General features: G+C 44.8%; 1 protein-coding gene across 1 annotated transcript; it reads right to left on the bottom strand.

Annotated features, from left to right (window-relative positions):
* Positions 1 to 13,232: 13,232 nt before the first annotated feature.
* Positions 13,233 to 52,793, bottom strand: runx3 (RUNX family transcription factor 3). Its single transcript, XM_038967544.1, has 6 exons — positions 51,636 to 52,793; positions 50,453 to 50,609; positions 49,122 to 49,226; positions 32,301 to 32,465; positions 22,172 to 22,243; positions 13,233 to 14,803 (listed from the first exon to the last, which is right to left on the bottom strand). The coding sequence occupies exons 1-6, from the start codon at positions 51,891 to 51,893 to the stop codon at positions 14,295 to 14,297; spliced, it is 1,266 nt and encodes a 421-aa protein (XP_038823472.1). The 5' UTR covers positions 51,894 to 52,793; the 3' UTR covers positions 13,233 to 14,294.
* Between the last annotated feature and the right edge of the window lie 19,296 nt (positions 52,794 to 72,089).

Raw genomic sequence — 72,089 nt, 5'->3', positions numbered from 1 at the left:
TGAGGGGGATCTTTAAAGCCAGATAGCTTGTCTGGGATCAGCAGTAATTGCCCACCTTGGTCGGGGACATTAGCACTTTTCTAGCGCTCTCTCTCTCTGATCTTCCTCCTCACTGTCATCTCTCAGGAAAATCCCCTCATGACTGAGCCCAGAATGTAAATGCGCAATTTTACCTCCCCCCACAAGCAGGCTTTGTTGCCTCTCCCGTTTTGCTTTTTTCATTTTTTTTTATCTCAGCACTTAAAAGCAATTATACCCTAAATATGAATACTTTCGAACAGACGTTGCTATTCAAAAGTATTTTTTCCTCCCTTCATCTGTCTCCATTTTGCCTTATGGGCAAAATGAAAGGGAGGAAAGTCAAGGTGTCTGGTGTCTGAAGATCTCACACCCCGGCTGCAAAAAGAGAGTTGTTGTAATGTGATCTCACGTTAAGGATGAGATCACAACAAAGAGGAGGCGCCACGTCACTGCAGAGGAACCATGGGAACTGTTTCTGAGCCCAGCGATGAAGACTCCAGTCACCCTAGTCATAGACTGTTCACTCTACTAACCACACGGCAAGCGGTACCGGAGCGCCAAGTCACTGCAGAGGAACCATGGGAACTGTTTCTGAGCCCAGCGATGAAGACTCCAGTCACCCTAGTCATAGACTGTTCACTTTGCTAACCACACGGCAAGCGGTACCGGAGCGCCAAGTCACTGCAGAGGAACCATGGGAACTGTTTCTGAGCCCAGCGATGAAGACTCCAGTCACCCTAGTCATAGACTGTTCTCTCTGCTAACCACACGGCAAGCGGTACCGGAGCGCCAAGTCACTGCAGAGGAACCATGGGAACTGTTTCTGAGCCCAGCGATGAAGACTCCAGTCACCCTAGTCATAGACTGTTCTCTCTGCTAACCACACGGCAAGCGGTACCGGAGCGCCACGTCACTGCAGAGGAACCATGGGAACTGTTTCTGAGCCCAGCGATGAAGACTCCAGTCACCCTAGTCATAGACTGTTCACTCTGCTAACCACACGGCAAGCGGTACCGGAGCGCCAAGTCACTGCAGAGGAACCATGGGAACTGTTTCTGAGCCCAGCGATGAAGACTCCAGTCACCCTAGTCATAGACTGTTCACTCTGCTAACCACACGGCAAGCGGTACCGGAGCGCCAAGTCTAGGACCAAAAGGCTCCTTAACAGCTTCCAAGCCATAAGACTGCTGAACAACTAGTCTTAATCAAACGGCCACCCGGACTATTTACATTGACCCCCCCCCCATTTGTTTTTACACTGCTGCTACTCACTGTTTATTATCTAAGCATAGTCACTTTACAAATTACCTCGACTAACCTGTACCCCCACACATTGACTCGGTACCGGTATCCCCTGTATATAGCCTCGTTATTGTTATGTAATTTAAAACTGCATTGTTGGTTAAGGGCTTGTAAGTAAGCATTTTATGGTAAGCCCCCCGATGCTCTACAGATACTATCAACAAAATGTCTGTTGATTAGCAACTGCTTGCTAAGGTTATGGTTAGGGTTGGGTTTAGAATAAGGTTAGGTCTAGGGTAAGGTTAGGGTTAGTAGATAGTTAGTTGAAATGTTACTAATAGTCTGTAGAGCATCTACAGATGGACTATCCAAATAAAGTGTGACCGCAGATTATCTACAGAGAAAACATGAGGTTACGCACACTAAACAGGAAACATGAGTACAGTATGACATTTTATATTGAAAACGGCACTGTCGTTATTGCCTCTCCATAGCAGCTTCCACTGGGAAGCATAAAGTGAAAGGAGGACACGCATATCCAGTTTTAACAAGCCTTTGTTTCCCATGTGACTGAAAACAGACTAAAACAATCATCATTTTACTCACTGCCTGTGCACACAGATGTAAAAAGCGATAGAGATAAAGAAAGAGAGCGAGAGATTGTGTATGTGAACTAGAGAGTGAGCATGTTCACTTCTCATGCAGGAAGTGAACAGAGACCTGGTCCACAGGGATCCCCGTTTCCCCTTTTCGCCTCGTTCCCCCCCACTCAACTCTAGATTCCACGGTAATGGAGGGAGGCCCAAGAAGAGCCTGGCAAAGGCTAGAAGTGTGTGTGTGTGTGTGTGTGTGTGTGTGCGTGCGTGCGTGCGTGTGTGTGTGTGTAATTTAATGTAGTATGAAGGAAGCACTAGCTCTTCACATGAACATGTGATTGTTATTCAGAGTTTACTGTGTGAGAAAGAGGACAATGTGTATCGATTATGTGGATGTGGATGTTTTTTTAAGACATTTCTGGGAACTAGATTTCTAGTTGTCCTACTGTAGGTCACTGATGATGCACAGATATATAAAGTTGAATCCAAAATAAGGAATCTAACTCATGCAAGAACCTAATACAGTGCATCAGTGTTGTTCTGAAATGGTCTGAAAGAGATTTGCTTTGCACTCTATTTCAAATGTTCTGTTTTCTGTCATTTTTACTCTATGAATGTGGCCTAATCAAATTAAGGGTAATTTGGTACGAAAATATGAAGCTATGTGGACATTATGTAATGAAGGAACCCACAAAGAACAACTCAAACCCATTAAGTGGTCATAATTAAGAATGTATATGTTGTGGTCTTGGTCAGTAAACCCCATGACCACCCACTGGACACAGACGTCAATTCAACATCTATTCCACGTTGGTTCAACATCATTTCATTGAAATGATGTGGAAACAATGTTGATTCAACAATGTGTGCCCAGTAGGCATGGTCTTAGTTAAGGAACTTGCGGTCTGATTGTCTGTCCTGCTGTAGTGGTCTTGCAGGGGAGTAAGGGAGAAGCTTTTTTTTGTCCATAAAATAGCACTGCTTCTCATTAAGTTATTATAAATAAATTCCTGGTCTACTCAGTTTGGCAATTCTTCATTTCTTTTATCCTCAACTCAAATTCATGTCGGCCTCTATGATCCTGACTCAGTTGTGCAGTTGATGATGTATGTAGTGTGAACTACAGTACTTTAATATAAAAGTAGCAAATTGAGAAGTGCATGCAATTGTAACATAATTATTCAACAGCACTTCACCTGCACCATATACAATGAGAACTGGACTGTCTGTTCAAAGATGAGAGCAGGGTTTCTAAGCTTTTCCAACCATTTTGTTTCAAACTAAGCTCTGATTCTGTGTTTCTCCACACAGGAGCATTACGTTTATCTAGATCTGATAGTGTGAGTTTGTCTGATTATTTTCTGAGCTGGTCCTTCGTCAATGATCCTCATGGGTCTCCGTGGTAACAGAGGTTTGGCTCCATGGAGAGTTCCTCCGCTGTGGGAACTGCATGGTGTTTGGAGAAACAGAGAACTGTCTCTGTAGAGTTACATTGTATGAGAAACTACTTTAAGTGGGAGATTCTCACCCACTCTTCTTTTGCCTCTCCATCTTCTTTCCTTTCCTTTCTCTCTCTCTCTCTCTCTCTCTCTCTCTCTCTCTCTCTCTCTCTCTCTCTCTCTCTCTCCCCTCTCTCTCTCTCTTTCCCCTCTCTCTCTCTTTCCCCTCTCTCTCTCCCCCCCCTCTCTCAGATCTCTCTCTCTCTCTCTCTCTCTCTCTCTCTCTCTCTCTCTCTCTCTCTCTCTCTCTCTCTCTCTCTCTCTCTCTCTCTCTCTCTCTCTCTCTCTCTCTCTCTCTCTCTCTCTCTCTCTCTCTCAGATCTCTGTCATTGAGTTCATCATGTTCCTCAGTGTGAGAAGGGTTGTATCACTACTCTGATAGACCAAGAGCCCTTGGCTCTTCCCGTTCTCGGTCAATCTGTGGGAACCGTGATTTTGGACGGCAGCCGCTTTTCCCACCACCAGTCCAGTTAGAAAATAGACCCAGTCATACTAAGCACCCAAATCAAACCGGTTTTAGCCCGCTTGCCTCTTCTCATGAGTTCTGGGAGGAGAGAACAGCAGCTCCAGAATAAGCTCTAATGGGTTTCGTATGCAGGTACCGCTGGGCCGCTGTGTTCATGAGAAATGATGGCTTTACGATCATGCACTCTTTCCAAAACATTTTTTTTCTTCTTCTCCTTACTTCTTCCCAGTTTGTATTTATAAATAACGTTTCTCATCTTTTCTTCTTCTCTTTTTGAAAAATAGTATTTTCTCTTTCAACTCGGTTTGACATCTCAATATCGGACACACCTTCTTTTGCGGGCCATTGGTTGAAGCCTTATTCAATCACGCCTAACAGTCCAATCAGAGCTTTGTGGATGTACGCCCCATATGTTTATATAACACCCTGCACTGCTCTGGTTTCCTAATTTTTTGGTTCTTCACGTGTCTTTGGTTACTAGCCCGTTAAGCAGCTTTCTTCAGAAAACTAGCTCTCAATTTAACTGTTCCTTTCGGTGTGGGTTTCTACGCCACCACGGAGTGTTGAGTGGCAAATTTGTATATTTTCAGGAATTCAGCTTCACTCTACAGAGTGAAGTTACCTGGGTTAGCTTGTTAGCAGCGCTTTTTGTCGTTAGCCAGCTACAGTTCACCTTTTGCCTGGCCTACTCACAATTGGCATTGTTAGCTAGCTAGCTCCACTGCTTTATCATCCTGCTAATAGCAGGTTCCCACACATTTTAGCTACTTCTACCCTGGGTCTTTAGCTCTCCGTCGGTTCCCATCGTTCAGAGTTAGCTACCTGAACTTTTGAGTGTCTTGAGCACCACTGATGTTTTAGCTAGCAATCTCTGGGCGAAACCCCCATTCTGTGTGTTTGGCTAGCATGAGTGGTGTTGTTTTTTCAGTGTGTTACCACACCATTGAAGCACCATGCCTTTTACATTCCCCTGTGAAAGATAACCCAGCGGTTCGTTCTACCTCGAGATGCTTGGTTTACACACAGAGTCGGCACTTGGTATCTCAAGCGGTGGCTCGGCTAGCTGGCTATCATCACTCAGGTGAAGATAGCCAGCTAATTAGCTAGCGTCGCTGTTGGCTCTACTTTCACTACACTGAAAGTATAAATACGGCATTTTGTTTACCACCACCCTGTTAAATAAAGTTTTCTGTTTCTACTTACCTAGCTCAAGCGCACGTTAACCTGTGTTTCTTCCGATTTGCTTTAGTCTGTCCGGGTGAAACGAGATGTCGACAGGCTTACCGGCCAAGTTGTCAGGGAAGAGGGAGAAAAAGCAGCACAAGCCTAGCAAAGCTTGCTCTGGCAATTGTGGGCATCACATGTCCGGTACGGATTCCCATCTGCTCTGTACTACTTGCCTCGGCGTTGAACACGCTATGGAAGCTCTCGTCGACCACACAAGTTGTGTGCATTGTGCTCGTATGGGCTCCGGTGTCCTTAGAGCAAAGTACACGGAAAGTATTGCCCAGGCCTCATCTTTGCTCGAGGATGACTCTGTTGACAATGAAGTCCCAGAGGTGGGAGAAGCTACTCAGGGATCCCCTCTGTCTGTGCTTCAGGCTGTTTTGGAGAACCCTCACCTTTCCCAGGGGGCAGACCTTAATTCCAACGAATCCGGAAGTGAGAACAACGGCATATCTCTTGCCGCATCAGGCAGTGCCCTCTCTGACCAGGAGATGGAGTACGCCCTTGAAAAATGTATCCTCTCTGCTCAGTTTGTGCTACCCAGCCAGACTGAAGAGGTAGGGCAGGAGTCAAAACTGACCTCCCCTTATTCGAGGCAATCAGACGCTGCCACCCGACTTGATGTTGAGAATCCCACGCCTCCCCAACTTCTAAGAAGACTAGGATGGATACAATCTCCTCTCAGAGTAATTCTACATCCGTCCGACAGCGTGTACCAGTCTTCCTGGGCGGAGCCACTCAAGTCACTTTTTCCTGTGACTGGCTACGCCCACTTGGATATGCACGGCATTGAGTCGTCGGGATGGCTCAGCCCGCCTTCTGTGGAGCATTCCCTGGCTGAGCACTTCGACCCGAAGGCTTTAAGCTCTACTTCCTCTGCCCCCAAGCTCACTCATCCCAATGACTGCTTCACCGCATCTATGTATGAGAGGATCTGCAGCTCAGGCGGGGTGTTCCGTGAACGCAGCTGCCCTCCTGTCCATCTACATGGCGGTGCAGGCTAAGGAGCTGTGCATCTCCCTGGCGAATGGTCGCACCATCACCCAGGAGAAGCTAATGGAGCAAAGTCACCTTGCCGACCATACCACCTGGACCCTCAAGTGTACCGCTGAGGCTTCTGGGGGGGTCATGGCGCACACGACCGTCGACCAGAGAGCCCTCTGGTTGAACAACGCAAGGGTGTCTGAGAAGGGGAAGATCCTGGACAGATCGATTCCACCAGGTTCGAGTCTAAGACAAAGGAGACTGAGGCTCGGGGCTTCCTGATACCACAGAAACAAAGCCCCAGAAGCCCATGTTCTCCCAGGTTGTCACCATGAGGCCTCCCTCACAGAACTAGAGGATCCCTAAGAAGCCTCAGCAGCCTTCTCTGGCAGCTCCGACCCAGGGACAGACTCAGTCCGCTCACCAGCAACCCGGTGCCTCAGGGCACAGGCGTCACTCCACGCAACGAGCAGCGGAGATCCCCTCCATCTGGAGGGAAGGGGAAGAAGCGGCACACCTAGCACAAGGCGCAGCGGCTCGAGGAGCCGGCATATATAGCCCTTCTTACATCAGCTGATATCTCAAAGTGCTGTACAGAAACCCAGCCTAAAACCCCAAACAGCAAGCAATGCAGGTGTAGAAGCACTGTGGCTAGGAAAAACTCCATAGAAAGGCCAGTCTCCTCGGGAGTCCTGCGACAGGTCACACACGGCAGAGGTGTAGCACGGAAGCACCCACCTCAAGACCCATAAACCCTCGTTGGGGCGGGTCAGCACCACTGTTCCCCAAGTTCAGTTCTCAAATAAAGAGTTTCCATCACATCCAGGCCCACGGCCGAGGGTGATTGTTTTGCATAGGAACATTCTGAACAATCAACCTCTCGAAGGCGTCCTTGTTCGGCCACCAGGCCTGGCAGGCCCCCTGTGGGACGATTGCCACAGGGCTCCCCTGTCCCCCCCAGTGGACAGGCGGGTTCCCTTGCTCCTCACAGAGAGCAGTGGCATGAGTGTGCAGTCCTACGCACCGTAGACCAGGAGTACAGACTACAATTCGCAGTGGCCCCCCACGTTTCATGGGAATAGTGCAGTCCACAAGGGTAAGCGGGTTGAGTCCTCAGAGAGCCATTTGAATGGTTCTGAGAGAGGAAGCTCCCAGGGCTTCGATGCTAACACATCGCATGCTGTTAGATTCAATTCTGCCAAATGAGTGGTTCACCACAGACCTCAAGGATGCTTATTTCCACATCAGAGTTTATCCTGCACACAGGAGATATCTAAGGTATGCCTTCGACGTGGAGAGAGTTACGGTTTTTCGTCACTGCCTCTGAGTTTGCCTGGCAACATCAGTCATGTACTGGATGTGTCTGAGTCTTCTTGGGCTCATGGCCTCCATGATTGTGGTAGTTCTGCTTGGTCTTCTCCTCATGAGTAGCATTGGGTGACCTCACTTTGCTTGGACCTGTCTCTCCACCGGCACAGGCGCGTGCTTCTCTCTGCAAAGTGAGCAGAGAGCACTTCGATGCTGGAGAGACCCATAAGGCGGGTCTGCCCTACTGGGAGAGCCTTCATGCGCAAAGTAGTGACAAGGGATGGGGGGCAGTCCACGAACGGCGTACGGTGGGCTTGCCTCCGAACATGGTTGCCAAAATTCAGAGCGCCAGAGCCCCTTCTACAAGAGGTCTTTACGACCTGAAGTGGAGGGTATTCGAGAGGCAGTGTGAGAGACGCGAGTTGGTCTCCTTTCAGTGTTCCATCCCTGCCATTCTCTCCTTCCTACAGGAATTGCTTGACAAGGGCAAGGCCTTTGTCGTTAAGGTCTACTTGGTGGCGATCTCAACCTGCCATGTAGGACTAGGTGAGACGACGATTGGGGCACACCCCCTGGTTTGGCATTTATGAAGGGAGCGTGCCGTCTCCGTCAAGTCTCCAAGCCACTTGCCCCATCATGGGACTTGGGACTGGTTCAGGATGCACTTACAGGCGATCACTTTGAACCCCTGGAGACAGTGGATCTTAAGACTCTGTCTTATAAGACAGTCCTGTTGCTCGCCTTGGCTACGGCTAAGTGCGTTAGCGACCTTCATGCGCTCTCGGTTCATCCTTCATGCACTCAGTTTGCCCCTGACTACTCCAAGGTTATGATTTGTCCTAACGCTGCGTTCATTCCTAAGGTCATTCCCATGACTTATAGTAGTCAAGCCACTGCTTTGCCAACCCTGCTCGGGGTAGGGCTTGGTTCAAACAATGCCTCTCCCATTGGAGGCTATCGCCAAGGCGTACAGTTGTCGGGGATTGCAGTCTCCCCTGGTTGTCCAGGCACATTCCACTAGAGGAATTGCCACGTCAAGGGCACTGTTCAGAGGCATCTCTGTCTTGGAGATATGTGCTGCAGCTAGTTGGGCTTCCTCTCACACTTTTGTGAGGTTCTATCGCCTGGACGTTACTGCGCCCTCCCTGGTACATACAGTCCTTAGCGCTGGAGCTGAGTAGGATGGATTATGTACATTATCATGTACCACAACAGGCTTTTCAGGAAACGGGCTATTGAAAATCGGGACGTTTTGCAAGTGTCCCATAGTGAGATGTCGAACTTAGTCGACTGAAAAAGAACTTTGGGTTACGGTATTTAACCCCGGTTCTGTGAAGGAGATGTGGGAGACATCTCACAAGATTGCCCCTCTTGCACAACTCGTGTAAGAGGTAGTTCTTAGAATGAGGAAACTAGAGCAGTGCAGGGTGTTATATAGACATGCAGGGCCTGATTGGCCTGTTAGGCGTGATTGAATAAGGCTGACCCGCAAAAGAGGGCGTGTCCAATGGTGAGATGTCTCCTTCAGAGAACTGGAGTTACATACCGTAATCCAAAGTTTTATGTTGTATTACTGTCATCTAGCTGATGAGTTGTGTGTTTGCTCACATGCATTTTGGTGTTTATGTACCAGTATGTTTGATTGCCATGTATCTGTGGGATTGCTCACTGAAGAATAAATCTCCCAATCTCCTCATACTGTAAGACCATTCATCAAGCCGTCTGACTTCTATCACATCCATTCAACTTTGAGTGTGTTTCCCGTCTTCATGGAGAGCTACAGTTTTAGGAAGAGGGCAACAACGAGGGAACAGAGGGAACATTAAAAACACTGAACTCTTCTCGTCGTATGTCTATGACAAAGCCAAAGCCAGATGGGAGTTCTTCTGGCCCTCACATGTGAAGCACATGCTCACAGAGTGTGTGAAAACAGCTGTAAAATTCCCCAGAGCTCTAGCTAATTGAAAGCTTACCATCTTCTCTTTGTATTTCCTGAGCTGTGGGGGAGCGGCATGGAGGGGCACTGGCTCTGTGATGAGACTAAAGGAAGTGGATGGGAGTGTTTAAGACAGCACAGATCTGTCATACACTGTGAAGTGGAGTGCCACTCTTTCTGTGTGAGAATCTAACCGGTGTGAGATCTGTCAGTGGGGATTCTCTCTGTGTGTGTGTGTGTGTGTGTGTGTGTGTGTGTGTGTGTGTGTGTGTGTGTGTGTGTGTGTGTGTGTGTGTGTGTGTGTGTGTGTGTGTGTGTGTGTGTGTGTGTGTGTGTGTGTGTGTGTGTGTGTGTGTGTGTGTGTGTGTGGGGGGGGGGGTGTTCTAAGTTAATTGAATGCAGTGGTGTCTGGAGCCTGTGTGTGCGCAACCTGAGACTTTGTTGCCCACAGAAGGCCTGAGAGAAAAGAGTAGCTTGGGAGGAGAAGACAGAGTTTAAAGGTAAAAAGGAAGAGAGAGAAAGCAGCATACCAGGGAGGGAGAAAGAAACAAGGGAGTGAAGGAAGCAGCGGACCTTTTCATGGCATCTCAAAAGGTAGAACTAGTTTAAGAGTTAGGGATTGTGGGCATTGTATTTCAGGTTAACCACAGAACTGATATCAGACCACCCTAAGAGAGAGTGTGTTTAATCCTGTGGGCAGACATCAAATGGGCCAAATAGATGCCATCAGCACTGCATAAATTAACACCCAACCTTACAGTGGAAAAGAACGCCGACATTCCTAACTTTGACTCTTTTGTTTTTTAACAAGTGACAACTTGCCAAGGTGCACTGTGCTGAGATTGCCAGGGTGGTGTCGGATTCCTGGGACGTGCTTTATTTACGCCCTGGGTACTGCCGTGTTGACAGCTGTGGCGTTTGTGAAGCACTGAGGAGTGTGGGTAATTTGCCAGTGAGAGGCGTACTGATGGTAGGCTGGGGGATAATTAAGAGCGAAGGCTTGGGTAATGCACCACCATTGAGATGATGAGATGACAACACAGAGAGAAGGGTTTTGAGGAACACGGTATCATTTGTATTTCTGGGTCAAAGCCTAAGAGGGCATTGGATGAGAACAGAATTTGCCAGAAAGTAATGAATTAGAATGCATTGAGTTTGATTCAACTTTGAGATGTTTTCCCGCTTTGTACCCATTATACTGTACCCGTTGATCCTGTTTGTATTTCTAGGGGTTGAATTATAACCTTTGCCTACGTGTTACCGTGTTCACTTTCAACACCTTCCCTTTGCTAACCATAGAGGTATTTACAATCCAGACTTTTCAATATTGAATGTCAGAACTGAAGAAGTATTATCCAGTGGAATGTCTTTGCAATGAAGCTAATCATGTTGAAGAATTTGGTCGTAAATGTTTGAGACCCCTCCAGTTTTACTCAATGGTTCTATTGTGCTATTGTGTTATAACTTGTGTTGACATAGCTATTCTCCTCATTAGGGGTAACTGAAATACATGTATCATTTTGTCATATTATAATTAGAATAAAAACAACGATCATGAGAAAAAGCTGAAATTGATGTTTTTTTTAATGAAAATTGTTAAAAACTACATTATCCGCACACTTTACAAGCACTTAATACAGTCTTTAAGGATATTACATGGATGAAAATTAAATTAACATATCAGCTTCAGACATACATGCTTTGAGCATTAAGAAAAAGGAAAGAGAGCAAAATGAATTAACATTATGGTATAACAAAATGAAGAGGAGCTTCTTTAAAATAAACATCAAAAGATCCAACAGAAAATAAAATACAATTAAATTGTATCATTTGGCCTCCCTGTTTTGCAAATGTCATATGATATACACACAACCTCTTTCATAAGAGTTGTGGACATTTTGTCTACAGATCTTGGAAACCAACCAAGGCTTTACAAAAGTTACCACAAACAATTTGTGTAAAACAACACATCCAAACTTGCAATGGAACAATATTACAGGCATTTCTTTGGTTTTGATATAACCACATGATATCAGGTACATCTTTGGTTTCTCATAGCTGCATGAATTTTGCCCAATCTAAAGTTAGGCCTTCAAACCCAAAGGGAATGAGTAGGAACACAGTCTAGGACATGCAATGTTTTCCCTCCACTCACCAGGAGATAGGAATGAATATTGATATTATCGATGGTCTTGAACAAGAATAAGGCATAGGGAAGTAGATACTGTATGCAATTAACCATCCCTAAATGGTAGAACATGGGCTCCCAAGAAGCCCCAACAAGTCTCATCCTCCTCCTTTTCACCAAAAAACCTCTGCCAGTTTGTAACATGAGACACCTGACACCATGACTTAATTAAGTTGCTTTAATACAGCTCATACAAAGATGCTCTGTCCTGACAACATCTTAATCCTGGGCAGAGCCCTGAGCTGCTGGCACTAATGATCAGTAAATTACAATAGGATGGAGAGAAATCCCATTCATAAAGGCTTCAAAGGACTCACAGCTCATGAAGAAGAAAGGGGCTTGTTTTTTTGTTAGGATTGCCCATGTTGTTGGTAAGAGGATCCCACTTTGACCTCCCTTCCCTCTCCTATCTTCATCCTTATTCTAGGTGTCCCGCTGGGGTACAGGGATCATGGCTGTGACAGCATGGGAAAGGCCCTTGAGACTGTGAGAATGTGCAGACCTGTACCTTTACCTCTGTCACTGCTCAATCTACTGTGGTTCTAGTAAGGATATCAGAGGCTTGTTCTCATATGAGCGGCATGTGTATGTGCATTTGAAAATGAGCTCACTTCGTCTCCAATGTTTTGTGAGTCAGTTTATTCAGACATGCCAATATGGTTTGAGATGAAGCCAGTTAAAGTCTGGGGTTTCAGGCGTTCTTCTTACAGGTTAGTATCTTTGTCTGATATACAAAGAAACAAGATCTGCATAGCCACATATTGTGGGTTGGATTGACAACTGTGTGCCTTAGGTATTTAACCATTTTTTTCTCTCTGAAAGGAGAATCTGTGTACATAAAAGTTTATTATGATAATTGAATGTTTAGAACAGTGCACATTTTTTTCTTCCCGATGACTTTGGGACCTCAAGGAGGCTGGGGGGGGGGGATCTTTAATCTTTATAAGTAATGTGATTGGTGAAATGAATGCTGAGATCTGTGGTTCTAATGGTGGAATATCATGAAAGTTTTTAGTGCATCTACGCTACATTGGAATACAAAATAATAACAATAGAAGTGTATTTTTTCATAATTTAGGAGCAATATATTACACAGATTCAAATTTTTATATTAAACAACAAATTAACAAAATAGTTATATAAAAAGAGGAGTTGGAGAGAATGCTAAATGATTTTGGGCATAAGTGAACATTTCCTTAAATTTGGCTCAAATAAATATAAAAAAGTAAACTGTGTTATCCAGTTCAAACATACTATACTAAAACAGTTTGCATACAGAATGAAAAAAAACAACATTGAGTGTACAAAACATTAACGACACCTTCCTAATATTGAGTTGCACCCCCCCCCCCCCTTTGGCCCTCAGAACAGTCTCAATTCGTCGGGGCATGGACTCTACAAGGTGTTGAAAGCGTTCCACAGGGATTCTGGCCCATGTTGGCGCCAATGCTTCCCACAGTTTTGTGAAGTTGGCTGGATGTCCTTTGGGTGGTGGACCATTCTTGATAAACATGGGAAACTGTTGAGCATAAAACCCCAGCAATGTTGCAGCTCTTGACACAAACCGATGAGCCTACTACCATACCCCATTCAAAGGCACTTTAATCTTTTGTCTTGCCCATTTACCCTCTGAATGGCACACATACACAATCCATGTCTCAATTGTCGCAAGGCTTAAAAATCCTTCTTTAACGTGTCTTCTCCACTTCATCTACACTGATTGAAGTGGATTTAACAAGTGACATCAATAAGGGATCACAGCTTTCACCTGGATTCAGCGGGTCAGTCTGTCATGGAAGGAGCAGGTGTTCTTAATGTTTTGTACACTCAGTGTATATATCATAAGTAAAAATAAAGAAAACAGTCCAACAAACTAAAACAAAAGGAATCCATAAAAATCCTGCTTTAAAAAAAAAAATCTGCTAATGTCCTGTACAGTCTTCAAAATATCAGCTATTCTACTGCATAGATTATCAATACATTAACAACTTTACAGGGGAGCTTCACTCAGACATCAGTACAAATAGTACATTAAATTGTCAAGCAATGCAGAATTACTTTGAGACCATGTATTGTTTTTAAGGATGTTTCATGGACTGAAGGGTGAATCTCCAAACCTCACACCAAATAAAAGCTTCAGCATCAACTGTTATGTTACATTAGCAATACAGCCACAAGCCATCTAGGGCAGGTTCTGAGACACTCGTGAAGCAAACATCATATTTGATCTCTGTTATCACCTGACAGTGAAAGGCCGCTGAGGCAGTACAGTCACTGGTCTGGATGCTTAGCTTGTAATGTCAAGAAAGGTACTGTCATCTGTGGGGAAATGATCATTTTGGTCGTGTTGGTTAGTTAACCACAATAGCACTAGCATTTTTTCAGTTCATTAGCTGCATAGAGTGAATGGCTATGAAGGTTTTGCCATTCATAGTCTTTAGTATGCATGTACCTGTTTTTCAAAAGATCCTGATATATTACTATGGCTTTTTGTTGTAACACCATAACATCTATTTACAGTTATTTTGCAATTTCTTACTCATCAATTGAAAAGCATGAGATTTGTATGGTTTCAGAGCCTCAGAGAGTAGTCCCTGTCACAGTGCAGGATATACCCATGGCTTGCATAAAGGCAATCTCTGGCCATGGCATCCTGACAGATAGTGAATGTCTTTGGTCAACTAGGAAAAGGGTACGAAGCGAGTGCGCGAGAAATAAAATACAAACATGCAGCATTTATTTTGGGGGGAGGATTCATCTTTTTTTGTTCGTTCATCTTCTTTACTTTTGCTCTTTCTCTCCTGCATTTCCTCTAGCTGTCTGACAGTCAATAAGGCCTCCAGACAGACTCGTCCATGCGTCCAGAGCCGCTCATGGCCGTAGGGGAGTTGCTGTGGCTGCCGTCTGCCTCCACCCCCTCGCCCTGGTTGTTCAGGCCCTGGTTCATCAGGCTGTTGCCCCCTCCAGAGGCTGAGATTCCAGAGCAAGGCAGCAGGCGGGTGGGGGAACGCTCACCCCCGGTCCCGGCCGGGCCCACCATGGAGAACTGGTAGGAGCCGGACCCGGTGCCATAGTACAGGTGGTAGGGGGAGGAGTTGGACTGGAAGTGGCTGCCCTGGTTCTGGTTTCCAGGGTAGGGTGGGGGCAGGTAGGTGTGGTAGCGGGAGGAGGCGGACATGCCCGTCACACTGAGGCCTCCGATGCCCGTGCTGGAGGGGTTGGCTGAGTAGGTGAAGGCCCCTGGGTAGTGCATACGTGGGTCTGAGAAACGGGGGTCGGTCAGCGGGGACAGAGAAGGGAAGGTGGTCCTCTGGGGGAAGAGGTCAGCGGTGGGACCTGAGCGAGGGAGAGAGAAACAACAGATTTGGTTTAGAAACTCCTGGCGCACGTAGATCAAACTCATGGACATTTTTCAGAGTCAAAGTGAGATAGGGAGAGTCAGAGTTCCTTCCTTTGACAGGAAGCTGTAGTAAAGTACCACATCCCCAACTGACAGTGTGGGGCCTCCAGTCTACAACCCTGCAAACACTAGTGACAAGTAATAAACTGAGACATCAAGCTGTGACAGCACATCATCACACAGCTCTGGGAACCAGATGAAGTTATGAGTGTCCTCCCTCTCAGCCTTAACATAGCCCTCCTACAGAACCCTACCAGCTGAACTAGAGTAATGTACAGGAACAGCGTTCTCTGTTGTTTGGAGGAATGAAAAGAGGTATTGTCAGAGCAGAGTGGTGCTTTGAGTAAACACTGACAGCTTGTTGTGCAGCGTGTGCTGTTGTGTAACTCTACATACCGTACATCAAACTGATGAGAGAGAACAGGAAACTAAAGAGGTAACCATCACATTCAGACAAACAGAGGGAGGGAGAGGGAGAGAGTTCTATGTATTTGTGTATTTTGTAAAAGTAATGCAAGCCGTATCAATGTCACATTCTTGTCAGTGCTAAACTATCCTGAAGTGTAGTCACATAGGTAACACAGCACACAAAAGCCAGCTGTTTTGACTTAAATTTCACAGCCAAACATTCCCTGATTTATTCAACTGATCTTGCTCAAGGGTTTGACTCTGCAGTTTTTCTCGCTGGGATTTGGGGCAGCTCCTGTCACCAGCACATTTCCTTAAACACAACACCATACCGCCCCCCCAACAAAACATGCATGACTACAGAGTTAGGCTGATTTGGCAGTTCTTTCAAAATGTGTGTGTTTCAAGTTTTAATGTCATGTACAGTGAAATGCCTTTCTTGCCAGCTCTGACCCCAACAATGCAGTAATCAATAAGAATGTAATACTAAAAATAACAAGAGAACAAAAACACACAAGAAATACAAATAAGAACACGAGAAAGTAAGTAAGCATACTATATACAGGGTCAGCCAGTTCGTTCGTGTGTGTGTGGTGTGTGTGTCTCTCTCTCAGGCTTCTCATTGATCTGGTAACTGGCTGTTTTGGCTACAGCATGCTGCCACCTACTGTACTGTAGTATCTGGGTTTGATAGGTACATACAGGGACAGGTACACACACCATGCACTGAATGTATGCACCTAGGCCTTCAGCTAGCCTACCTGTTGGATCAGTCAGGTAGAGAACCCATAAAGGCTCCACTTACAATTACCAATATTGACAACAGTGATTTTTCTTCTTCATTCCGTGTGATGTAGGCTTCTGTAAACCAATAAACTGACGTTTAATATCTCTGTTAAACGGACTACCCTTGTATTTTAGTTGTTTTTTTGACTGTCTCTATGCACACTCTCAGGACTCGACCCACTCACGCACACTGACACCCCAACACACACATTTATACTGACTCGACACACACACACACACACACACAGTCACATACAACCTTCGTTTACGCTGCTACTAATCTGTTTATCCTGTATATAGCTTCTTACTTTCCCCTGTTCTTCAATTTGTATTTATTGTGTGGTTTCTGTTCTACTTCAGGTTATTTTTAATACTACATTGAGTTAGCAAGAAAGGCATTTCACTGTACTTGTACACGTGACATTAAACCTTAACTCTCTACTCGATCAGTTTCACTTCTTTTTGGCAGGCAATCAGGAATGAAGGTTTGCTCAGGGTGCGGCAGTCAATCACCTCTGAGAAAGTAGGCCAACGGGAGCCATAGAACACCTGACAACTGTCACTCATCTCTTAGGTCATGTCTCACGGTTTTCTTGCTACTGTAGCCATGGTTTTTGTAATAAGAAATATAGGCCTATATCTGAGACTTTTATTATGGCATTGTTATTTAGACTTTGTTATGGATTTTGGTTTTGCCAATACCCTTCCCATGCTCACCTGTGTCATCATTGGTAAGTCTCCACCTCTTGCTATCCTACTGCTATGTAAATCACCCCGTTCCTTCCCTATATGCTGTTGCCCACAGTGTATTGACATACTGTATACAGTGGGTGTATAAAACATTAAGAACACCTGCTATTTCCATGACATTGACTGACCAGGTGAATCCATGATCCCTTATTGATGTCACTTGTTAAATCCACTTCAATCAGTGTAGATGAAGAGGAGGAGACAGGTTAAATAAGGACTTTTAAGTCTTGAGGCAATTGAGACATGGATTGTGTGTGTGTCATTCAGAGGGTGAATGGGCAAGACAAAAGATTGAAGCACCAGTTTAAGTGTGTCGAGAACTGCAACGCTGCTGGGTTTTTTACGCTCAACAGTTTCCCATGTGTATCAAGAATGGTCCACCACCCAAAGGACATCCAGCCAACTTGACACAACTGTGGGAAGCATTGGAGACAACATGGGCCAGCATCCCTGTGGAACACTTTCAACACCTTGTAGAGTCCATGCCCCGACGAATTGAGGCTGTTCTGAGGGCAGCCTCAACACAAAGGTGTTCCTAATGTATTGTAGAATCAGTGTATGTTTTAATCTAGATGTACATAGGGTAATGGGCTGTATGCTGACCTTGTCAGCAGATCTTTTTGTGGCCTGTAGCATGGGTGATTTTCTAGTACATAGGAAAGAATGGCATATGTGTACTGATGAATAGTTAGTTATTGGGTAAGGTGGGCATGCAGGTATGCAGGTATGCATGTACGCTCTGGGATTTGATTGACTTCCTTGTCCTTTGCTGTGGCTTGGGAGAGCTCAACCTACATTGTGAATGCCAACAGGTGTGACGTGGTTTCTTGCACCTGCCACGTACACACAGACACACAGACACAGACACACACACACACACACACACACACACACACACACACACACACAGAGACACACACACACACAGACACACAGACACACACACACACACACACACACACACACACACACACACACACACAGACACACACACACACACACACACACACACACACACACACACACACACACACACACACACACACACACACACAGACACACAGACACACAGACACACAGACACACACACACACACACACACACACACACACACACACACACACACACACACACACACACACACCCCCCTGTCAGAACCTACTCATTTGTTTGTCTGATTCCACTGGATTTGGTTTTGATGGGCTCAGTGTTCCCACATGACTCTAGTATAAAATGTGGATTTGGATGGCAGAGAAAAGACAGGCTGTATTTGTGAAACAGCAAGCGCTTGCACGCCAGAGCCCCGAGGGGGGAAGATGCTGAACTTGCGTGCCATAGTCTTGTTGAAATGTCTTTCCCCTACGTCTGGAGAATTGGGTCCATTTTCAGCAACAAAAAAATATGTTCCTTTGCAATTTCCACGGCTCCTGCTTTCTTTTCTCAAGAACACATTTATTTTCTGCAGTTGAAAATGTCTTCCTTTTCGGATGAAGGGGGGTTAGTGAGGAGGGTTGGGGGTGTTGTTTCTTTTTCCAGAGTCTACCAGGCACCAGAGTCGGGCCCCGTATCTGATTTCACGCAAAGAAAATCCAAACCTTCAGCTGCTGTTGATTCAGTATAAGTGGAGTCGGCCCACTAATTCCTACCGGACTCCCAAAAAGATCCCTTTCTCTCTCTTCCTTTCTCGCTCTCTCTCTCTCTCTCCATCTCTCTCCGTCTCTCTCTCTCCGTCTCTCTCTCTCCATCTCTCTCCGTCTCTCTCTCTCCGTCTCTCTCTCCGTCTCTCTCTCTCTCTCCGTCTCTCTCTCTCTCCGTCTCTCTCCATCTCTCCGTCTCTCTCTCCGTCTCTCTCTCTCCGTCTCTCTCTCTCCGTCTCTCTCTCTCTCTCTCCGTCGCTCTCCGTCCGTCTCTCTCCGTCTCTGTCTCCCTGATAAATATAGGCTTCAGGGTGGAGCCTGTATCTGTGGCACGGGGACTTGATGGCTCTGGCGGCTTTGGCCCACCCCACACATGATCTCTATTTAATTGTCGCCAGTGGAAACGTGTTGACTAAATTGAGGCGGGGAGAGGCTCCTGTATTTTGTCAGGGGAAACTCAACTGGACACTTATCACAACACCTTAATGGGGTTGTGTCCCGTCACAACCTTGGCGGTGGACCAGCCAGTCACCACCACTGTTCACCTCTCAGCAGCTCAGCTGCTCCCTCTAGAGGATATGGGTAGATCAGCAACTCTCTACTCACACACAGAACCACAGTTTTGCAATCTTCTGTTAGCTAACCTGATCCACACACATCCCCCTCCTCATCTCTCTGCCAGCTAATTATAGGCTGAGGCTCTGCGGCTCTGCGGCTCCGGGGCTCCGGGGCTGTGGTAACAGCGGGGCTGTGGGTACAAGGGAGGAGGAGTGTTGGATCTTTGGTCCTGATGCGGCCTAGCTGGTAGCAGCGGCCCACCCAACACATGATCTCCATTAGGCTCAGCTGAAACGTGTTGACTAAATTGCAGGGACAGGAGAGGGGATGGACCCCAGAGGGCTAGTTGGTGCGGCCCGCCGTCTGTGATGTTCCCACTCTAAAAGGGGTGGCGGCTGGGAATCAATTTTTTTTTAATAGAGAACACATTGTTCTAGAGCGCTCCTTTTTTTCCTTCACTCTCCTCTCTTTCCCTCGCTCCCTTGCTTTTGTGCGCGTTCCCATATTGAGTTCTGCAACACCGCAGGAGCGGGGTAAATCTCTTTCTCTCTCGCTTGCTCTCTGAGGTCCACTAGTCCACAGTCAAGCGTGTAACCCAGATATGGAGGGAGGTTTGCCTCATTTGCTTACGGGAGAAACTGATTTTGGTTGTTAACATAAGGGCAAACTGAGGTCGCCAGCGAGGTGTGTGTATGTGGAGGGGGGGGGGGGGGTGGGGGGGTGAGGGATGCAAATCCAGGCCCTCACCTGTGAAATGTTTACTCAGGCTGAATGCAAACTGTGACGAGCAGCGCCCAGGGAATGGTGTCTCAGGCAAATAAGTGGAGGGGTGGGAAAGGGAGAAAATCTCAGACCAGGCTGGCCCAGAGAGAGAGAGATGGAGAGAGAGATCTCTTCGCCTTTCATCTCCTTCCCTCAGACCGCAGCCAGAGAGGAGTGACTGTCCCATGCTTCCCAGACCATCACTGATTTCAGAGTAGATTCGATTTTTTGGTGATGAGTTGTGAGAATGAAAAGTTGTTACGAATGCCGAGTGAGATCTTGACCAAACGCCGCAAGAATAGTCAAAGTTTGGCCAAGAAATACATTGCCAGGGAAATAATGTTGGTCCACAAGCCAAAGAATAGGAGACACAAATGATCCTTAGATGTTTGTTTAAGCGCTTAGGCCTTGGGGTTGGAGCTTCGCATCTGATGCAAATAGCCTTCACCTCTTACCGTGGCTCTTCTGAACTAGAACAACACGGTCAACAACACCAAAGCCCTCTCCATTGCAGCCACTGTAGCATGTGAGCCCAGCAGGTTTTGCATGGCTCTACCTATCACTAGCAACACGATTGAGGCATTAGGGAGTTTGTGATGATAAAACACCAAGATTTTCCTAATGCATCAATGAACCAGATGTGATTTATGAGTTTGTTAACTAAATCAACTGTTGTTTCCTACTATGACTTATTATTAATTTACCAGGTAAATTGACTGAGAACACATTCTCATTTACAGCAACAACCTGGGGAATAGTTACAGCGGAGAGGAGTGAGCCAATTGTAAGCTGGGAATGATTAGGTGACCATGATGGTCAGATTGGAAATTTAGCCAGGGTTACCTCCCCTACTCTTACAATAAGTGCCATGGGATCTTTAGTCACCACAGAGAGTTAGGACACCCATTTAACATCCCATCTGAAAGACAGCACCCTACACAGGGCAATGTCCCCAATCACCACCCTGGGGCATTTTTTTAGACCAGAGGAAAGGGTGCCTCCTATTGGCCCTCCAACACCACTTCCAGCAGCATCTGGTCTCCCATCCAGGACCAAACCTGCTTAGCTTCAGAAGCAAGCCAGCAGTGGAATGCAGGGTGGTATGCTGCTGGCCAATGAGTTCTGGCCAGGTGGCATGTGCACTCTTCGATATTATTGTTGATCGTAATAGTTTAATAATCTCTGTCTCTCTGGAACTGGATATGAATTTCATGATTAGACATTAGGACTTCTCCCCACTACCGTTAGTCCCCATCAAACGCAAATTCCACTTTTCACACCCTAGTGAGTATTTTGTTCTGAAGTGAATATCTGTCAAGGGAATGTCTCGCTCGCGTAGTGTCAAAAGTAAATATGTCAATCTATGCATTCCATCTCTGCATACATTCCATCTTGTAGTCATTGAAAAATGATGAAACTGCTGCATTGTGTTTGGAAATCACTGACAGTCACATCTAAAGTCTGTTTTACAACGGGGGCTTTCCCTTATCAAACCTTTTGAAAACCATGAATTTCCAACAAGCCTAATTGATGAGTCATACAGAAGGGGCTTAGTATGAGGATCATCGAGGAGTAAAATTGAATGGTGTGTAAGCAGATGACTCAGCAGGTCTGGTGCAGTGTGCTTCGGTGGTTTCTGGGAAGAGAACAGGTGGGTGGCTGAGTGGCTGTGGGGCAGGAGAAGAAGAGTGCCAAAACACCAGGGAGGGAGGGAGGAAGGGGGTGTTTTGGAATGTTCTGGGATCCAGAGCTCTGAAGGCAAACCAAAACGCATTCCCCAAAATGTCACAACGAGTGGAACGCCCATTGCATATCCTTAGTCCCAGCTCTTCCACTATCTCTATATTAATTCCACCTTGTCAAAGACATGATTGACTGACTATTGATATGAAGCAGAGTGTCTTAATTGTTGTTCTCAGCTACTCTTGAAGATGTTGGATAGTGTGAATTGGCTAGGGTGATGTTGTGTATGTAGTCCAAGTCTCCTCAATCATCCCCTCTCTGTACATTTCATGCCTGTTTTCTCAGACTAGTAATTATGGCCATCTCTTATTGCTCACCACGCCTCTCGTACTGCTCAGTGATTGGGCCTTGCATGTTATGATTAAGCCTCAGAAACAAACAAACAACACAAGCAAACATCTTTCCCATATAGGCCTGCACACACAAACACAGATATGACTCACGCTGAAATGCACCTAAAACCGGGGTCATATAAGCAGAGCAGGATACTTGTTCACTTCCTACTGCTGTGCGAGTGTGTGTGAATGAGAGGCCGAAAGAAAGAGAAAGAAAAAAATCCCGAGCGACAACAATAGAGAGAAAGCACAAGTGAGAAGTAAGGCGACGTAGAGCAGTTTGGGATAGGGGCCCCAGGTAGAGTAGATATAATATCTCTCTTACTTGACCATCTGAGGTCGTCCTCCACCTTGCATGTCTTCAGAGTTGGTGGGTCAATCTGGTCAGACCACAGGGCTGCAATGGACATAGATAGTATGTGTTAATTAAGGAGAATTTAGACATGACACTAGCCTGACACTACTGTAGTCTGGGCAGGTATGACAACGACCTCATTACATGAGTGTTTCTAATTCTGATGCACAGTAGAAGTGCAAGAGGATTAGAGAGAATTGTTTCCGGTTATGATTCTGTAGGTTCTGTGCATGTACTGTGTTCGAGTGAGGGGAGTGCAGATCTCTTCAATGCCCTAAAAGAAGCCAGCAACATGTCAAAGCTATCTGAGTGTGGTGGTTTGGCTGTCTACCTGTGACAGGCCTGCCTGTGCTGACTGAGCAGAGAGGAGGGCAGAAGGGGAGCTCTCACTGGAGTGAGACTAGAGAGAGGGCTTGGGAAAACAGGGCTGAGGGGCTGATGGAGCTAACAGAGATATTTTGGTTTCTCAGGGGGCTGGGAGGAGGAGGTGTGAGGCCTTTGTTGGCCTGTCCAGTCAGCCTGTCAGGGAAAGAAGAATCCTTACAAGCGCAGCGCATGAGACCCTGGTTCACACTCAATGGCCACACCGCAGGAAGCTGACAATTTGACATGCAAAGAGTGTTAGTTTGCTCTCGGACTGAGATAGGGCAGTTGTTACAAGCCAAACTGCAAGAATGAACCGTGGACCTCAAACACACATGCTTTTACTTGTACACACACACACATGCACACACACACACACACACACACACACATGCACACACATGCCCACACATTCTCAAAAAACCACTAGTCCATTTACAGATTCAGACATACTGATAGCAGAGAAACTGTAGGACGTTGGCAGTCATATAATGTATCTCCGGTTATGAACAAAAATATAAATGCAACATGCAACAATTTCACCGATTTTACTGAGTTACAGTTCAAATAAGGAAATCAGTCAATTGAAATAAATAAATTAGGTCCTAATCTATCGATTTCACATGACTGAGCAGGCCCACCCACTTGGGAGCCAGGCACACACACTGGAGAGCCAGGCTCAGCCAATCAGAATTACAGACAAAAATACTCGTCAGTTTCATCAGCTGTCCGGGTGGCTGGTCTCAGACGATCCCGCAAGTGAAGAAGCCAGATGTGGAGGTCCTAGGCTGACGTGGTGACACGTGGTCTGCAGTTGTGAGGCCGGTTGGACGTACTGCCAAATTCTCTAAAACAACATTGGAGGCGGCTTATGGTAGAGAAATGGACATATAATTCTCTGGCAACATCTCTGGTGGACATTCCTGCAGTCAGCATGCCAATTGCCGCTCCCTCAAAACTTGAGACATCTGTGACGTTGTGTGACAAAACTGCACATTCTAAAGTGGCCTTTTATTGTCCCAGCACAAGGTGCACCTGTGTAAGGATCATGCTGTTTAATCAGCTACTTGATATGCCACACTTGTCAGGGGGATGGATTATCTTGGCAAAAGAGAAATGCTCACTAACAGGGATGTAAACAAATTTGTGCACAAAATGTAAGAGAAACAAGCTTTTTGTGTGTATGGACAATTTCTGGGATATTTTATTTCAGCTCATGAAACATGGGACCAACACTTTATATGTTGTGTTTGTATTTTTGTTCAGTATATACACTGCCACTCTAATATTTGCAGTTTTTTCACACAACACAATGCCACAGATGTCTCAAGTTTTGAGAGAGCGTGCAATTGTCATGCTGACTGCAGGAATGTCCCCCAGAGCTGTTGCCAGAGAACTGAATGTTAAATTCTCTACCATAAGCTGCCTCCAACGTCGTTTTAGAGAACTTGGCATTACATCCAACCAGACCACGTGTATGGCGTCGTGTGGACGACCGGTTTGGGGATGTCAACGTTGTAAACAGAGTGCCCTATGGTGGCAGTGGTGTTTTGGTATGGGCAGGCATAAGCTATAGACAACAAACACAACTGCATTTTATCGATGGCAATTTGAATGCACAGAGATACCGTGATCAGATCCTGAGGCCCATTGTCATGCTATTCATCTGCCGCCATCACTTCATGTTTCAGCATGATAATCCACGGCCTTATGTCCCAAGGATATTTACACAATTCCTGTGAGCTGAAAATGTCCCAGCTCTTCCATGGCCTGCATACTCACCAGACATGTCACCCATTGAGCATGTTTGGGATGCTCTGGATCGACTTGTACAACAGCGTGTTACAGTTCCCGCCAATATCCAGCAACTTCCCACAGCCAATGAAGAGGAGTGGGAAAACATTCCACAGGCCACAATCAACAGCCTGATCAACTCTATGAGAAGGAGATGTGTCGCACTGCATGAAGCAAATGGTGGTCACACCAGATACTGACTGGTTTTCTGATCCATGCCCAAACCTTTTTATAAAGGTATCTGTGACCAACAGATGCATATCTGTATTCCCAGTCATGTGAAATCCATGGATCAGGACCTAGAGAATTTATTTCAATTGACTGATTTCCTCATATGAACTGTAACTGTAACTCAGTAAAATCGTTGAAATTGTTGCCTGTTGCGTTTCTATTTTTGTTCAGTATATTTATATTGCAGTTTTGACATGAACATACAGTAACTAAGGCCTGGAGAGTTCCTGATCATATCCCTGTCTCTAGCCGGGCTACAGTAACACTACACTATAGTATGAGCTGAGGAACAACATCCTAACCGCTATATTAGCAGTTGTGATCCTGACCTTGAGAGGGGCCAGGAACAGGGGGAGGAGGTGGAGGGGGATGTTCACCTATGCCCACACTGGGCCCAGGCTGGCTGGGGTTGGGGTGTGTAAAAGCTCTCTCACCCCCGGAGCTACTCTACTTCCTCTCCAAAGGCCCGGATCAGCACTTAGCCTCTGAGAGGTCCCGCGCTTCGCCCCACAATGGGAAATTCTTACACATAAATGGGGTTATTCAGAAAGGTTTCGAAGCAGCTGGTGCGATCTGCTCAAGAAAATAAACATTTCCTTCAAATATTTTGATTGGCTGGTGGACAACGTCAATACCAGCGGCACAGATTACCCCTGTTAATATGAGTCTCAGCCCCCTGGGCGGGGCTAGAGATTGGGGGAAGGCGGTAGGTGCATTAGGGGTAGAAGACGACGGCCGCGTCACAAATATGAAAGTTTTTGGGGTGGCGTCAGTGATGGCTGGGAGGACACAAATAAACACATGCTCTGCTTTTGAAGTGCAGTTGGAGATGAAAGGGCCAAGATGGCGTCTGTCCTCATGACTCTGGATTCGGCAGCGCCTCAGAGACATGTAATGCGCCTGTCGTAATGAAGCGTGTCATTGAGACACAGTGAATGCTGGGCCTTGTGCTGGCTTCCTGTTTCGCTTAGGCCCTAGGCGTCACCACGGAGAGATAGAATGTGAGAGAGAGCAAGAGAGACAGAGTGAGAGGGAGAGAGAGAGAGAGAGAGAGAGAGAGAGAGAGAGAAAGACGCCAGCGAGGAAGGGAGAGGGAGAGAGCGTGTTAGAGAGCGAGTGAGAGGGGAGGAACATGGCCTTGGCTTAGCTATGTGGGACATTTGATATGTCTTTTGAGCCCTCACTTAAACATGAGTAAAAACAAACACATCGACTGAAAAATCCTATGTTCTATTTGAGAGCCCCCTGCCTTGCCTCCCTTTCCCCTCTCCTCAGACTCAATAGAGACTGTTCATTGCGCACATGTAGTTTCTGTAATTGCTGAAATGTAAAGCTCGACCCGGCTCTGATGTTAAATTATAACTAACACAAACAGTTGAGTCTGGAAAAAAAAGCTCTCTTTTCTCTTTTTCCAGCTTACTGTTTAGAGATGGCTTCAAAAGAGATTTTTTTTTTATTGGAGAACAAAAACATTTTCAGTTTGAATAATTCAGATCTAACTAAGGTCACAAAAACAGAGTAACCACAAGTGCAGCTCTTAGGCACCATAACAAATAAACCCCATGGCGACCATTGATATATTATGTAAATACAGCGCTGGAGAAGTAAAACAGAATCCCTCGTCGCTGGTCTGGATTCCCGCTAGTTTTGGTTGCATTTGGCCTGAGAGCTCCTTTCCTGTATGGGTTTGGCACGGACCAGCATGCATTGCTGCCCAAATGGAGCTTGGAGCCAACAGCATCTCCACCAGGCTCACAGCATGGCCACCTCTCTCTGGTCTTGTCCTGACAGACAGTCAACGACCCACAAACCAACACAATAACCTAGTAAGCACATCTGGTACTAAACAGAGACATGGAGGCACGATGCTTTGACCTTTCCCTCTATAAGCATGTGCTATGTGCCTGGCTGCATGTTCCAGGGACTGGCATACTTGTGTCTTACAGTGACTCTTTGTTGGTTATAATTGGTTGATAATGTCCTGCTGGGTGTTAGAGTGGGTTTGAGGTTTGAGGTAGACACAGATCCAGGATCAGATTACCCAACTCCACATCTTAACACTTACCATTAGGAGGATTAAATAATATCTGACCCTGGACTAGCGGTTAGGGGCTCTGGGTCTGATCAGGGCTGTTAGTGGTAGACTGGAGCAGGCATTCGCTTGGGGGGCCAGCCGGCTTGTTTATGTGGAGTAAACAGTGTGGTCACTGTGGACAGGAGAGGAGGGGTAGGACCTCCCTCTAGCTAGCAGGACTTTCACAACCAGAGAGAATCCGGGATAGATTCACCTGTTTGACCTTTCACCACAGCAGCATGCTGCAGATGTATGCCATTGGAAGAGTTTTGGTTTATTGGTGGAGTATCTACGGTAACCACCAGTAAATTGTTTTATTTTGACTCCTGCTATTTTGTAACCTATACCATACAGGTGCCACGGCTTAGCATGCGACCTTGTGAACAGTATTATATAATTAATACAACTAGTGTGTTTTATCACTCAAAGCCAAAACACACACACACACACACACACACACACACACACACACACACACACACACACACACACACACACACACACACACACACACACACACACACACACACACACACACACACACACACACACACACACACACACCACACACACACACACACCACAGGTTTATTGGGCCCTCATCAAAGCAGTGGAGCACTTGACTAGATGGCCGAAAGGTATGCTAGTATCTGATATTCATCTCCAGTCAGAAAAACACAGGTGTTGGAACAAATAGCATGTTAAATGATACCACCTCAAAAGGCAAAATACTTTCTTTTGGATGATTCAATTGCTGCTGTCTTTTTTTCTTAAAACACATTTAAGTTAAAAGAGCAGCTTTGTTCTGGCGATCGTGTTTAGTTTAGTCTCCTTTTGAAAAGGGAAAGAGAAAAACTGAAATCAGGATTATTTCTGTAGCGTCCCGTTGAGATCAAATCATTTTCCCGTTTAATCTTAACATCTTTGTCTGGCTGGTAAGACTGGTATGAGCTGTAGACTTTATACCCAGGGTGTTTCAAGGAGATGGCATTCTCTGAAAATCATTCAAACACACATACACACACCACACACCTGACATTTAGTAAACCAGAATAACAATTTTGTAGTCGATTGTCTGAGTGTGAGATTTGCTTGACTGCCCTGGCAGAGCCACACACACAGCTCCCCACACGCCCTCCCGTAGGATCATTCCTCACGGCAGCCTCACCTGTGGTCACGGCTGAACAAAAACAAGCGGCTAGCCGAGCAAGCGCAGTGTCTGCCAGGGCTTGAATCCTGTCACTGCATGCGCTGTAATGAGCTCTTCATTATCCTGGCTGTCTAGAGCGTTAGCAGAGCTTGCAACATTGGCACGTAACTGTGTGTGTGGTGTGTGTTTGTTAGCACATACTGTGTGTGTGTGTTAGTTACCACACACATAGACACAGTGTGTGTGTACGTCTGAGAATCCCGGGCAGCGTTTAGCAGACGTCTCAAAAGCGTTGTGTTGACAACAAAACTCTGTCTCTGTTTCATGGCTCAGACAACAATATGAAGCAAAGGGCTTCATTAGGAGATGATATTGTATTTTATCACGTTGTCGTCAGCTGGAAAGTCCAGGTTTATGTGTGGATAATGGAAAACATTTTTTTTGCAATAGCAAGATGGGAATCAATTTAATTATAAAGTGTTGACGGCTCGCTCATCTATTACCCTGTGATCCTCCGCAAAATACAACTCTGCCTGCGACGGCTGCCAAAAGCAGAGGCGTGTGTCGTGTTTATATGTAAATACATCCCTGTTTCCAAATGTATTTATTACAAAAGGTACTATTTTAGTTTGAGCTGGGTTTGTAGTTGCGTGTTGTCTAAGCTGGCATGGAGATGCCCAGTGATATATGTCACTGGGTAGCTGAGAGGAGGGAGAATGTATCTTCATTGTTATTGAATTATTTTAGCACTAGCCCTGAGCTACAAAGTCATAATGGTAATATCAGAGATTAAGGTGTGTGGTTTTACAGTCCTCCACTCACGCACGCACGCACGCACGCACGCACGCACGCACGCACGCACGCACGCACGCACGCACACACACACACACACACACACACACACACACACACACTTCAGAGAGGGCCCCTAGCACCTGCGGGTGTTGTGTGGAATCAGTTTGGAGCTCTATACCTCTCATCCCTGGCGGCTCTGAGCCACATTAATGTGTTGTGTCTATGCTGGAGGTGTGTGTGTTTGTGTGTGGGGGTTGTGCATATATATGCGCCCCACGTGTTTGTGAGCGCACCCAGTGTGTGTGTGTGTGTGTGTGTGTGTGTGTGTGTGTGTGTGTGTGTGTGTGTGTGTGTGTGTGTGTGTGTTCTACTGGTGCAGGTCTTTGAGATCTGACAGGCCTATGAAGAGGTAATTCCTTCCCTAATCCTCCTGCAGCTATGCAGACAAGTACAGAGCCTTTCTTCACATGCCATCCCAGCATTGTCTGTACACCTCTCCTGCTAGACAGTTTGGAGATATTAAGAATGCCCTTATGGATAAGTCCCTCTGGATAAGCTTACCTGCCATGGCCCTTCCATTGGCAGACAACACGCGGTAAAGTACAGAACCCAAACTTTATACCATGAAATGTATATTGTATCTCTGTCTAAATGCCAACTAATCCTGGTCCTACTGGTCCACAGCACTGGCAGATGATTTTCCTTGGCCATGTTCAGTACATTACATGGCACTTATGGAGGAACAACAACATCAGTTAAACTAAGTCAAAGCTGCTGCTGATAACCACAGTTGTGTAAGCTGAGCTGTACGATAGGTAGGTCCACAGTGGTGAGTCAGGAGCACAAGGCTAAACCCCATGAGAGATACACTTCCACCCACAGATAGCAAAACACTCCTAAACACACTGATAGAGACTCATTAACTGGGAAGGAGCCTTACTCTGTCTGTCAGCCCTAACCCCCTGCATGAGAACTAGGGAGTGGGTGGGAGAGGACAGCATGTGTGTGTGCGTGTGCCTCGTGTGTGTTTGTGTCTGTGTGTCTGTTCGTGTTTTGTCTGCACACATCCAGACATGCCATCACGTTATGACACACAGTACCAGTCAAAAGTATGTACACACCTACTCATTCCAGGTTTTTTTTTTTTTTTACTATTTTCTACGTTGTAGAATAATTCTACGTTGTAGAATAATAGTCAAGACATCAAAACTATGAAAAAACACATGGAATCATGTAGTAACCAAAAAAGCGTTAAACAAATCAAATATATATTATATTTGAGATTCTTCAAAGTAGCCACCCTTTGCCTTGATGACAGCTTTGCACACTCTTGGCATTCTCTCAACCAGCTTCATGAGGTAGTCACCTGGAATGCATTTCAATTAACAGGTGTGCCTTGTTTAAAGTTAATTTGAGGAATTTCTTTGTGTTTGGGCCAATCAGTTGTGTTGTGACAATGTAGGGGTGGTATACAGAAGATAGCCCTATTTATGGCAAGAACAGCTCAAATAAGCAAAGAGAAATGACAGTCCATCATTACTTTAAGACATGAAGGTCATTCAATATGGAACATTTCAAGAACGTTGAAAGCTTCCTCAAGTGCAGTCGCAAAAACCATTAAGCGCTATTATGAAACTGGCTCTCATGAGGACCACAGGAAAGGAAGACCCAGAGTTACCTCTGCTGCAGAGGATAATAAATTCATTAGAGTTAACTGCACCTCAGATTGCAGCCCAAAATAAATGCTTCACAGAGTTCAAGTATCAGACACATCTCAACATCAACTGTTCAGCGGAGACTGCGTGAATCGGGCCTTAATGGTCAAATTGCTGCAAAGAAACCACTACTGAATGACACCAATAAGAAGAGACTTTATTGGGCCAAGAAACACAAGCAATGGAGATTAGACTGGTGGAAATCTGTCCTTTGGTCTGATGAGTCAAAATGTGAGATTTTTGGTTCCAACCGCCGTGTCTTGGTGAGACGCAGAGTAGGTGAACGGATGATCTCCGCATGGGTGGTTCCCACCATGAAGCATGGAGGACGAGGTGTGATAGTGTGGGGGTGCTTTGCTGGTGATACTGTCAGGGATTTATTTAGAATTCAAGGCACACTTAACCAGCATGGCTACCACAGCATTCTGCAGCGATACGCCATCCCATCTGGTTTGCGCTTAGTGGGACTATCATTTGTTTTTCAACAGGACATTGACCCAAAACACACCTCCAGGGCTATTTGACCAAGGAGAGTGATGGAGTGCTGCATCAGATGACCTGGCCTCCACAATCACCCGACCTCAACCCGATTAAGATGGTTTGGGATGAGTTGGACCACAGAGTGAAGGAAAAACAGCCAACAAGTGCTCAGCATATGTGGGAACTCCTTCAAGACTGTTGGAAAAGCATTCCAGGTGAAGCTGGTTGAGAGAATGCCAAGAGTGTGCAAAGCTGTCATCAAGGCAAAGGGTGGCTACTTTGAAGAATCTAAAATCTAAAATCTATTTTGATTTGTTTAACATTTTTTGGTTACTACATGATTCCATATGTGTTAATTCAAAGTTTTGATGTCTTCACTATTATTCTACAATGTAGAAAATAGTACAAATAAAGAAACCCTTGAATGAGCAGGTGTGTCCAAACTTTTGACTGGTACTGTATGTCTGAGAGCGAACTTCCACCCACGTACCCCCTCCCCTAAGACACACACACCTCCTTCCCCCTGTCTCCATTGCAGATCTGCCCTGTTGTGCCAGTCAGTCTGAGACTGACGTGATTGCGGAGGAAGCGGGCGGCTGTGAGATTCCTGAGGCTGTAGAGTGGTGTGGTGAACCAGCTCCAGCCCCAGTGCCTTGGCCAGGCTGTTTGGCAGTGATCAGGTTGCCACCTGGCCCCAGACTGGACCCTGTGACCGATGCAGGGCATCCGGGGACAGAGCTGGCATGAGTGAGCGGCCCCTGCCAGTAAATGTACTGGACCCTCCCCCAGGTCTGGGCTCTCATATCAGTAGGGAGGGTTGTACTCAACCTGGGGCTTCAGCCTGCCACATACAGGCTAACTCAGCCCATAGACATAAAGTTAGAGCAACACCGTTAGTTCATTATGTGTCACAGTCAGACCATACAGGCTAACTCGGCTCATAACACCACAGCCATGAGCTGTTCACTCCCTTACCGTCGGGGCAGATGATATTGGAGCATGAGGTCTGATACAGGCTCAGAGACTATTTCTATCTACAGGCCATCAGACTGCTGAACACTTGAACTGGACTGACCACCTGGACCACCTGGACTGACCACTGACTCTCTACACCTTAGCATGCATTCACACATATAAACTCCTGTATTATACTTATTCCAAAATGTGTATTATATTCTACTGAGCCATTTACTTTATGTTCCTTTTCTTATCTTTTCTTATTTCTTAATGTTGTTTCATTTCAGAAGGAAGCTGCAAGTAACCATTTACTTGCAGTGTATACCATGTGTATCCTGTACATACGACTAATAAAACTTGAAACTAATAGCAAAGTCAGCTCTCACTGTAGGCAGGGAGAAGCATTTGTACCGCTAACCCCTATATACAGTGTTGTAGCAGAAGGTGGAGTGTTTTGTGATGAGTGAGCAACACTGATTTGGGACAGACGGTGTGAGTGAGTCAGTGTGATAGTTGTTCCTGTCTGGTCAGCAGCCCTACCTTGTATCTGGGACTGGGTAGACGGCCCCAGGTGGCTCTGGTGCATGGGCCGGGGCTGGGGGTTACCAGGCCCCATCCTCAGGCTGGCCCGCTGGTAGCGCTCAATCTCTGTCAGCCTATCAGAGAACTGCATCTTCTGGGGGTCCTCCATCTTCACCCTGTGTCCTGAAAGAGAGCGAGAGAGGGAGAGAAAAAGAGAGAGAGAGGAGAGCCAAGTTACCACCTACACAGCCGGGAAATCATGGCTCTTTATTATTTTTCCCAGCGGTACCAAATGGTCAAAAATAGTAAAAGCAATAACACGTCCAAATGTTAGGTCTGCTGTCATATTTGAGTTTTATTTCCTCAGGTCTGTCCATGGGCACCAGCAGTTTACAGCTTATTAGGTTTTGTGAGGGTTTGTTTAGAAGTGGGATGGTTATATTGGCAATGGCATCCCATTCTATTCTAAGACATAATTAGTGTGAAAACAAATAGTACAGTGACAGAATTATATACATGAATAAAGGCCACTGTCCTCCACCAACTAATCTGATTCAGTCAGATTATATAAAAGCTTTCTTAGAAATATAACATTATTCATAGAATGTTGACAGGCACTGGACTTGTGGTTGAGCTAAACTTGCACTTGCCTTTGCGTTAAAATCAGATAAATGGCTGCATGCTCCTAATAGCACATTCATATAGGAATAGCACTAATACTCCGGTGTATAACAATAGTACTAGCACAATAATATAATTATAGTATGATAATAATAGTATGAAATTGTTTAACTTTACAGCATGAGAAGATTCTCCTAATCTATCCCCTTATCCCCTTGTCCACTCAGAAGTACAACCCCAGTACAACCCCAGACTGGGTCTGCTTGTCGAAATAGTGACTATACGTCACACAGCGACTCAGGTCTGACCAAGCAGTTACTCAGTGAGGGAAACACCCAGGAATTGCTCCTAGACTATATTACTCATCAGACTGGAACACACTGTGTGGATGGTTGCGCGTATGTGCATGTGTGTGTGTATGTGTGTGTGTGTGTGACGAGAGAGGTGGGAATGTACGAGAAAAAGCATATTTGGCACCTCGAATACATTTGATCTGAACAAGACAAAACACTACACTCAAACCCGAATCACTTTAAATAGTTTTATTTAAAGTTATACTAATTCAGTGCAATCTCTCTCCAGCTTTGCTTTATCTTGGACAGGTCACAGTTGTAAATGAGAACTTGTTCTCAACTGGTCTACCTGGTTAAATAAAAAAATACATGTATTTAACATGTGGTGTCACAATAGAAAATAAAATAGTTTACATAAATATTGCCAGTGTATATTCTACACACACCTAAATGCCATACGTGAGTTTGGATGAGGGACTCCTCTAATGGAGGAAGGGCTTTATATGTAACTATCAATGCAACAGACACATGTCTGAAAGAGCATGTATACATTCTGTGGTTTTCTCCCTGGCATCTCTAATGTGAAGTAATGGCTGGATTTGAATATTTTATCACTATATAAAGGGGGCCAGCAGACAGACTGATATGGATTTTGCCCATCCTCTCTCCAGACTTGACCCATGGGTAATATATCCTCCCTCCCTGCGACTTGACCCATGTGTAATATATCCTCCCTGCCTGCAACTTGACCCATGTGTAATATATCCTCCCTCCCTGCAACTTGACCCAAGGGTAACATATCCTCCCACCCTGCGACTTGACCCAAGGGTAATATATCCTTCCTCCCTGCGACTTGACCCAAGGGTAATATATACTCCCACCCTGCGACTTGACCCAAGGGTAATATATCCTCCCACCCTGTAACTTGACCCATGGGTAATATATCCTCCTTCCCTGCGACTTGACCCATGTGTAATATATCCTCCCTCCCTGCAACTTGACCCATGGGTAATATATCCTCCCTCCCTGCGACTTGACCCAAGGGTAATATATCCTCCCACCCTGCGACTTGACCCAAGGGTAATATATCCTCCCACCCTGCGACTTGACCCAAGGGTAATATATCCTCCCACCCTGCGACTTGACCCAAGGGTAATATATCCTCCCTCCCTGCGACTTGACCCAAGGGTAATATATCCTCCCTCCCTGCGACTTGACCCAAGGGTAATATATCCTCCCACCCTGCGACTTGACCCATGGGTAATGTATCCTCCCGTTTACCACTCTGTCCATTTGGTAGAGATTCCCCCACACACAGACGTACCCACACCAATGATGTGGACTGAGCTTGACTCCCAAGTAGAATAGAACAGTATACAATGCTTCCAATGGCTAGATGCAGACACATTCAAATCAACACTCACATGCATGCACATAACAAAACATAGATAAATACCCATAACCCGCACAATCACCTCCCCATCACACACACCAACACATTTTCTCTTGCCAGTAAAAAAAACACCCACACATGTTAACTCACATACTCACACTGGGATCAACACCCTCCCCCGTGTGTGTGTGCATGTGTGTAATCTGTTACATGTAAAGGATGACAAAAAACAAACTGTAATCCATTCCGTTACCAGCTAAAATATTTTTATCCGATTACAGATACTTTTGAAAAACTAGATGATTACTTCTAGGATTACTTTTAAATTCAGAAAGGATGTTTATTTGACACCTTTCTGTTTTCTCAATGACATTCAAATGAGCATTGAAAAAAGACGCAAGTTTGTTTCCACCTGAGCGAGTCTGACCACAAGTCAGAGACCACTATGATGACACACCAAATGTGTTTGATGGATCGCAGGAAAATAGCAGGAACAGGCTTTTGTAGGCTACAGTCCAAGCTATGTCTTCCAATGATGCGACCAATGATTATCCAACTTGAATAAAGGTAAGAGGTAAGGATGACAGTAGTGGTGTAGCCTATGTGCGATACGGATATCACTTAATATTGATGTCTACATAGAGCATTGATGTGAATCACACTGCTGCTCTCTCATTTAGGTATTTGCTCCTTACGGATTGTGGTTGTTGTGGATGGCTGTTCACAAATGTGTATGTGGTTGAATTGATGACGTTTAAACTGCCTATCAATCATTGTTTTTGCAACTAGTGCGGATCCAAGCCTATGAAATAAAGGTTTGATGGGGTCCCTCCTTCTAAAGTCCTCAGACTTTAGAAGGACTGTCAACAACTAGTTTCATTTAAGAAGACTAGTGGGGCGTTTATTGTTAAATCGAATGTGTGCTGATAAAAAAAACATAGGCCTAACGGACAAATGCTCAAACTTGCACACTTTTGATAGACTTAAATATTTGCATATATTATCAAGATATCAAAGTGTAACCAACAAAAATGTAAACAATAGGTCTATAGCAAATGCAGTATATAGCATTCATTTTTCACATTCAAATAGCACTTTTTGGTAGTGCTCAAAGCAAGCCATTCCATGAGAGCAGCATTTATTTTTCAACTCGAGGCATTGAATCCAATCAGTCCTCCATGACAACAAAATCATAAACAACAGAGTAGGGCTGGCTAATAAGTCCTTAGTTTTGGGGTCATGCTCAGGTAAAACAATTTGGCTAATCTATATTTCCAAGTCCTATTTTGGAAGGGGTATTACATTAATAGGAATGACTGGAAATCTGACAGACTTTGGAATTTAATGTAAATATACAATTGCATTATTATTATTATATGTAGTAAAAAGTGATGGGTTAGAAGAAGCCTGCATAACCAACCCATGAAGTAAAACGTAACATCCATATATGGCCAGCTATGTAAACTTTAACATTGATTTATCCTGCAATAGATGTCTTTCAATTGGTAATATAAATGTTTGTCTTCTAATGCCTCTTTAGGGGAAAGTAATCTAAAAGTAACGGAAAGTAATCAGATTACTGAGTTTGGGTAATTCAAAAGTTACATTACTGATTACAATTTTGGACAGGTAACTGTAACGGATGAAATTTAAAAAGTAACCTACCCAACTGTGTGTCTGTGTGTGTGTGTGCATATTGATGAGAAATGTGTCTGAATGCGGAGACCAGGGCTGTTGGACATCTCCAGCTGTTTGTGCTCCCCGTGTTGGAAGTTGTAGTAGGATGCAGTAAAAGTGAGTGACCCCACCTATACACCCACCATCTCACTATGACACAGGGACACAGTCTACTTCAGACACACCCGCTTAAACACACTTATACTCACACACTTTTACAACTAGTATCTTGTTATTCACACATTTCTGAACCCAGTCCCCCTCCCAGTCCCCACACCATCGAGAGGGAAAGTGGGACACACACAGGCAGCTACAGAGCCTAGCTGGCTCCATCTCCCACACAGACACTGTGGCTACTGTCTGCTCCACCCCAGAGCAGGGGAGGCCAGGAGAAACGGCCCTCCAAATATAGACCCATGTACAGTGCAGTTAGTGCAGTTATTAAGAGATTTACACCACCTCAAACGGCTGAGGTCAGGGAAATGATACATCCAGCTCTGTGGAAGAAGAAAAAACAACCAGGGGGAAAAATGTAGAATTGGTCACTTTTTCTGTGGCCTGTGGTGGTCTGGGATGAATTGGTTGGCGCTTTGGGGATGAAAGTGATTGTACCGCATGATCACACACACACGCACGCACACACGCACGCACACACACACACACACACACACACACACACACACACACACACACACACACACACACACACACACACACACACACACACACACACACACACACACACACACACACACACACACACACACACACACACACACACACACACACACACACACACAGCAGTGGATCTAGTGGCTCAGGTCCAGCTGGCAGGGAGTGTGTGGCGACACACTGTACTGTACTTCCAGTAGAGGGTTTGGCCAGCCATGAGAGAGAACTATAGGAGCAGAGCTGAGGCTTCATTAGGACCATGCCTGGTGCTCATTACCCCAAACCCCACAGTTACTGTTAACACCACTAATCAACTCATATGGTCGACTCTAGCTCTCCTCTCTTCCCCCTCTTCATTCCCGACTTCCTCTCTGTCTGTCCCCTCTTTCTCCTTTTCTCTCTCTCGCCCTCCCTCCCTCTCATTTACTTTTTTTATAGAAGAGAAAACTTCAGCAGTTTCCCATCTGGAAGCTAACACAGTTTATACAGTATACACAACCTTCCTCCTGTTTTCTTCTGTTAGATATCATCACCACTCTAAGCCTCAGAGAGAGGAAATGGATTGGTGCGATGGAGGAAGAATGGATGATTGGCTTTTCTAGTCCCTGTCTTGGCCTTGGTTAAGACACCGACAGAGCCCATGGCCTGCTTGCTGTTCAACGCAGTGTTTAAACCTCTTTTCAGGTCTGACCCCAGCTTTTCCATGAGTGTGTCTGGTAGATTGCCAGAGGTTGACTCCCACTTTGCAGGGTCTTGACCATGGGTCTCTGTGTACCACGGACCCATTTCGGAGGGGATTCTGTGGTGGATGAATATTTTATGTGTCAGGGTGCACTTAGGAGAGAATGCATCGTTGTTTCTCTATGATATCATAACCACAAGATAGAGCTGGGAGATGGAGGCCAACGGGGAGGCAGGGATGATGTGGTTCAAACACCAGTGCTCAATACATGGAAGAAGTAAAATGGATGCCAGAAGCTGTATATTTACTAGCTTCCTCTCTAGATGGCTGTTGCGTCATCTTACAGCATTATGAGGACTGTGAGGACCAAATAAAAAGGTTGATATAAAATGTCTGGTATTAATGATGTACTGAAAATCCATTTAACTGAAAATCTCTTTAGAAATAATGGCTGTGCCCTTCCCACCCAGCGTTTGTTTTTGTTGCCCAATACAATACCATTTTATCAGCAGATTAACTGAAGACATAGGGCCTTGATGTCCCCCATGTTTTTAGTGTTCTTCAGAACATGTAGATAGGTTCAAGTATAACAGAAAAGATACATCAGTGTGGGAAACTGATCCTGTGACTGGTCCCTTTGAATTGAAACACTGAAGAGCAAAATGATCAACCCTGATCGCATTCAAATTGCATTGAGCCACAAGGAGCAGGATGATTAAGGTTAGTATTTGGGAATTCTGGAGCTGTGCCTATGGGCAACTCTTACTCAGAGCTCACAACCCCTTCAGACGAGCCAATCTCAGCAAGTCCCGCCCTAACCCTCTAAAGCCCATATCAGTGGAACACATAGACAGTGTTTGCTCAGAGAGTGCTAATGACAGCTCATAAACACGGCCGGGTCCAGCTGAATGATCACCCGATACAGCTTTTTTTCTAACATTGAAAGAAAGAAACATATGTTCCCTTCCAAAGAGAGACACATTAAACACAAGCTTTTTTTAGTAAAAGGCTGGGCGCGCTTTCAGGGGCAAAGTGAAACTCTATCTGGACTGCAAAGGGCAATACGTGCCTTGGCCCGGACCCAGGGCTGTGCTGAATATATTTGAAGTGTAAATATTTGTATTCGTCGTATAAATGGACTTGAAAGGCACTTGATAACAGACTAGAATTGGTTGAGTGCCTATATCAGACTGAAAACGTCTGGCGCACCTCTATAAGGACTATGGGCATTTCCATGTAAATGGACCCAAGTTCATAGGAGCATATCAAATTGGGTGTCAAATGAAAGCTAAGAGTCTATCTTTTGGGGAAATTAAGGCATAGTTACATTTAGAAAAAACATTTGCATAAGTAAAGGCTTTGATTTCTGGATAATAAAAGTTCACAGAAGTAACAAGTAAAGGTAGGCCTATCAATTGGTTATAGTGTTTTACTGATATACATTTTGTTTATGAATTATTAAGTGATTAAAACTCATAATTCCATTACCAAATTGGTAACGGAATTACCAAAAATTCTGTAATGGAATTACTGCAACTGAATTGGCTACAATGGGAAATCATGATAGTCACAAACCACAGTTAGGTCACCTGCTACTATCCGCCCTTCCACTGGCATACTGTTATGTTCAGCTCATAACTGTTTTATTTCTCTTTCTGTCAAACCAAGAGTGTTAAATGTCTGATTCTGGACAACCTCTCTCTCTCTCTCTCTCTCTCTCTCTCTCTCTCTCTCTCTCTCTCTCTCTCGCTCTCTCGCTCTCTCTCTCGGCCTCTCTCTCTCTCTCTCTCTCGCTCTCTCGCTCTCTCGCTCTCTCTCTCGGCCTCTCTCTCTCACTCTCTCTCGGCCTCTCTCTCTCTGTCACCTCCCCCATCTCTTATTGTCACCTACCCATGAGCCCCCTCTCTTTCCATTTACTATAAACAGCATCCTCACCCACTGTGCACCGACCGACACCGGACGTCCATGGACGTTGAAATTTGGTCAGTCCACCCTGGCCTTGATATTAGCGTCCACAGACGGACCACAGCTCTGCCTTTATACAATATAGGTGTACATAGTAAGTTAGGTACATTATATGTTGGCACTGTACCAATAGCTGTAGAGCAGAGTTCTGTGTTTGTCGCTCTATTGTTATGACATGTTGATGTCAGCCTCCCTGTCTGTAGTGTGTGGATACAGCTGCTGAGATGATTCATAGAGTCACAAAAACAACACATACAACTAACATGCTGCTGTTGACTGTGTTCAGTGATGTGTCTGAATATGCATGTATTAGGGAGGAACCTTTCAAGGCAATAGGCCTTGTACTTTCTATCCTGAACTATAAACTCTCTCAAACGGTTTCTTCGTCAGTCAGAAACGTCAACCTGCCTCAGAATGACAGTTGAGAGGGTGTTGGAGTGGCGTCGGTCGGGTCGCTAGCGAACTTCCGCTTTGTGTTGGCGCTCGAAGACGTTTCAACATCTGTTGAGCGAAGCATTGCGCACCTGTCTTCCTCTTCCTCCTCTCTTGACTATTTTGCCTCCCGCCTTTCCCTACCCCCTCTGACTTCCCCTTTCACTCTATTACTGGTGCCATCGAGACGCCTGAGGCTTTAGCAATCACACTGTCCCTACAACTCAAATCAATGACAGAGTTGGGTTTTAGAGGCTGTCCAATCATAGATCAGTTTGAGGCTGACACAGAAGGATGTGAGGTTTATTTCTCAGTAGTGTTTGTGGCTGTCTAGTCTGGCTAAATGAGTTTTACAGACACACACAGAGACACGTAAACACACACACACACAATGAACTCTTTTAATGTCTCTTGTTATATATATTGACGTCCGGTGTCCACGTCATGAACTGAATGGATGCATTATTTCAGACTGTAAACTATCACCATGAGACGGAGGGCCTTTAGCAAGTAGTAAATTCCACCATGGGATTCCATGATACTTACGTGGCTGTGACTAGTTGACTGTCACTCTGCCCATGTTGCACACTGAGGTCTGTGTACTAGTGGGATTTCCACAGCCTACACCAATCTATCAGGGGAAGCTTAGCTAAGCCTGGCTCTCTTCCCAGCCTGTTACTGCTGTCTGTCTGTCTATCTCCGAGCAGATGCTATGCTTCCCCTGGGGACCGTCCTCAGCCTGAAATCCTCCCGTCTACAGCAGGGCTGAAAACACACTCACTGCATAAGAGAGAATGTGAGACCGTGATCCAGTCTTCCCGTCTTGATGAAGGGATAAGGCTGTGTGTGTGTGTGTGTGTGTGTGTGTGTGTGTGTGTGTGTGTGTGTGTGTGTGTGTGTGTGTGTGTGTGTGTGTGTGTGTGTGTGTGTGTGTGTGTGTGTGTGTGTGTGTGTGTGTGTGTGTGTGTGTGTGTGTGTGTGTGTGTGTGAGATTAGTGAGGAATAGGGGCTATGCCACACAGGGACAGCCCTACAGTGGTGCAGGTCAGGGCAGGCAGTATGAGTGGAGGGGTGTAGGCTAGGCCCCATACAGCCGCATCCACTAACAAGAAAGAGAGGCCTGTAGCACTGAGCAATCAGCCCTCTTTTGTCCCACTACACTACTGTACGTGTGTGTCTCTCCTCTGGGGAGGGGTGATGTGTGTCAGTAGGGCGGAGGCAGTAAAGGTGGGTGAGGAGGAGGTGAGGGGGGGTGATGTGTGTCAGTAGGGCGGAGGCAGTAAAGGTGGGTGAGGAGGAGGTGAGGGGGGGTGATGTGTGTCAGTAGGGCGGAGGCAGTAAAGGTGGGTGAGGAGGAGGTGAGGGGGGGTGATGTGTGTCAGTAGGGCGGAGGCAGTAAAGGTGGGTGAGGAGGAGGTGAGGGGGGGTGATGTGTGTCAGTAGGGCGGAGGCAGTAAAGGTGGGTGAGGAGGAGGTGAGGGGGGGTGATGTGTGTCAGTAGGGCGGAGGCAGTAAAGGTGGGTGAGGAGGAGGTGAGGGGGGGTGATGTGTGTCAGTAGGGCGGAGGCAGTAAAGGTGGGTGAGGAGGAGGTGAGGGGGGGTGATGTGTGTCAGTAGGGCGGAGGCAGTAAAGGTGGGTGAGGAGGAGGTGAGGGGGGTTGTTTTTCACCACTTCTGCTGCAGAACAAAGAGGGCCCTTTTTTGCCCCGGTGACAGATCCTATTAAAGAAATAAGCTGCACTGAGAGTGTTGTTTTAGGAGGTGCGAGGCTGCAGGGGTTGCAGGGATGTGTGTGCAGGGGTAGCCAGGGCTTGCTAAGCAGTGAGGTGTTGGTAGGAGGGAGGGGAGGTGTCCTCGCAGATCTGTGTGAAAGGAAAGCAACCATCGTTGTCACATGCGTCAACGCAATGCTAGCAGATGTGTCAAACGGTTTCTTATTCACACCTCGGTGCGCATGAACTTATCTACGAGCACACACAAGACCCGTCTGCACACACACAAGGCCCGTCTGCACACATGCGTGCATGGGTCGCACACATACTGCTCAGTGACAAATGACAGGAAGGTAGACTCCAGATGTGTCAAATGGGAGGTGTGAATTTTCTTGTGTAGTTGCGTGTGTGTAAGTGCAAGTGAATGTTTACAAGCACGAGTTTGTTTTATTGTTGCAATATCATGTTGTTCTACACTTTAATCTGGACTCCGATCAAGATCAGCAGAGTGCCACAGGAAAAAGCACTGTCCACATTCTCATAGGGGGAAATTCCAACCCAAGTTAAGCATGCGTAAATTGAACTTTTTTATGCCCTTTTCTCTCTACACATATTCTGACCTCGAACTTAAGCATGAGAATAGCATGCTATTCACCAACTATTCGTTTGGGTTGAAGATCGAAGAATTGAAGGTTTGGCAGAGGTGTGTCTACAGATATGCTGTATTCTGACCTTGACTTAATGCCCTCATAATTCCACCACCTTTACATGAGAGGACACCATGAATAAGGTCGAGCAACCTGTAGGTTGTGGAAAAACGTTTAATTTTTATTTTTACCATAGAAATAACACATATCTCCATGCACTGTAATGTATACATTGATAAGAGCTACTGTATTGATAAGACCTGGGTAAATGAGTAATCCGTTTGGATAAGGGGATTGGAAATATAAATTAATTTTTTTTTTTTTATCTATTTTACCCTATGATCACTGAAAAGTGAATTTCGGCCTCTTTTCCACAGTAAAGTATAAATAGCTGTACTTATTCAGAATTTGAATTGTAGGCCTATAGCTTCATCATTTTTGGGGGATGAAATTTGGAGAGTCAAGCCCAGGCTGTAGCCTATGGAAACATGTTCACACTGACAGTGGCGTTGAACCTACAGAGTTGATTTATGCACTGTAGAATGTTTTCATTATATGCCCAGACTTTTCCTTTTTCTTAATGACCATTTCTATCATATTAAATATGAAACAGTAGCCACCGTCAGTAATACCCACACACAGTGCAATGACTGTTAGTTTTCTTTCATTTCTAGCCTACTTTTTGCATCCTTCCATTTCATTGACCTTCCTTTCCTCCGTCACGTCCGTGTGGTTGTTCCTTAGGACGTATTACATGATGTGCAATAATGAAGGTCATGTAGCCTATTTGAATAATTATGGAACGCAGACTATACATAGCAGTTTAAACCTGGAGTTTCACAGTTCTGTGATTAATGAGGATTAGGGTAGACTGTTGTTCAACCCCTGTTATACACTTTTCTATTCTTCCAATATTTCATGGGTTGAACAATTGAATATGGCAAATTTCAGGATGAATCAAACCCCTGTATTTTTTATTCAACAATTTTGTTCTGAAAGTCTCTCCAACCCTGTTTATGTATGGTTAATAAATATTTTCTAACCCTAAATAATGTACAAGATCAGAGTATTTTTTTAATATACTGATTGGCGCCGAAAGGAGATGAATATGCGTGTACTTAGATGGCTTTCTGTCATTGATCCCTATTCTGAACCTGTCTGTCGAGAAAATTATAATTAAAGGTACACCATATTTAAAGGGGATGGCTTTAGATAAATGTACTTACTGAAAACACTATTGAATGAAAACTCCACAAGAAAATATTTTGGCCAGCAAGTTGGATGGTTTTCAGCAGTTGAATTACATTTATTCAGCGTGCGTAAGGGAACCATGCCTGCAAAGCCCATTACGCACCTGTATATGTTAAGTCTGAATACCAACTACTGAGAAGTGTTTAAATCAAAACGCGTAAAAAAGGAATAGATTTCCTAAGTCTGAATTGGGCCCATAGTCCAGAGCAGACATTAATATGCTATAACAGGCTGGCCAGTGGTTAGTATTTGCTGCCTTTGTTAAAGTGATATTTGAACCACAGGCTGAAGAGCCAAGGCTTCTCTCCCCCATGTTTACCCAAGGGATTACTGACTCCTCCAGCTCTGAAACCAACATCTCCAAACACCTATTATTTGCTGACTGTTCCTTACCATTAAGTCCCAGAAAAATAAATATGTCAACCGCAGAGTCATCCACAGCGTTTTCCAGTAAGCCACAGGTACTCCTTCACACTATTCACCCCTCCCCTCTCCATAGAAAAACTGTTTGTCATAATGCAGTAAGGGAGAAAACATTCCAAATCATGGGCTATTTATTTGTCTAAATCGAGATCTGAACTTTTATTAAATGAGGTCTAAAAGGTCGTAATGACTCCCTCCTGTATGGGTGAGTGTAAATAAGGAAGAAGCAGTAAACAGAGTGGGCTTATACTTCCCTCCATTGGTAGGTAAACAGGAAAGACATTTGGGGATGAAAGGGGGCTGAGTTTGGGTATGCAATTTGCCGTGCTTCTCTGTGTTTCTGAGAAAAAGCATCTAGGTTGCCTCACTTGCACCATCAGGCAGAATTAAAAGTACGGGCAGAGGCCTCTGTAAATAATTCTGTAATTCTTTGCGTGTCCACTTGCTGCGTATGACGTCAGTGAATACAAAGTGAAAATGTTGTTGGAGGAAACCCCCCGGGCATGTGTGTGCGTGCACATAGCGAGGTGTGTGTGTCCACCCAGACAGGAGCAGACTTGAGCCTATATAACTAACCTGAGGAGTAGAAAGGGGGCATAACAAAGCAGCAGACAATGCTATGCTCGTCCTTTTTTCCTCCTTGATAGAAACTTCTGCAGTCATGTCACAACGACTTTCAGAAGAGCAAACAGAGAGACACAGATGGGGAGAACTGAGGAAAAAGAGCCTGTGATGGGCTCTTTCTCTCCATCTGGACCAGGCTGAGGTATTTAGGCTCATTTGCAGTGCTTTCACAAGGGAGCTTTAGTGGGATTATCTACAGTGGTGTGTGTGTCTGTTTCTGTCTGCCTGTATTTCTCTCTTAGTGTGTGTTTGTGTGTATGGAGGGTTAGGGGGTAGCTGAGAGGTTTGGGGGTAGCTGAGGCCGAGTGTTTCCCTTTAGGAGGTTGTACTCGATGCTGATGGGTGTATAGGTCGCATCAGCCAGGGTCAAAGAAGCATCACCTCTACCCTCTCAGCTGTACCTCTCCACTAATGAAGGAACTTAATCATGCCATGGCTCTACAGGCCTCACCTCAGGCCTCTAACTGGATGGCTGAGGACACTAGCATATGGAAGTATTAAAGCAGAGTCACTGTATACATGGCATATGCCAGCTCCCTTTTGGCCCACTCCTGTACCTAGTCAGAGTGAATGATGGGAATGTTTGTCCCAGAACATAGGTTTCTTCTGAAACCAATCGAACATATTCAATTTACAGACTGCATTCCAGCGGATTTATCAGTCAGTCAGTCAATATTTGCTCTGTTTCTAATCGCAGAAGCCAAGAGACTGAGCCCAGAGAGAGCGCTCGCCGTCGCCTCACGTCATTCCAAACAACAGACTCTCTCCATACCTCCGGCTTGACTGGCCTTAGAAATGTGTGTCCTTTATGTCTTTAACAGCCCATGTCCAATTCCACATCAGATGACATCACGGGTCTCTTAAAGGAGGTGTTTTTCCTCTTTGACATAAGTGCTGCTGCTATGTCACCATGTCTGCAGGTTGTGCATCTGGGAGTTTTAGTGAGGATGGCTGGGCTGGCTAGGTGGTTAGGCAGGAAAGCACCCAACGTCAGACAGACGTGACACTTTTTTCTCTCCTGGCACTGATACACCTGTAGGCTTTTTCAAAAACACCCATCTCCATTTCAACATCAAAGTGGCCTTTGAGATAGCAATTGGCACCGAGGGTGAACCTTTCATGTGATTTGTGGAGCATAGGCGTGGCCGAGCTGCTGACTTAGGGTATGGACACACCTGGCAGGTGCACACACACACACACACACACACACACACACACACACACACACACACACACACACACACACACACACACACACACACACACACACACACACACACACACAGCTGTGTGCACATAAACACTAAAACACTCGCCTCTCTTTGTTTACTATGAAGAGAGACTGCACTGTCAAGAAAAATAGCAACGCAAATGTCATTGTCTATTTGCATTCTTTGTACAGTCTGCGTGCCAAATGCAAATAGAATCTACCTGCCCACCCTCCCCATACCCCCCTCAACCTTCTGAAGCTGTGTGAACACACCCAACAGAATAAATATTGGCAACAAAATACAGCAATGATCTATTGAATTCTGTAGAAGTACAATAATGCGTGTGGGAAAGAGTGTGGTAGTATCATAGAAACAGGATAGACAGCAGTAAAGGGCTATGACTGAATGCATGCATGTGCATACACATGTCTCTGTTTGCATGTATGCAAGTTGATGAACTGTACACACAGTGTAGTGCACCATGGCTGCCTCTGTTGCCTCTCACCTAGGGTTAAGCTACGAAACAAATGGTCCTCTTCCTCTGTTTTTCTCATAGTCATGTATGTTCTCAGCCCAGCCCTGTGTCCCTCGTCTCTGGTGAGTTCCTCTTTCTCAGGAACTGATTAACTCTGGGTGAGATACATAAAGTACCAACAGCCCCTCCCCTCGGAGGATATGTGACGGGTGATGTCATCACGCAGAGAGAGAAGACGGAGGCTAAATACGGTTAGGGGATTAATTCAGCTGAACTCGGTAGGGAGGAGAGGGGAGAGAGAGAGGAAAGGGGGGGAGGCAACTGCATGCGAGCAGCGACAGGGAGGGTCTTAACACTTCAGTCATATCTCTCTTCCTATCGCACGTCTTCCTTCTCTCTCTCTGATCATCAGCAGAACATTGACGTACACAAAGCTGCTTCTCAGAAAGCACAGGGTGACTCTAATCAAAGAGACTGTGCTGTAGGGTTCACTTTGTAAAATGTTGCTCATAGGCCTACTGTACAGCAAGTGAAGTGTTTTGGGACGAAGTGACCCAAAAGCAACATAGTGTATTTGAGGGGAAGAGGAGAAGGGAGGAAAATTTCGAATACTTTCAACATTAGTTGGAAAAAATAATGTGTCTCTGCAAAGCATTTGTGTGTGTTTGTGTGTATGGGTTTTTGGATCATGCTGTGTGAGGTGAGCGTTGTGTGTTTGGCAGATCATTGCCGCAGGGGAGCTTCCTTCCTGTCCATCAGGTTTCCTAGCTGGATCTGTAAACGTTAATAAAACGCCTCCCTCCCCCTGTACCAGCCTCTTTGCTGGCAGCCATGGAAATGCAGGCTCTACACAAACACACAGTAAAGCCCTGAGCAGCCCGACCCGCTCTACTCTGCCAGCCAGCCAACCGACAGGTGAACGTATGCAGGCCAACCAGGGTACAGGCTCTCATTCATCTCACAATGGGATAGAGGGATGGTCATCTGCTTTGATGGTATACTTAAACTTCTATGCAGACAGCTGGTTAACTGAGGATATCGTAAAGTCTGTGTTGTGTTTTTAATTTTTGATATATTTTTTTACACTGAAATATTTAGGAAGGAATCATGTAAGGATTGTCATTACAGATGGGGTGGTGGCATTCTCTATTTGAGTCCACTCATATCATTCTTTTACACCTTTTTAACACAAAATTCCCCTTCCCTAAATTAAACCATGTCACTGTATAGCAGGATGGGGCCTGGCCACCAGGGTGTATAGTGAATAAAAGGCCACTCTGATGCCTTGAGTGCAGACATGACATGTAGACAGAGAGGAGACTGCTTTACCGTATGTGCATGCTTGTTTCTAACTACAGGAAGCCAACACACTGCCTGTTTCTCTTCAGCAGTGCATGCACGCAGACACAAACAAAATGCAGTACATATAATTTACTACATACAGACATAGCCAGCAACTCTATCACATTTCACACAAACACAAAGGATATTATTATCTATTCCTCCCCCTTCCCTCTCTCCACACTGTTCTCCTCCATTTTCAACGCCTCCTCAAATAGCCTCCAGCCTGGCAGCCGATGCTCCACCCCTCGCCCTTCACCCCCTCGCCCCTTGCTAGGATCCCCATGTCCCCTCCATGTGGCATACAGAACCTCCTGGCTCCCTGCATTGGCCAGTTGGTCGGTTTTGACTGGGCTGAATCCACCCTATCCCAAATAAGCATAGCAATTCACCCATCCAGGGCAGCCACTAAAAACCTGTACAGTAGAACCATAATAAACATGATTTCTCAACAGGAAGGATCATTAAACCCTATACCCATCTGATCTGACTGGTGTCAGCCATGCATGGTCACACACCCACACACCAGCAGCCTTTAGCGGTTGACTCATCCTTGTAACACAATCCTACAGTCTTTCACAGGATCACACATTAAACCACTTTGATATGCATCACTACCCAAATGATGGCTCTAACGGCTTTAGCATATTGGGCTAAATCTGTTAGCATAAACCATCTCTTTAAGAGTATTAAGTCAAGGAGCCACTTATGTGGTCACCCAGGTATGAACATCTGACCAGAGGCAGCAGGGTGAGGCCATAAGCGTTTGGTATTAGCTGCTTGGAGACACACAGCTCCTCTTAGCGGTCTCTGATTATGCATTAATACACTTTACTGTTTCCTCTGACAGTGCCACTCCCCACACCCTAATACCACACAGACACGAACACTGCTGCACCATCCAACACACAGCATTGTCTCCCATTAACTGCAATTGCTGGTCAACTGTTGTTGATCCTCCCACACACTGACCGTACACACACACACTCATGGACACGCACTCACACGGCTACATTTTCTTGTATCATCTGCATATGACTCATGTGTCTCTTTTAGTCTCCAATGATGGCACCCTGTTCTCTTATCCCCTACACCAAGAATAGCCTCTCTCTCTCTCTCTCTCTCTCTCTCTCTCTCTCTCTCTCTCTCTCTCTCTCTCTCTCTCTCTCTCTCTCTCTCTCTCTCTCTCTCTCTCTCTCTCTCTCTCTCTCTCTCTCTCTCTCTCTCTCTCTCTCTCTCTCTCTCTCTCTCTCTCTCTCTCTCTCTCTCTCTCTCTCTCTCTCTCTCTCTCTCTCTCTCTCTCTCTCTCTCTCTCTCTCTCTCTCTCTCTCTGTGAATCCCTCTACACACAGCTCCTGATATAGCAGTACATTAGACTTCTGACAAGACAAATATTCTCATGTACCCTGTAAGTACTCACGTCTGGGTTCCCTGGGCCCATCCACAGTCACTTTAATGGCACGGTGGTAGGTGGCCACCTGAGGAGGACCGGTGAAGACTGTGATGGTCAGAGTGAAGCTCTTTCCTGGGTTAGACAGAATAGAGAGGGCCTTGGTAAGTGAAATGCATCAGTAAGACATAGATTCAGGAGGAACATCATGTGTGAGGGTTTATAGGCTTGGTTAATTAATTGTGGAAATAACAGATTTTTGTGGAACAAGCACTTTGGTAATAACCACCACAGGCAACTTGCTGAATTAAAATTGCCTTCTGATATGCCTCTCTTTTAAGTTTGTGAATTAAAGGGACCACCTCCTTGATGAGCTGAAACGTGGGCATGATTTGAATTATTGAGAGAATGTACTCCAGATTCTCTGAAAGGCTTACAGCAACAGTTTATTGTTCAACAAGGCCGATTGTTGCACGAGCATCCTTGAGCTCTCCGTCTGCATGAAAGGCGTGGGGAGAGCGCTGGATCATGCAACGGTCCGTTTTTCATCTCAGGCTATGAAGCGGCGCTTTAATAAAAACAAGGCATAGCCTATCTTGTTAAAGAGACTGTTGGGGAAAAAGGAATCCTGGGGTGGGATAATTGACTACAAAAATGAAAGGAACTACTAGAGCGTTTTCCATTCATCAGTCAGCGACTATTTAAAGTGTGAATGCGCGGGCCAGGAGGAAGGAGAGGGAAGAGAGAAGGTTCTGGTGGAATGTGAGCTATGCGAGCGCTAGTTTTTAAAGGTGTGTAAACAAGCAAGTCCCAAGCCTTGAACTGAATATTCTGGTCCAGGCATTTTGCTGATTTGGACATGTAAAGACAATGGTATAATGTTCATATAATATACAGGCTGCGGCTACTAACCCGATCATCTTTTGAGAGGGGCGTGCGTGATGGTCAATTATAGAAAGAACTGTGGTAATGCCTCAGCATTAGGCTGTAGTTTGAAATTGGGCTTCGCTCTTTGTCCATTAAGCATTATCAAACGAAATCTTAACATGTGGAATAATTATATTGTGCTCTGGATTCCCTCTCTTCTAATAAACACTGGTAATGGTGGTGCGCTCATTAAAGCTATTACACCAGGAGATGAATTTCGACGTGGTTTTCATCTGATTCTCACGTCCCCTAACCTTTTTATTTTATCCATTAATTTATTTGATCACTTTCTTTGTTTAAAATCGATTACCAAAATTAGGTATACTCAGGCTATAGTTTTGCAAGTCAGTGCAATGACGCATGCAGGGAGGTGTTTTGTATGTGAAGTAAACTCTTCATTGTTAATGATGTAAGATAGAGGTCCTTCCGCTCACCTCGTCCGCTCCTGCCCACGAACCGCAGGTCGTTGAAGCGGGCGACCTGGTTCTTCATCACCGCAGACGCGTTCCTAAGCTCCGCTGAGTAGTTCTCGTCGTTCCCCGCCATCACTGTGACCAAAGTCCCGTCGGGCACATCACCGAGTGCGACAACCTGTGAGAACACAACGCGGTCAACCTGGATCACCATGCTAAACAAACACAGACTACACCAAACCACATCCGGTGGAAGAAAATAAAACGCACCATAAAACTAAAATATTAGACCTGATTTCCAATCCATTAAAAAATGCATTTTATATTTAGTTAGAAAATATTTGGGTCCAAATATAAAGGCCTATTGTGCTATAGGTGGGTTAAATTACATGGTAAGATTCTTCCTTGAAGCAAGCTTTCAATTTAAACACTTAATATTTAAGCTATGGAAATTATTTTTACATTTGATCGGCCTATATCCAAATCGCTTTTAAAAAGAATGTTAGTACATTTTAATAAATAAGAATACGATCTCAACAAGCATTTTTACATTTGGATGTGATACAATAAAATATATTTAGGCTATTTTACAAAACATTACACTTTTAGCCCACGAATTCTATCACTTCCTGGTGTATAAATATAATTGATAACGTGCAGTGAAGCATCGTTTCATTGCTTCGAAATATGCAGATTTTATTCTGCACTGAAAGGCCTTTCAAAATAGCAATTTAATAATAACTAGCTTACCAACTATAATTAATTAATTGTATTATTATCATTATTATTACTAAATTATAATTATTTGTATTATGTTGTATGCTAATTGTTCCTTCATTGTATGTAGGCCTATTTGCAGTTCGTGCAAATCCAAACACTAGGCTATGTAAATGTCATATTCAATTAGGTCAAATGCAACTAAAAAAAGCAAAAACTAAAAAACTCTACTGCCAAGTTATCACTTTGGTAGGCTAATAGGATTTTCACAACTTGATTTAATTAAATTATTTATATTACATACATGGCTCTGCGTAAACTTTGTAATACTAATGCCAGTTTATGCCCTGTTGGCTATATGAAGCTCAAGAAAGCTTAAAAATGGCATTTGACACTTGAGTTCAAATTATTCTGCGGTAGCAGTAATACATCATTAGGTCGTTCATTATTTTACAAGTGCCCATTTGTAATTAGTAATTTGCCTTACCTTGAAAGCCACAGGGAGTGTCTTGTTGCACCTCCAGTGTGAGGGCAGCACGGAGCAGAGGAAGTTTGGGCTGTCCGTACGGACCAGTTCGCCAGCGTGGTCTGACAGGACGTCCACCACATTCCTGGCCTCGGGTCGTGTCCTCAGCGGTCCAGGGGTGCCCATGGTCCCGCTGCCGTCTCCAATCTTGCTGCAGGGGAACGACGTGGAGGGCGGTGTGAACCGTCTGGTGGTGGTGGGGTCTACGGGAATATGCATCACAACAGCTTGGGTCACGGCCACTTCTCTAGGGGTTTTGACGAGTGTTCGGGGCTCTTTTTTTGAATATGTGTATTTTCTCGTTCTCTGACACTTGCTCCTTTGGTCTCGGCGAAGTCCAGTGGTTTACGCGATGATGGAGCTGAGCGCACGCAGCCCCCGGTTAATCTATCACGATGAGTCCTGGACTGTCCAGTGTGTGTAGTAGATGTTGTACCTTGCAGAGACGATAACGTTTAATGGTTGCGTGTTATATCATCTGCTCAGGATGTAGCTACCTGACAAACATCAAGTTGGTTTCTGTTTCTCACGGACTACAACAAAACCAAGAAACCGCAAACTCCGATCTAACCTCTTTCTCACTGTGCTCTGTTCTGGTTGCCTATGCTATGGCTCACTTTCTATTCTGCACTATCCAGCACTTGATGCGACGCCCCTCCACACTACAATTTTGGCCGCATATTAGAAAATAAAGGTCTAAGGCAAACTATAAAATCCAGTCGTTTTTGCAATATTCACGGAAGCTGACGATTCGAGTGTTGCTTGTTTGCGCTTCAACTTCACAGCAGAATTTTCTCAATCTTGTTTTACCCTCGGTGACTGAATGAGCTCCTTCAATTGAATTATGCTCATCGAGTCTCGCCAAAGTAGGCTACAGTGTACTCAGTAATTCACAGTTCTCGACGCAGAGTTTGAGACGCAGAGGTCCGATGGTTACACGCGGACGTCAAGTGAAGAAGTTTCTTTTTATTCAATGATTTTTGTTCCTCGGTATCAAATGTCCTGCCACTTGCCACATATTATCCTTAATGAAACTAAAAAGTATGTCGAGATCCCAAAACTATTTTCTTGTGAACTATTCTCTCTCTAGGTTGAAATAGGCGCTTGACTGAGTGGTGGTGCGAGAGTGAAGACTGCCGTGATATTATTTACTCGAGTCATTTTACTGTTTAGTGGTTGGAGTGTGCGGATGACTTCGACCAATGAGTCGCCTGGGTTGGGCTTTCTTTCATTAGACCAATCAACGTCTCCGGAATATAAGCGAAGTGAAGCGCTCTCTGCTTACTCTGTTATACACACACGATCTATTATTGACAGACTATGTATCTTGTGCTTTTCTACACTATGTGCTTAGTTGTTTTAATGTTTTGCACAGTTAGGCTACATTTATACTTAAAATTACAGCAACTGTTTTCATGCATTCATTATAGTGTTGAAATTACATCCGGCATCGCGGCTGAATGGTGAAGTTATAATGCTAAATAAAAGTTAGGCCTATTTGTTTATTGAAGATTTTAAAAAACGTCGTGTTATGATTGACCAGTCTTCCTTCTTTATGCCTATATATGACACCGGCAAAATGATATAGGCTACTACCTTCGAAGAAATAGAATCACATAATGCATTCTGGTTATATTAGCACATCACCGCAGTGTGTTTACATACAGTGTGAAAAGAAAACAATAATTCAAGCTGGCGCATTTATTTGGTGACTGCAGAAGAGACATTTAGGGAAACATATATCATTAATATTTTCATGATAAGTAGGCCAGTCATATAATGTAGCGTAGGTCTACTTATGATATTTTTATGGGTTTATACTCACTATTAGCAAAATGTGGTTTTACTAAAATGAATAGGCTGCTACTTCTGAATGCAGAATTGTCAATCAACTGCAATGCGCTATTTATCATGTCAGGAGTTCATGCACCATTCAAATGACATATGGTTTATTGATCAATATGAGTTGTGAATTTGATATGCTTTTCCCATCCTTGTCCCTGCAATTCACTCCTGCTTTTTCAGAGAACATCAAAGGCAGCTAGGGATGAATGTTTTTTGTTTAGTATTATGTAATATAGAGTAATAGGCTTGGGCTAGATTAAATGAACCGTAGTGGTGCTGGGGTTAGAGACCTATTGACATACTATGTGGAATTAGCAATATACTTTTTGTTCTCTTTCTTTTCCTTTTAAAATATTATTTGTTACTACCATATCCAGGGAAATGGGCTGAATTAGGCTAATGATGAGTGCTATAAATAAATAATATTGGCCTCCATTTTACACAATATGCATAGTAGGTGCATCTTTGTAAATATAGCCTATATAATTATATATAATTGTCTTATCACTTTCATTCGATCACGCCAAATTGAAACTAATAGGCTTACATAACAACTACAATTGTGCCAAGTACAGTAGCCACAGGCAATTATTAATTGGAATTCCATCCATTAACAGGTTACTATGTACTGCACAAGAAACGACACACCCTGTTCACTACTTCCCAGGCAATGATGGCTCGCAGGCGCTAGTTGGCGCAATTTGTCTTTGTCAAATGGACCTGCCTTCAGTACAGAGGGGGTCTGGAGAGAGAAACGGCATTTATACCATCAGAGAAATGAGAAATAACAACATATATACTATATGCCTGCACCAAGACGAGAAAATGTGAGTCATAGACGACCTATTATCACCTGTGTCGAACTTGACTTTTTTTTGTTGTTGAAAATTCATCAGAAATTGTACTCGGGATCCCAAATAATGACATTTACATTATTTTCTGAATTGAAGTATAGGCTTCTAGGGGGAAGTAAAATCACTTCATTCGTTTAATGTCACCTTTTACTTTCTAATCAAGTTATGAATAAATGTGTTGTTTTACTCCCATAGCCGATCATTTCGATTAAGGACGTGGATTTTGTTTTAGAATTTAGACTTTTTTTCCACCGCAGGTGTATGGAGGGATATTTACCATTTTGTCCAACGCACAATAAATTATGGAATAAACAAAGATATGACTCTATAGTCCACATATCAAATAGCAGTTATTTAGTAAGCATACAAAAGTAAGCAAAAAACATTATGGAGATTACCTACAATCACATTCGATATAGGCCTAGAGTACATATTAATACAAATCCAAAATTAAAATGAAATGTCAAATATTTGTGGATAACTTGTTTATTAAATCAAGAGGTATTTGATTGTTGGGGCTATTTTGTGGTGTTAAATGATCCATAGATGCACACAAACCACAAAGATATTAAAGACCGCTCCAATCAGAATTATGTCAGAAATGAATAACACAAAACACATCCAGGGATGGAATAATGCCTTGCAACGATTCATTGATGCAAGCTGTTACAATTTACCTCCCAAAGTGTGGATCTAAGGTCAATTTACCTCCCAAAGTGTGGATCTAAGGTCAATTTATTCGCCTTCAATTTTCCAAAATACTGTTTAGTTGCAGGCAGTAGGCTGTATATTATTGCGTTATTGAAGTTAATTCCCAATGCGATTACTAATGTAGGTTAATAGTGTTTGATATATAATTATGCATGACAATAACTAGACTACTCATAATTACACTATTTAAATGTACATTTAAATGTATTTTTCCCCCTTATGTTGAACATGCTAAGTGTGTGTGTGTTTGTTTGAGTGCGTGCGTGCGCGCGTGTAGCGCGTGTACGTTTCTTCGGTTGTTTATTTTAGATAGTAAGGAAATTGTGGTAAGGAAGCGATGGGAGTGGGTTTAGATGTACCCTTCATTTTCTTTATTATACTGGTGTCAGTCAGACAGATACGAAGCCAAAGTCTTGCGGGGAGAGTGGCGAGGGAGATGGGATGAGAAAATTATACACTCTTCACGCCTGGCAAGGCCGAGACCGTTAGGACGGAAGCCATTTTAAATCATATTTTAACAACACGAATTGGCGCCAAACACATTGATAACAATTATCACACAGCCATAGTCTGTCTATACAGTGCCTTCAGAAAGTATTCACACCCCTTTACTTTTTCCACATTTCGTTCTGTTACATACTGCCTGAATTTAAAATTGATTGCATTTAGATTTTTTAAATCACTGGCCTACACACAATATCCCATAATGTCAAAATGTAATTATGTTTTTCGAAAATTGTACAAAGTAATAAAAAATGAAAAGCTGAAATGTCTTGAGTCAATATGTATTCAACCCCTTTGTTATGGCAAGCCTGAATAAGTTCAGGAGTAAAAATGTGCTTAACAAGTCACATAGTAAGTTGTTTGGACTCACTCAGAGTGCAATAATAGTGTTTAACATTATTTTTTAAATGACTACCTCATCTCTGCTACTCTGTACCCCACACATACAATTATCTGTAAGGTCCCTCAGTCAAGCAGTTAATTTCAAACACAGATTCAACCACAAATTCCAGGGTGGTTTTCCAATGCCTTACAAAGAAGGCCACCTATTGGTAGATGGGTAAAAATAAAGCAGACATTGAATATCCCTTTGAGCATGATGAAGTTATTAATTACACGTTGGCTAGTGTATCAATACACCCAGTCACTACAAAGATACAGGTGTCCTTCCTAACTCAGTTGCCAGAGAGGAAGGAAACAGCTCAGGGATTTCACCATGAGGCCAATGGTGACTTTAAAACAGTTACAGTTTAATGGCTGTGAAAGGAGAAAACTGAGGATGGATCAACAACATTGTAGTTACTACACAATACTAACCTAAATGACAGTGAAAAGAAGGAAGCCTGTACAGCAGTGTTTCCTAAACTCGGTCCTCAGGACCCCAAGGCGTGCACGTTTAGGTTTTTGCCCTAGCACTACACAGCTGATTCAAATAATGAACTCATCATCAAGCTTTGATTATTTGAATCAGCTGTGTAATACTAGGGCAAAAACCAAAACGTGCACCCTTTGGAGTCCCCAGGAGCGAGTTTGGGAAACGCTGCGTACAGAATAAAAATATTCAAAAACATGCACTAAAGTAAAACTACAAAGAAAAAGTCAAATAAATGTACTTTATCTCCAGAATACAAAGCATTATGTGTGTGGCAAGTACAACACACAACTGAGTACCACTGTTCATGTTTTCAAATATGGTGGTGTATGCATCATGTTATAGGTCTACTTGTCATTTGCAAGGACTATGGAGTTTTTTAGGATAAAAATGTACGGAATAGAACTAATCACAGGCAAAATCCTAGAGGAAAACCTGTTTCAGTCTGCTTTCTAACAGACACTGGGAGACAAATTCACCTTTCAGCAGGACAATAACCTAAAACACAAGGCCAAATATATAATAGAATTGATTACCAAGATGACATTGAACGTTCCTGAGTGGACTAGTTTTTTTTTTTAAATCGGCTTGAAAATCTATGGCAAGACTTGAAAATGGCTGTCTAGCTATGATCAACAACCAACTTCCAAAAGCCACACGCCTTGATCTTTGAGGTCATTTAGCGTGGTTGTGGCAATTAAGAATTTTCTCTCTTCGTAAAGAAACAGGTTTGCTGACAGCTCACCCCGTTGAGGTCTCACATCACTATGCAGTCTGCACTCTAGACAACCGCCTAGCAGAAGTGCCTTCAGAAAGTATTCAAACCCCATTTTGTTGTGTTACAAAGTGGCATTAAAATGGATTTAATTGTCATTCTAACATTTGTAAAAAGATATATATGAAAAATAAAACACTAATATATCTTGATTAGACAAGTATTCAACCCACTGAGTCAATACAAGTTAGAATCAGTCTTGCTGGGCAAGTCTCGAAGAGATCTGAACACCTGGATAGTACAATATTTGCACATTATTCTTTTAAAAATGATTCAAGCTCTGTCAATTTTGGAGAACAAGGGACATTTGTCTAAAACAGGTCATTCTTCTAATTATAAACTCATATGCCTAATATCTTCTGAGTTTATATCTGAGTAGTTAGAAAGTAACTATTCAACCAACTGTTAAATATAATAATAACTATAATAATATGATCTTAAAATGTAAATGCTATATGATCTTAAAATGTAGGCTAAATGCTATTAGCTGAAGCTGCAGGGTGCATATTTCAGGACCTCATGTCTTCAAAAGTATCGCCTATCATTGTCCGCTATTTCGAGGCAATGAAAGAACTAAAGTGGGACAATGACATTGGCGACATTTCAGTCGTCCTCATGCCTCTGTTTATTATTAATATATGACCACACGACTAGCTACCCTGCGCAGCGGTAACACGCGCTTCGGGTTCCTGTCATATTTATACACCTACATTGCAACATGCAGTTTCTATAGTTTCAGCCACACAGACACTGAGGACGTAGCCTGTCGTGCCCCTGAACGATTTTTAATGATCCAAGTCGGTTCAGCTCAACCTCACGCAGAACTCCTGGAGGATGTCTAACCCCAGACCCACCTCACGCAGACGCTAGACTAGTTTTTACCCTCTACTTTTAAAACCCAGAGTTTTCAGCACTAGCCTCTATAGGCCCAGTCAAAACACTACATGCCTCCAGTTTGGAAAGAGTTTGGGGGGTTAGAGTAAGAAAGGTTAGGGAGAGCTCCAACCAAAATTAATAGATTCCCATTTAAGTTTCCTCCTTTAAATCATATTAACTCTTACTGTGAACTGCACACTGGCATATAAACCTCCAGCCCTTCTGTCCCCCTCTGTTTTCAAGAACTTAGGACCATATTACCATCAAGGTTTTCAGAAGAGAAAGCACAGGCCTTTGAAAGCATCACACACTTTCAGCCCTTTCATTCCCACTTGAGGCATGGTTTCAAATGAGTGTACTCAGGCCTGCCTTGCCCTGCAGTCGCCAACCAACACCCCAAACCATGGAAGATCAAGGGGAGTGGCAAAGTTTTCTTCCTCTCCATTTTCATATGGTTTGGCTAATAATGAGACAAAATGTAAAAGCTAATAGTTTGAATATCATCCCCATTAGCTGAGAAACCCACACAAGCCTTTGAGGTGTAAACCTATACCCGACGCTATCATGCCCGCCACCCAGCCATATCTCCCATGGCTGATATCACTTTAAAGAGGCTCTGATGGGGAGACACTTTCAGATATGTGAGGAGATACAAAAGTGAAATGTTCATTCTCAATATGTATATGAATAACCACATAAACACACAAGCTATTTTCAGGCGTGTGCACATGTGCCATTGGAGGGGATCTTTTCTTTTGAAAAAGTGGGCTATGGGGCAATTAGAAATAGTTTGAGGTTAAATGATGACATAAGACAAAGATTTCTATCTTTAGCGGCTGTGGCGGTCGCACATTTCTGTACATTCACAAATTACAGGGCGAGTCTGGCCCTCAACCCACAGAACGCATTCCTTCCAAAAAGTGTCTGCTCCTATTTCAGCCGGGGGTTTTCTGCTCAGTGGAAATATGAGTGTTCTGAATGGACGACTCCTATGAAATGGAGTTTTATTCCTCTCGGATTAAATGAGCTCTACATTTTGGATCAGGGTATTTTTTTGTACCAATGATGAATTCTGTGGTATACTTGAAATGCCAGAGCTGTTTACCCGCTGTCGTTTTTGAAATGCAGTTTGCTATGAAATGGACTTCTGCTGCTTGATATGACAAGAGTGTCAGTGATTAGTTTTCCAAGCATGACGTAAGTCATCAAAGCATTCTGTCCCTCGTCCCAAAGCCAAATCATATTGTAGCATTTGGATGTTTACACACAGACTATAGAGAGACTTTTAGAAGTAATCCTTCACAGAGAGACTGGGTAAAGATTGTTTCATTTTGTATGGGGATTCTGAGCTCCGAATGCTGATGTTTTCTCAAATGATGATTATATAATGTGTCAGCACATTGCAGTTGGTGGTCATTGTTGTCCATTATGATGTAGACCAGCAAATAGGAACCACATTGCTAGTTTTTATCATACCTTCTCAGATCTAAAGTGTTAGCCAATTACTCCTTCATCATATGATGTTCCATTTAGCTGCTTCAGATACGAGCACCACTACTCCTTTATTGAGATTACACAATCTTTATTTTCTAATGACTTTAAACTAATTTGGGGTAAATCACAAATTGAATACTGTAGGCCTTCACTTGGGTATATGCATGTGATTCATGAGAAAGTCCCGGTCTTATTGGGGATCCGTTTAGGCAGTCAGAATATACACTGCTCAAAAAAATAAAGGGAACACTTAAACAACACAATGTAACTCCAAGTCAATCACACTTCTGTGAAATCAAACTGTCCACGTAGGAAGCAACACTGATTGACAATAAATTTCACATGCTGTTGTGCAAATGGAATAGACAAAAGGTGGAAATTATAGGCAATTAGCAAGACACCCCCAATAAAGGAGTGGTTCTGCAGGTGGTGACCACAGACCACTTCTCAGTTCCTATGCTTCCTGGCTGATGTTTTGGTCACTTTTGAATGCTGGCGGTGCTTTCACTCTAGTGGTAGCATTAGACGGAGTCTACAACCCACACAAGTGGCTCAGGTAGTGCAGCTCATCCAGGATGGCACATCAATGCGAGCTGTGGCAAGAAAGTTTGCTGTGTCTGTCAGCGTAGTGTACAGAGCATGGAGGCGCTACCAGGAGACAGGCCAGTACATCAGGAGACGTGGAGGAGGCCGTAGGAGGGCAACAACCCAGCAGCAGGACCGCTACCTCCGCCTTTGTGCAAGGAGGAGCACTGCCAGAGCCCTGCAAAATGACCTCCAGCAGGCCACAAATGTGCATGTGTCTGCTCAAACGGTCAGAAACAGACTCCATGAGGGTGGTATGAGGGCCCGACGTCCACAGGTGGGGGTTGTGCTTACAGCCCAACACCGTGCAGGACGTTTGGCATTTGCCAGAGAACACCAAGATTGGCAAATTTGCCACTGGCGCCCTGTGCTCTTCACAGATGTAAGCAGGTTCACACTGAGCACATGAGCATATGTGACAGACGTCTGGAGACGCCGTGGAGAACATTCTGCTGCCTGCAACATCCTCCAGCATGACCGGTTTGGCGCTGGGTCAGTCATGGTGTGGGGTGGCATTTCTTTGGGGGGCCGCACAGCCCTCCATGTGCTCGCTAGAGGTAGCCTGACTGCCATTAGGTACCGAGATGAGATCCTCAGACCCCTTGTGAGACCATATGCTGACACATGCACATTTGTGGCCTGCTGGAGGTCATTTTGCAGGGCTCTGGCAGTGCTCCTCCTTGCACAAAGGCGGAGGTAGCGGTCCTGCTGCTGGGTTGTTGCCCTCCTACGGCCTCCTCCACGTCTCCTGATGTACTGGCCTGTCTCCTGGTAGCGCCTCCATGCTCTGGACACTACGCTGACAGACACAGCAAACCTTCTTGCCACAGCTCGCATTGATGTGCCATCCTGGATGAGCTGCACTACCTGAGCCACTTGTGTGGGTTGTAGACTCCGTCTCATGCTACCACTAGAGTGAAAGCACCGCCAGCATTCAAAAGTGACCAAAACATCAGCCAGGAAGCATAGGAACTGAGAAGTGGTCTGTGGTCACCACCTGCAGAACCACTCCTTTATTGGGGGTGTCTTGCTAATTGCCTATAATTTCCACCTTTTGTCTATTCCATTTGCACAACAGCATGTGAAGTTTATTGTCAATCAGTGTTGCTTCCTAAGTGGACAGTTTGATTTCACAGAAGTGTGATTGACTTGGAGTTACATTGTGTTGTTTAAGTGTTCCCTTTATTTTTTTGAGCAGTGTATATCCCATAAAATGATGAATGAGTCTGTAACATCTCCAAAACCAGCAGCTAATTACTATGTAAGCATGACGAGCTGAAATAGTGCAGTCGCAGAGATAGACAACCAGCACATTCAGCTCATGCATCTTTAATCCACAGCCTACATGTTTTAAAAGGTGCGGAGTGTAGCCAAGGGCTTATTAAAGTAAAATAATGGCGGTTGGGGTTGTCTCTGTATTGCCTTTGGGCACTACAGCTAGCTACAGTAACTGAGTGAAGCCATTGGTTGCGATGAAGAGGCCAGTCAGATCACTGTTATCAACATACTCCGAGACATTTAACTTTCAGCACTTGAGAGAGAAATAGGACAAACACCAAATTGAGACTGCATGCAGAATTCTGCAAAAATATCCGTGGCGTACAACGTAAAACACCAAATAATGCACGCAGAGCAGAATTAGGCCCATGCCCGCAAATGATCAAAATCCAGAAAAGAGACGTTAATTTCTGGAACCACCTAAAAGGTTGCGATTCCCAAACCTTTCATAACAAAGCCATCACCTACAGAGCGATGAACCTAGATAAGAGTCCCCTAAGCAAGCTGGTCCTGGGGCTCTGTTCACAAACACAAACAGACCCCACAGAGCCCCAGGACAGCAACACAAATAGGCCCAACCAAATCATGAGAAAAACAAAAAGATAATTACTTGACACATTGGAAAGAATTAACCAAAAAACAGAGCAAACTAGAATGCTATTTAGCCCTAATGAGAGAGTACACAGTGGCAGAATACCTGACCACTGTGACTGACCCAAACTTAAGGAAAGTTTTGACTATGTACAGACTCAGTGAGCATAGCCTTGCTATTGGCAGACCTGGCTCTCAAGATAAGACAGGCTATGTGCACACTGCCCACAAAATGAGGTGGAATTTGAGCTGCACTTCCTAACCTCCTGCCAAATGTAAGACCATATTAGAGACACATATTTCCCTCAGATTACACAGATCCAGAAAGAATTATAAAAACAAACCAAATTTGGATAAACTGCCGTATCTATTGGATGAAATACCACAGTCTGCCATCACAGCAGCAAGATTTGTGACCTGTTGCCACAAGAAAAGGGCAACCAGTGAAGAACAAACACCATTGTAAATATAACTCATATTTATGTTTATTTATTTGACCGTTTAGTACTTTAACTATTTGCACATAATATGACATTTGTAATGTCTTTATTCTTTTGGAACTTTTGTGAGTGTAATGTTTACTATGAATTTTTATTGTTTATTTCACTTTTGTTTATTATCTAGTTCACTTGCTTTGACAATGTTAACATATGTTGCCCATGTCAATAAAGCCCTTAAATTGAATTGAGAGAGAGAGAGAGAGAGAGAGAGAGAGAGAGAGAGAGAGAGAGAGAGAGAGAGAGAGAGAGAGAGAGAGAGAGAGAGAGAGAGAGAGAGAGAGAGAGAGAGAGAGAGAGAGAGAGAGAGAGAGAGAGAGAGAGAGAGAGAGAGAGAGAGAGAGAGAGAGACTCTCCTCTAGAGGGGGCTGCTGCAGACGTGACTAGGGGTGAGGTGACTGTACTGTATGTTCTCCTGTAGTAGTACTCATATACTCTCCCTCTGATACGCCCTAGCATGTGTCCAATTCTTCTAAAGTCTGCACTAAACCAGACAAAAAAGTACTACACCATAATGATTGCATAATAATTCAATTTGGTAGCATGAAAATTATAGGTATACAAAGATCAATTGACTTGTCGGTAGTGTGACCTCACATTGACATGCTTTATCAATACCAGATCAAAGATGTTGTGTAAGAAATAGTTTCAAGTCGTGCGTGTTTGATTTAAAGGTTTAGATCAGGGTGTAGGGTTTACTCCGTGGTTAGACCCCACCCCTGTCACCCCTGTCCTTTAGTAGCAGTTCAAGGGGACACCTCCAGGCCTGCCCTGAGGACTCTCTCTGTGAACTCTCATGTCACCATTGGTCCGCCCTCACACATCATCTGTCGGGTACACTCGCTCCACGATGACAGTTAGAAGGCTGTGATGTGGTTATGCGTGGTGTTTATTCATTGGAAAGCCACTAAGAGTACCATTGGATGATAAAGTCACAAAAAGAGCTGTGTTATTATAGGAGCACGTTTGGTTGAGTTTTGATCTAGTTGGTTGCGTGTGAGTTGTGGGCCCTTTCTTGCCGAGCTAGCGGATCCAGTATGATGTATTGTTGAGGGCAGTAGACTGATGACCTGACCTGAAGGCTGCCTCATCAACTCCGTTATACTGCCACGTCTGATTAGGCTTTGAACTATGTTTTGTATACATTGACGTCATTTTGTAATTGGTAAATCATACACTTCAACTTCTGCACTCTGCAAACTTGAAGAGACTTGTTTATCCTCCAAATAGGAATATTTAGCTTCATGGTGAAGTAGCAGATTGTATTTAGAGTGAGCCTTACTTGGCCCTAACTGTCCATGACCTTAGTCTCTAAATGTGTCTCATGAATGCACCAACTCATCCATCTTTGAGGTTTTTAGTATGACTTGTAATCATTTCTCTTCTTTCTTTGTCTCTTTGTCTGTCTATAAGTTTGTCTGTCTGTGCAGGCACCCATCCCAGTGTTTCTTCCTCTCTCTGGTGAGTTCTTCTGATGCAAGGAAGGCAATCTGTAATCTGTAGTAATTGCATGTTGCAGAAAAACATTTTTCCGCTGTGGTAATCGCTGCAATATGTGCCTCGGCATTGCCAAAGTGACAGCAGCCCCACCCCCACCCCCAACACACAGACGCACACACACACCCCCGACTGGCTGACTCACTCCGGCGAGCCTCAGCCAACTGTGTCCGGCTGCAGGAGCCGTGATCCTAGCCTCCTCTGGATGGGGGAGATACGGTAGACAGACGGCTGTAGAATACAGAGGAACTAACTGGCAGGCAGCACACCTGTGGCAGCAGCAGCATCACGCTACATTCACCTTCAGCAGCAGATTTATAGTTCCTCCCAGTGACAGTTTAACTGCCATACCATACCACTGCCAGAGCCCTGCCGGAGCCAGATCACAGCTCCAGCTAGCCTCAGCTACCACACGCAGGCTGAGGCCAGGGCCAGGGAACAGCTTGGGACAGGGAGGCAGCTCCAATTCTATGTCTGTGTGGTAGAGTATTCAGAATGTGTTTTGTTGCGCATCACAAAAATAGGCTAAAAGGATATTATGAACATACCGATATTCTGTTTCTTTGACAGTTATTCTTCCGACCAAATTCCCTTTTGTTACTTTCCTTAAAATTTGCTTTGCTTAATCATTGTTAATAGGCATAATTGAGCCACTGGTGAGGAAATCTGTGAATTGAGCTAAGGTCAGATAAAGGTAGATATGTCTGCTGCTTCGGACTGTGATTGGGCTGTTGATGAATGTTTATCAAGCCATCGTTCACCACTCCACCACTCTACCACTCTAAAACTCCAACACTCCACCACTAACACTCCACCACTCTAAAACTGCAACACTCCACCACTAACACTCCACCACTCTAAAACTCCAACACTCCACCACTCTAACACTCCACCACTAACATTCTACCACTAACACTCCACCACTCTAACACTCCACCACTCTAACACTCCACCACTCTAACACTCCACCACTCTAACACTCCACCACTCTAACACTCCCCCACTCTAAAACTCCACCACTCAACCACTAACATTCTACTACTAACACTCCACCACTCTAATACTCTAACACTCCACCACTCTAACACTCCACGACTCTAACACTCCACCACTCTAACACTCCACCACTCTAACACTCCACCACTCTAAAACTCCACCACTCTAACACTCCACCACTCTAACACTCCACCACTAACATTCTACCACTAACACTCCACCACTCTAACACTCCACCACTCTTACACTCCACCACTCTAAAACTCCACCACTCTAACACTCAACCACTCTAATACTCCACCACTCCACCACTAACATTCTACTACTAACACTCCACCACTAACATTCTACCACTAACACTCCACCACTCTAACACTCCACCACTCTAAAACTCCATCACTCTAACACTCCACCACTCTAATACTCCACCACTCCACCACTAACATTCTACTACTAACACTCCACCACTCTAACACTCCATCACTCTAACACTCCACCACTCTAACACTCCACCACTCTAACACTCCAACACTCTACCACTCTAAAACTCCACCACTCTAACACTCCACCACTCTAACACTCACCCACTAACATTCTACCACTAACATTCCACCACTCTAACACTCCACCACTAACACTCCACCACTCTAACACTCCACCACTCTAAAACTCCACCACTCTAACACTCCACCACTCTAGCACTCCACCACTCTGACACTCCATCACTCTAACACTCCATCACTCTAACACTGCAACACTCTACCACTCCAACACTCTAACACTCCACCACTAACATTATACTACTAACACTCCACCACTCTAACACTCCACCACTCTAACACTCCATCACTCTAACACTCCATCACTCTAACACTCCACCACTCTAACACTCCACCACTCCATCACTCTAACACTCCACCACTACCATTCTACTACTAACACTCCACCACTCTAACACTCCACCACTCTAACACTCCACCACTCCACCACTAACATTCTCCTACTAACACTCCACCACTCCACCACTCTAACATTCTACCACTAACACTCCACCACTAACATTCTACTACTAACACTCCACCACTCTAACATTCCACCACTCTAACACTCCACCACTCTAACACTCCACCACTCTAACACTCCACCACTAACATTCTACTACTAACACTCCACCACTCTAACACTCCACCACTAACACTCCACCACTCTAACACTCCACTACTAACATTCTACTACTAACACTCCACCACTCTAACACTCCACCACTAACATTCTACTACTAACACTCCACCACTCTAACACTCCACCACTCTAACACTCCACCACAAACATTCTACTACTAACACTCCACCACACTAACACTCCACCACTCTAACACTCCACCACTCTAACACTCCACCACTCTAACACTCCACCACTCTAACACTCCACCACTCCACCACTCTTACACTCCACCACTCCACCACTAACATTCTACTACTAACACTCCACCACTCTAACACTCCACCACTCTAACACTCCACCACTAACATTCTACTACTAACACTCCACCACTCTAAAACTCCACCACTCTAACACTCCACCACTCTAGCACTCCACCACTCTGACACTCCATCACTCTAACACTCCATCACTCTAACACTGCAACACTCTACCACTCCAACACTCTAACACTCCACCACTAACATTATACTACTAACACTCCACCACTCTAACACTCCACCACTCTAACACTCCATCACTCTAACACTCCATCACTCTAACACTCCACCACTCTAACACTCCACCACTCCATCACTCTAACACTCCACCACTACCATTCTACTACTAACACTCCACCACTCTAACACTCCACCACTCTAACACTCCACCACTCCACCACTAACATTCTCCTACTAACACTCCACCACTCCACCACTCTAACATTCTACCACTAACACTCCACCACTAACATTCTACTACTAACACTCCACCACTATAACATTCCACCACTCTAACACTCCACCACTCTAACACTCCACCACTCTAACACTCCACCACTCTAACACTCCACCACTAACATTCTACTACTAACACTCCACCACTCTAACACTCCACCACTAACACTCCACCACTCTAACACTCCACCACTAACATTCTACTACTAACACTCCACCACTCTAACACTCCACCACTAACATTCTACTACTAACACTCCACCACTCTAACACTCCACCACTCTAACACTCCACCACAAACATTCTACTACTAACACTCCACCACACTAACACTCCACCACTCTAACACTCCACCACTCTAACACTCCACCACTCTAACACTCCACCACTCTAACACTCCACCACTCCACCACTCTTACACTCCACCACTCCACCACTAACATTCTACTACTAACACTCCACCACTCTAACACTCCACCACTCTAACACTCCACCACTAACATTCTACTACTAACACTCCACCACTCTAACACTCCACCACTCTAACACTCCACCACTAACATTCTACTACTAACACTCCACCACTCTAACACTCCACCACTCCACCACTAACATTCTCCTACTAACACTCCACCACTCCACCACTCTAACATTCTACCACTAACACTCCACCACTAACATTCTACTACTAACACTCCACCACTCTAACATTCCACCACTCTAACACTCCACCACTCTAACACTCCACCACTAACATTCTACTACTAACACTCCACCACTCTAACACTCCACCACTAACACTCCACCACTCTAACACTCCACCACTAACATTCTACTACTAACACTCCACCACTCTAACACTCCACCACTCTAACACTCCACCACTAACATTCTACTACTAACACTCCACCACTCTAACACTCCACCACTCTAACACTCCACCACTAACATTCTACTACTAACACTCCACCACTCTAACACTCCACCACTCTAACACTCCACCACAAACATTCTACTACTAACACTCCACCACACTAACACTCCACCACTCTAACACTCCACCACTCTAACACTCCACCACTCTAACACTCCACCACTCTAACACTCCACCACTCCACCACTCTTACACTCCACCACTCCACCACTAACATTCTACTACTAACACTCCACCACTCTAACACTCCACCACTCTAACACTCCACCACTAACATTCTACTACTAACACTCCACCACTCTAACACTCCACCACTCTAACACTCCACCACTAACATTCTACTACTAACACTCCACCACTCTAACACTCCACCACTCTAACACTCCACCACTCCACCACTAACATTCTCCTACTAACACTCCACCACTCCACCACTCTAACATTCTACCACTAACACTCCACCACTAACATTCTACTACTAACACTCCACCACTCTAACATTCCACCACTCTAACACTCCACCACTCTAACACTCCACCACTCTAACACTCCACCACTAACATTCTACTACTAACACTCCACCACTCTAACACTCCACCACTAACACTCCACCACTCTAACACTCCACCACTAACATTCTACTACTAACACTCCACCACTCTAACACTCCACCACTCTAACACTCCACCACTAACATTCTACTACTAACACTCCACCACTCTAACACTCCACCACTCTAACACTCCACCACAAACATTCTACTACTAACACTCCACCACACTAACACTCCACCAGACTAACACTCCACCACACTAACACTCCACCACTATAACACTCCACCACTCTAACACTCCACCACTCTAACACTCCACCACTCTAACACTCCACCATACTAACACTCCACCACACTAACACTCCACCACTCTAACACTCCACCACTCTAACACTCCACCCCTCTAACACTCCACCACTATAACACTCCACCACTCTAACACGTCACCATTCCACCACTCTAAATCTCCACCACTCTAAAACTCCACCACTCTAACACCCCACCACTCTAACACTCCACCACTCCACCACTCGAACACTCCACCTCTCTAGCACTCCACCACTCACACTCCACCCCTCTAACACTCCACCACTCTAACACTCCACCACTCTAACACTCAACCACTCTAACACTCCACCACTCTAACACTCCACCACTCTAACACTCCACCATACTAACACTCCACCACACTAACACTCCACCACTCTAACACTCCACCACACTAACACTCCACCACACTAACACTCCACCACACTAACATTCCACCACTCTAACATGTCACCACTCCACCACTCTAACACTCCACCACACTAACACTCAACCACTCTAACACTAACATTCTACTACTAACACTCCACCACTCTAACACTCCACCACACTAACACTCCACCACACTAACACTCCACCACACTAACATTCCACCACACTAACACTCCACCACACTAACACTCCACCACTCTAATATGTCACCACTCCACCACTCTAAATCTCCACCACTCTAAAACTCCACCACTCTAACACTCCACCACTCCACCACTAACATTCTACTACTAACACTCCACCACTCTAACACTCCACCACTCTAACACTTCACCACTCCACCACTCGAACACCCCACCTCTCTAGCACTCCACCACTCACACTCCACCCCTCTAACACTCCACCACTCTAACACTCCACCACTCTAGCACTCCCCCACTCTAACACTCCACCACTCTAACACTCCACCACTCTAACACGCCACCACTCTAACACTCCACCACTCTAACACTCCACCACTCTAACACTCCATCACTAACACTCCACCCCTCTAACACTCCACCACTATAACACTCCACCACTCTAACACGTCACCATTCCACCACTCTAAATCTCCACCACTCTAAAACTCCACCACTCTAACACTCCACCACTCCACCACTAACATTCTACTACTAACACTCCACCACTCTAACACTCCACCACTCTAACACTTCACCACTCCACCACTCGAACACCCCACCTCTCTAGCACTCCACCACTCACACTCCACCCCTCTAACACTCCACCACTCTAACACTCCACCACTCTAGCACTCCCCCACTCTAACACTCCACCACTCTAACACTCCACCACTCTAACACGCCACCACTCTAACACTCCACCACTCTAGCACTCCCCCACTCTAACACTCCACCACTCTAACACTCCACCACTCTAACACGCCACCACTCTAACACTCCACCACTCTAGCACTCCCCCACTCTAACACTCCACCACTCTAACACTCCACCACTCTAACACGCCACCACTCTAACACTCCACCACTCTAGCACTCCCCCACTCTAACACTCCACCACTCTAACACTCCACCACTCTAACACGCCACCACTCTGACACTCCACCACGCTGGTTTGCTATGTGTGATTGTGGCTCATGTTTATGAGGTCACCATATCAATCCCCCCCACCTCCGCCCCACGTCCCACACACTGTACTGTGAGACTGTGGTGTGAGTTGATGAAGTCCTCGCCCACCATTTCACCAATCCAACAAACAGCTTCTCGATGTGTAACTGTGGCTTGACTGTGGCCCACATTTGTGAAGTCATTACGCACTGCATCACCACCCCTGTACCCAACACAGCCTCAAGACATGTTAGCTCACTGGTGCTGCACTTCCTCACACTCCACACTGGGTAACCACACACCTATGGTGGGCAGGGACAAAAGTAATGCCATGAGACATTTATAGATTCAGTGTACAGACACTGTGATTACATCCAGACTGTCCACAGTGAGGTGAGCAACCCTTTCCTCTCTGAACTGCTGCCTGGTGCCCTGCTGAACAGCACTGCCTATCAAACCACCCAGCAGTTGAACTTCCCTCTGTGTATTAAATGGTCTCTGAGAGATCAAACGTGTCACCCTGATGAGAAGAGGAGACAGCTCGGAGCTCTGGAAGCCTTTCAGTCTGACAGCCAAACACGTTTGACTGGCAAACAGAGACATTTTTCCCCTTCCCCCTGCCAAAATGGGAGTCTGTCTGTGATCCTGTAGCTCGACATCGCACACAAATATAGAAGCGCAATGAGAGACCCAGCGAGGGGTGAACCCTAGCCCGCCGGCTCTGAAAATAAGTTGAGGCGTCCCTCTCGCACAAAGGCAAAGCCCCATAACTCAGTGTTTTCCCAAATGAAATCGCATGTGAACCGAATATTAGGAAGTGTGCATGGCTGCCAACAGCCGCCAAGCCATTATAGCTGGGCCTGTTAACCACATTTTCACCAGCAGACAATGCCCCTTTGTGCTCGTGTGTGGCTGTCCCCTCTGCCGGAACCCAGAGAGGAGCCCTGTACAATTAAACAGTGTGGATGAGGAGAGGGGAGCAGAGAAGAGGAGAGGAGAAGAAAGATGGAGATTGGGGAGAGGAGAGCAGAAGAAAGGGGAGGAGAGGTGGAGAGGAAAGAGGATGTATAGACTGGAGTGTCAGTTCTGTTCTCTAGTTAATTAGTCACAGTCGTGTCAGCAGGAGGCAGGGGAGCCTGCCTTCATGGCCAGAGGAACCTTTCATGTGGTTACTCACGGAATGCTGTTGTTCATTCCTTCCTGCAACAAAAGCCACATGTTTTAATTTTTTTGTAGAGTATAGGCTGTCCCCATGGAAATATGAAGGAACAAGACAAGGTATGTCACGTATGAGTGGTATGACTGCTAAGAAGAAAAAGGCTATCCGGTGAGGAATTCACCAAACAATCCTGACTGTGCCAATATGATAATCTTTGGTTCATGTTGTTAAATACATTTTGGACCATAAACTGGCCACCACCCCCTTTGCCTTCAGGACACTCTCACACATTGGTGCCTAGTGTAAAATACTTAAGTAAAAATACTTAAAAGTATAACTTAAGTAATGTAAATTATGTCTGAGTGTTGGAGTGTGCCCTTGGCTATCTGCAAATAAAAATGCATTCTGGTTTTCCAATTGTATGACAAGTATGACAATTGGGTACTTTTTCCACCACTAACTGTACTGTCTACACACACACACACACACACACACACACACACACACACACACACACACACACACACACACACACACGCACACACGCACACACGCACACACGCACACACGCAC

This window comes from Salvelinus namaycush, chromosome 28 (genome assembly GCF_016432855.1).
Source record: "Salvelinus namaycush isolate Seneca chromosome 28, SaNama_1.0, whole genome shotgun sequence".
Taxonomy (NCBI): Eukaryota; Metazoa; Chordata; class Actinopteri; order Salmoniformes; family Salmonidae; genus Salvelinus; species Salvelinus namaycush.
This window is presented reverse-complemented; position numbering and strand designations above follow the sequence as displayed.

Bases quoted from the DNA above. Each gene is read 5' to 3' on its own strand.
- runx3 (XM_038967544.1), bottom strand. From the start codon at position 51,893: ATGCATATTCCCGTAGACCCCACCACCACCAGACGGTTCACACCGCCC. The intron at 22,244-32,300 runs GTAGGGCTGCTG...TGTCCATTGCAG, and splicing joins TACCCAGTCCCAGATACAAG to CCCTGTGGTCTGACCAGATT. The intron at 14,804-22,171 runs GTAAGAGAGATA...TCCCTCGCTCAG, and splicing joins GGACGACCTCAGATGGTCAA to GTCCCACCGCTGACCTCTTC.